At 50.6% G+C, this 69,976-nt stretch overlaps 2 protein-coding genes and 1 long non-coding RNA gene across 3 annotated transcripts in view; 2 read left to right on the forward strand and 1 right to left on the reverse strand.

Moving 5' to 3' along the window:
- Positions 1-19,101: 19,101 nt before the first annotated feature.
- Positions 19,102-21,801, reverse strand: LOC139704775 (uncharacterized). The gene is made up of 2 exons (XR_011706764.1): positions 21,173-21,801; positions 19,102-20,124 (listed from the first exon to the last, which is right to left on the reverse strand). It is a non-coding gene; the product is annotated as an uncharacterized lncRNA (long non-coding RNA).
- On the forward strand, positions 20,080-46,182 carry Bpi (bactericidal permeability increasing protein). Its single transcript, XM_027945379.3, has 15 exons — positions 20,080-20,272; positions 23,357-23,471; positions 24,969-25,097; positions 26,381-26,542; positions 27,700-27,763; positions 30,044-30,107; positions 31,573-31,664; positions 34,832-35,008; positions 35,909-35,968; positions 37,845-38,012; positions 39,048-39,115; positions 41,334-41,376; positions 43,674-43,737; positions 44,663-44,739; positions 45,873-46,182. The coding sequence occupies exons 1-15, from the start codon at positions 20,143-20,145 to the stop codon at positions 45,909-45,911; spliced, it is 1,452 nt and encodes a 483-aa protein (XP_027801180.2). The 5' UTR covers positions 20,080-20,142; the 3' UTR covers positions 45,912-46,182.
- A 7,628-nt stretch (positions 46,183-53,810) lies between these two features.
- Lbp (lipopolysaccharide binding protein) overlaps positions 53,811-69,976 on the forward strand; it is an 18,604-nt gene continuing 2,438 nt past the window's right edge. The window contains exons 1-14 of the mRNA XM_027945378.3: positions 53,811-53,977; positions 54,613-54,727; positions 55,720-55,848; positions 57,787-57,942; positions 58,530-58,593; positions 61,470-61,533; positions 63,324-63,415; positions 63,887-64,063; positions 65,004-65,063; positions 65,670-65,837; positions 67,038-67,105; positions 67,605-67,647; positions 68,832-68,895; positions 69,820-69,896. Coding sequence (XP_027801179.3) covers positions 53,854-53,977; positions 54,613-54,727; positions 55,720-55,848; positions 57,787-57,942; positions 58,530-58,593; positions 61,470-61,533; positions 63,324-63,415; positions 63,887-64,063; positions 65,004-65,063; positions 65,670-65,837; positions 67,038-67,105; positions 67,605-67,647; positions 68,832-68,895; positions 69,820-69,896 — 1,401 coding nt within the window. The 5' untranslated portion in view covers positions 53,811-53,853. The remainder of the gene's footprint in view (positions 53,978-54,612; positions 54,728-55,719; positions 55,849-57,786; positions 57,943-58,529; positions 58,594-61,469; positions 61,534-63,323; positions 63,416-63,886; positions 64,064-65,003; positions 65,064-65,669; positions 65,838-67,037; positions 67,106-67,604; positions 67,648-68,831; positions 68,896-69,819; positions 69,897-69,976) is intronic.

Genomic DNA, 69,976 nt, shown 5'->3' on the forward strand with positions numbered 1-69,976 from the left:
AGTTGTGTTAGGTACCTATTCCCAATGACTCCACAGCTCAGCAGCTTAAAGCAGCCATGAACTTTTATGGCGTCTCACGGTTTCTGTGGGTCAGGAATTCAGGAATGGCTTGGATGGGTGGTTCTGGCTCAGAGTCTCTCATGAGGTTGCAATTAAGACGTTGGCCGGGGCTACAGTCATCTGAACGTTTGATGGGCTAACAGATATGCTTCCAAAGTGGCTCACTGACATGGCTGATGAACTGGTGCTGGCTGTTGGCAGAAGCCCTCGGTTCCTCCTGGTCTAGACCTCTGTAAGGGGCTGCCTGAGTGTCCACACAGCATGGCCACTGGCTTCCCCCCAGAGCAGATGACCCCAGAGAGAGAGCAAGCGGTCCACCATAACGTCTTGTGGCCTGACCTTGAAAGTCACACGCTATTTCTTCAATATCCTACCAAGATCAGCCCTGTTCACTGTGGGAGGCAGAGATGGCAGGGGATCATCTTGCACACTAGTTTCCACAAAGAAAGTGTAAAAGAAGTCTGCTTGGCAAGGAATGATTTGTGGACATTTTAAAAGACCACCCATCCATGTAACATATGATAACCATTTGCTTGTATTTTCCTAGGACTGCCTTCAGAGTTGTATTAGTTGTGTCTGAAAGGTAATGCTTTTCACTGCTTACATTTTTTGTGTCTCTTATGGTTTGGGTATGAGGAGTCCCCCCAAAAAGCTCATGTGTTAATGAAGGAATGTTCAGAGGTGAAATGATTCGATTATGAGAGTTGTAACCTAACCAGTGGATTAATCCATTTGACGGGTGCGTCATTTGAATGGATTACTGGGAGGTGACTATGGTCAGGTAAGGCATGGCTGGAGGAAGTAGGTCACTGGGGGTGCGCCCTTAGGGATTGTATTTTGTTCCTGGGTCCTTCTACTTTCCCCTCACCCCCTTTTTTGCTTCCTGGCTGCCATGAACTGACACGTTTCCTCCACCACGCCCTTCCACATGATCTTCCTCACCTTAGGCCTTGGAGTTGGCCAACCATGAACGGAACCTGGGAAAATGTGAGCCAAAATAAACTTTTCCTCCTCTAAATCGTATTTTGGTCTCAGCAACAAAAAGCGGACTAACAGTGTCTTTTACATTTTCCCCCTGCTCTGATAAATATATTTTAAATAATGACCAGATGGCCAAAAGGAGTATCCGCCGGGTTGGGAAAGGCTTTCTTTCATTTATTCGAACAACAAATATTTATTGAGCTGCTGCTGTGTGCCAAGTATTGTTTTTGGCACGGGAAATGGTGACATGGACACAGCAAAGTTCAGCTTCCCTCCTCAGCGGGTTAGTCTGCAAAGGCTGCGAGAGGCAACGCCGCAGGTGTGTTATTTTCTCATAGTCCCGAAGTCCAGACTCCAGGGGCAGCAGGGTTGGTCCCTTCTGAAGGCCACAGGGAAGGAGCTGTTCCAGGTCTCCCTCCGTGGCTGGTGGGCAGCCATGTTCATGTCCCCGCGGCCTCTTTCCTGTACACAGGCAGGTCCAGATTTCCCGCTAATAAGGCCCAGTCCTGTTGGCTTAGGGCCCATCCTAATGACCTCTCAACTCAAATGCCTTCGTAAAGGCCATTTCTTCAAATAAGGCCACATTCTGTGTACCTGGTCTGTGTGTGTGTGTTGGGGGGGGGGGGGAACTTAAACATAAATTTGGGTTGAGCAGAGAAATAGAGAGTGACACTGAGGAGGAAATCAAGGGGAGACCTGGAATCAAGGGGCAGTCTGGTCTGACCTCACAATAGAACAACCTGTAAGCTGAGGAGAACCAAAGAAATACTAGAAAGGAAGGGCGAGTCCCCTGGGTGGCATGGCCCTCCTCCTGCACAGGGGCAGGGGACAGGGTTCGGGGTGCTGCATGTGCACGTAGTGGTGGGGAGCTGCTGAGAGCAGGTATCTTGAGGTGTTAGGAGGGAGAAGACCCAGGACTCAGTGGGGGACTCTGGAATCTGAGGGTGGGGCTCCCCGTCGTCTCTCAGCCCCTGGACTCCCTGTCTGGTCCTCCCCAGCCCTGATCTTCTGTCCTTCCTGCTCCTCCCCATCTCTCAGGCCTCTGGGACTCTCCCCCACCCCAGCTGTCCCATCCATCAACATTGCTGTGTTCTCTCTGGCTCCGCCCCTGTGTCCCTGCCTCCGTGACCTGGGACCTCAAGCCCGTGGTCAAGGCAATCTTCATCTGGTCAGGGAAGTTCTGGCTCGCACCTAGGATGATATTTGAAATTCCTTAGAAACTGTGCTGTATCTCATCACATTGTTGGATCCAGCCCTGCCTTGTGAAAATCCTCCCGAGATATCCCACAGGTCAGAGAATGGAATCTAGACACTTCAGAGAGGCCACCAGGCCCTGCATGGTCCAGCATCCAAATTACTAAAATAACAACAACAAAAAAAAAAAAAAAAAAAAAAAAAACAAAACTTTACCTTGAATTAATTTTAGATTTCTAAAAGAATGGCAAAGACAGTATGAAGAATTCCAGTAACTTTCCACCTGTTCCTCGACGTGTTAACATATTTATCAAAACTAAGAAATTAATAATGACACATGATATATTACTTCTAGAGTGAATAAAATGACTGTGGATCTTGTTTTCATTTTTACTGTAGAACATGCCACAGATACAAGACATTCATGTACCATTTGAAGAATGATGATTAATACCCTTGAACACAACAACGTATTTAAAAAACTGAACATTACTATCACCTGTAGGGAGCTGCCACATGGGAACCGAGCGCCCCTTAGCCTTGAGCAATGAGATCGGGGAGACGTGGCAAGCCAGCCCTGGGCTGTGTGTGTGTGAATTATGAGCATCGAGTGCACAGGGGACTGAACCCATGTTTGGGCCGGCGACATATGGTTTTTTTTTCCCTCCCTCTGCCTATGATCCCCACACAGCACATGAGATGGGTGTGGCCTTCCTAGGTGTCAGTCAACCTGCTGACAGAGACATCAGGAAGCTACATCAGAAAAACCTGACCCCTTGCCTCATCTGAATGGCTTCTTCCCAATAAAAGGGGTCAGCATGTGCTCCTCGCTCTCTTTCTTGCCTGTCTGGCCCCCCTTATGGGAGCTGCAGCTGGGGAGCGGTCACTGAACCCAAAGAAAAGGTACTTTCTGTGTCTGTGTCTTTATTTAGTCCCCAAATTCACCTGGAGTGACCCTGACCTGTGTCGTCATGTGATGTGACTGTCACCCTCAACGCTTCCAGAACTACTAGCTTGGAATCCTTTGGGAGGATCTGATCAGATCCTCCCATCCCAAGCATTGTATCTGGGAGTGTTTATGGAGGTAACTGGTAACAACCTGGAGAAGCTAATGCTACTGAAAGAAGCAATTATTACTTATGGTTCCCAGTAGAAGGGGACGGCATTGCCACATGGGGCCACGTGGAAAGGCATGAGGTCAGGCCAGGAAGCAGGAGCAGGAGCCAAGCCCAGAGGTTTGATTGGGGTTTCCGTGGGAAAGGCAAGACAGGGCAGAGCAATCCTCCTGGGAATGGCCACTTTAAGTAATTCCAGCAGGTTTGAGGCTGTAGGGGTGGCTCTCTAGTTACCTAGTGCCAGGCTCTGGCATGACACGGGGCAGAACTACTGGCTTGGAATATGAGAGGCAGGTAAAGGGGCTGGTATAGGCTTGGGACTGGTTGGTTGGAAAATGCAAGCCAGGGGCTGGGGGTGTAGCTCAGTGGTACAGCGCTCACCTCACATGTGGAAGGCACTGAGTTCAATCCTCAGCACCACATAAAAATAAAATAAAGGTATTGTATCCATCTACCTAAAAAAAAAAAAAAGAAAGAAAGAAAAGAAAAAGAAAATGGAAGCCAGGCCACTGATATAGGATAGGGAAAAAAAAAGATAGGAAACAAAAAGAACAGGAAATGTGACTTTAATCTGAAATTCTGCATGTTTTTTGCAGGCCCATCTATCCCCAAATAAATTTTTCTTCTAGGCTTGTCTCTCCTAAATTTCTGGGAAATCTATAAATCTTAGTGTTGCCATAAATGCATCCACTTATGAAAATTAGCTTGTATAGTATTAATTGGTCCATGTAATAAATAGATCAAGCAAAGAGAGATATGAATTTTAAGAAACCAATAATCTAGGGGACTTTCCAATGTTACCTATTGATCAAATAATGGAGACCATGTCAGCCTAAGGATCTTGGAAATGACCAGACACCACACACTGTCTTGTGATTACCAGATAATGTCACCCCTACATGCCTCCCTTGCCCACCCCTCACCAAATTCTCTTTGAAAGAGGAACATAAGAACCCCCAAAGCATCCCTCACTTCTAAGATGATCTTTATTCTCCCCTGAATGTGTCTCTGCTTTTCTAACTTTCCTAAATTCCCATGTCTCTAACTGATGCATCCTTAAATTTATTTCTCAGATGTTTGTCAAGAATCCCACTTGTAGGCAGGCATGCTGCTGCACGCCTGTAATCCCAGCAACTGGGGAGCCAAGGCTGAAGGATGGTAAGTTAGAGGCCAGCCTGTGGTCCCAGTGAGACTCTGTCTCAAAAATAAATAAAATAGAAAGGGCTGAGATGTGGCTCAGTGGGAAAGCACTTCTGGGTTCAATCCCCAATACCAAAGTCCCAGAACCTCACTTATTCTGAGTCAAGGTCCCCCTCTCTGGGAACTTCTCAGAACTTTTCTGGCGGCACTCCCAGACAAGCCCTTTGCTGTCTCTAAAAATTGGCTAACCCCTTCTCCCCAAGCCTCTGCCTCCCATGTCCTTACTGTTCTCTGCAATTTGTGTATTTGCATGTGTATGTGTGCGCGCGTGCGCGCTCACACACACACAAAAAAAAAAAAAGAAAGAAAGAAAGAAAAAATCCCCAAACAAAATATTCCATTGCTTTGTCTGTTTTCAAGCTCTATATAGATGGAATTTTCTGAATATACTCCTCTGTGATTTGCCTTTCCTCTCAACAGTCTGCTTTTGGGATGGGTCCACATTGACACAAGCTTACAGCTTCATTCATTTTCGCTGCTGTCTGGTTCATTGTCTGCGTGTTACAATGTATCTATTTTCTACAGCTCATGGATACTGAGTTCCTTCCCCATGAACAGAGCTTCCTGAGTGTTTCTGTGTGATGGCTAATATTCCGTTTCAGGAGCTTCTTTTGGGCCACCTGGGAGTGGAAGCAGGTATATATGTGCACCCTAACCACAATGTAGCATCCATAGCTTTATTGACAAAAAACACAAAATTGTTTTCCAGATTTAACATGCCCATCAGCTCCTCCCAGACTCTTATCTTGCTTCGGAGCTGTTTGGCTTTTAAATTTTTGCATACTCAATGGGTAGGGCTCAGAATGATATCTCATTGGTCTTCACCTGTTCTTCCTTGGCTGACGATGAAGATGAGTGCTTCTCTGCTTCCTCTGTTAGATGCTGCCCTTTGGTTAGTTATGTGTGGCAAATACCCAATTGCAGATTGCAACTTGTGTTTTCCTTCTCTTCCTGGGAGTCTTTTGATGAACAGACATGCTCAACTTGTTCATAGTCAATCTTACCAAATGTTTCTGTTTTAAACTTTTGCTTATCATTTAAGAAAAGCTTTATTATAAAAGACCATTCCATAAAGATGCTCTCCTATATTTTATTTTAAAACTATAAAGTTTTACCACTAACATTTAAATCTCTGATCCATCTGGAATGGAGTTTTAATGTGTGGTATGGCATCAGGAGTCATTTCTATTCTCTTCTATAAGAATAGTTAACTATTCTGGCATGGCTGATTGGAAAGATCATGCTTACCTCCTAAATTTGCAATGCAAATTGTGTGGTGGATGGACTTTGCAGGTAGGCAAGAAGAAAAAAATGTGAGAAAAAAGTCCAGTGAAATAAAGCGATATGCAACTAATTCCCCTGTCTAGAAATCTAATGTGAAAAAAGATCTTGCTCAAAGCTGTTGTTTATAAGAGCCCCAAACCAGACAGCAAACTAATTGTATATTCAATAGGAAGGAATGGTTTAAATAAATTTTTGTGCCTCCATGCATTGGAATGTTGTAATCTGTAATTATAATACAGAAATCTAAAAAAAAAAGGTGATAAGTTTTTATGTGGTAACATGGAAATAAATATAGAAAAAAGCAGAACATAGAGCCACACGCACGGTACAATCCCCTTGATGTTCACAGACACAGTACGAAGAAGGAAGGGTTTATATTAAACTGTTAGCAGTTTATCTCTGTTTTTGAATTTTCATAATGCTCTCAGACAACCATGACTAAAACACAATTTGCTTTTTCTGTGTTTAGAAAAAAATGATGTTGCATATGCTTATGATTGTACTGTTGGGTCCAACAGCCCATTCCTAAGTCTCTTCTCAAAAGAAATAAAAACTTATGTTCCCACAAAAGCCAGAATGTGAATGTTTATTACAGCTCTGCTCATAGCCAGCCAAAACTTGTGGATGGATAAACAATCTGTGGAGCTGGGTGCAATGGTGCATGCCAGTTATTCCAGTGCCTGGGGATGCTGAGAGAGGAGTATTGCAAGTTCGAGGCCAGCCTCAGCAATTTAGCAAGGCCCTGTCTCAAAATAAATAGAGGGTTGGGGATGTGGCTCAGTGATTAAGCGCACCTGAGTTCAATCCTCAGTACAAAAAAGAAAAAGAAAAAATCAGTGGTCCATCCATGCAATAAAATGCAGCAAGATTGATAAGATGCAACACCCTGGATAGACTTCCAAGCACTATGCTAAGTGAGAGAGGCCAGACCCCAAACTCAGGACACCCCATGATCCACTTATATCCATTTCGGAAAAGGCCAATTTGTAGGAAAATAAAAACACAAAGCAGGGACTGGGTTTGTGGGAGAGTTGACCTTAAAGAGGCTCAAAGGAACATTTTCCAGGTGAAGGGATTGTTCTACATCTTGATAATGGTGAGGATCAGATGACTACAATGTGAGTTTGTCAAAAGAGAATGAGTGAATTTTTTTGAATGCAAATTACACCTCAGTAAAGATGCAAATCTGAAAGGTTTTGCAAGTAATAATACCTCTGCAAGTTAATATAAATCAACATGTGAAAGCTCGGGAAACTAATGTAGAACATTTAATAATACGGAAAAACATTCAAGATATTGTCAAATGAATATCCATGTAGTATATCCATACAGCAGGCATACACACTCATGCGTGCACACGCTGGTGGAAAGGAGTCTTTCTGGGTGAAGGGATTACCACTGATCTTTGTTTTCTTTAGCTGCCTGTGTTTCCTAATTTTCCCATGATGACCACACTCCATCCTGGCTCTCTGGAGCTGTTGGAGTCCGGGGCTGGCTCAGGAAGGCTGGGAGGAGGTGGCCCCTCCACAGCTGGGAAAACATCAACCCCCAGATGAACCCTGGGCCCCATCCTGTCAACATTTTTTTCTCCCTGGGCAGATGAAGCGGAAGTCTGGAGGGATGGGCTCAGAGTCCCTTTCAGATGCCTAGGCAGCCTGGCCAGCTCCGAACCTGCGGCTCCCCTTGCTCAGCCCTCCAATGCCCAGCTCTTGTGAAGGAGTGTGAGGTCAAGAGGGTGCCCGCCAGATGGAATCCCAGGTAATCACATAACGGGGTGACCCTGGGCCAGTGGCCCAACCTCTCTGAGCCTCTGTAAGTTGAGGAAAAAGATGGGGCTACCTGTTCCAGGTGTTGTATGTGCATGAACACAGGAGCAAGGACCTGAGCGCAGTGCCTGTCCTTGTGTACCTGCTCAGCAATTGTTGGGGAGGACTGTAGTGAAGGCCAGCTGGTAGGTGAGGTCGTGGCTCAGTGGTAGAGCACTTGCCTAGCATGCATGAAGCCCTGGGTTTCATCCCCAGCATGAAATAAAAGAAAATCCAGCTGATAAATGTTTGGGGCTTCTGGTGCCATTTCAGTGCAGGTGGTGGTCGCAGGATCACAGTTCTGACACCCCCAAAATAATTTTTAAATGACTTAAGTGCTTTACGATTGTTTGCTTGTTTTCTGGCACTGAGAATTGAACCCAGGGGTGCTTCACCGCTGAGCCACATCCTCAGCCCTTTTTATTTTGACACAGAGCTTCACTAAGTTACTGAGGCTGGCTTTGAACTTGTGACCCTCCTGCCTCAGCCTTCCAAGTTGCTGGGATTGCAGGTCACACCACCGAGGCTGGCTTTACTTGTGCTTTTGCGTTCTCTGAAGGGAACAGGCACAGTCTCTGCAAATGCTTCCTTCTCACTGGCCACTTCTCTCAACTACTGCCACTCTGAGGGACTCCCTTCTCCACACTCCTTTCAGTCACTCAAGTGGTGCTTTGATGTTGTCATTGCTGCTGTGTGGTTTTTTAAAAAGATGGTTGCTATGTTATCCAGGCTGGCCTCAAACTTGCAATCTTCCTACCTCAGTGGTGGAGAAAACTATAGGTTTGTGGCACCGTGCCCAGCAAGTAGTGTTTATTGAGCATCTACTATGAGCCAGCATCTGGTTTAGGGTCCTAGAATAGATCGGGGGGAAAAACAAGTTGAGAACTTGACTCCATGGAAATTACAGAGCAACCCCCCTCAGAGCTGGCCCCAGGTCCTTGGCCTTTCTCTTCTCTCCCCTACTCTGCCTCCTTCTGTTTTCTTAGAACCCAAGGAAACTCTGCAGCTCCCTCCTCAGGGCGGCAGGGAGGAAGGAGCTGAGTGGCAAAGCCAGGCCCTCTCCATCGGGCAGGCTCAAGAGAGGCTGGGCTCAAGAGAAGGGTCCCACTCCCAGTGGAGGGCACCAGCCCAGCGGGAGCTCAGAGATCTGGTCTCACTTTGCAGGTCATGTTGGATTGACAGCATCTTCTGGACACAGAGCCCCACAGCAGTTCACAACTGGGGACGTGCGCAGCACAGGACAAGGTACACAACGGGCTCTTGGTGGACCACAAGAGCCTGTTGTGGGCTGATCCCTGATGAGGCCTGGATGATGTGGACACGGGGTGGGGGCTAGGGTGGCATTCACCAGCCCAACTAGGGTCTCCTCTTGAAAGTCACAGGGACCTCATGGGCACAGTGCTCTATCCCTTCTGATGTCCTCTCCTGCCTCTCTCCCACCCCATCAGGTACCTCTGAGTCCCATGAGATGGGCAGTGGGTGCAGCAGGAGAAGACCAGGGTTTTGGCTTGTCCTCAGCTCCATCCCTGAGTACCTACCAGGCCTCCATGACCACCCTGACCCTCAGTGTCTTCATCTGAAACATGCAAGTGTTGGCCTCTTCCTTGGTGGGGATATTCTGCTTGGAATCCTACTGTAAATACTCATACGCTCTTTTCCTTCAGGAAGGACACTTCCACCTTCAGACTATTAATTAGGCACCTGGAAACAGACCCTGGGACGCTGTTATTTGTGGTTCTCATTACTGTGGTCGCCTCAATTAATCAAGCCACATATGCCTGCTCTTGTACACCACACAAAAATGTACCGACATTGTAGCAACCAGGCTTCCTAACTGCAAGCAACCGAAAGCCACTGTGGCGGTTTTGAGCAGAAAGGAAATTTATCAAAAAGCTCTCATTTAATTTATGGAATCACAGGAAATTCTCCTCTCCCTAAAAGGCAGGGTGAACCTTATTAAAATTAGTTGAGAAGCACACTTAGCACGGTGCTTTGCAGTAAGTGCTCAATAAATGTTCTAATAATCATACAAGCACATCTTACCATGTGACACCTTTACCCGAAACCCTTTTATAGCTCCAGTTGTCCACCAGAGCAATCGTGGCCTCTGGGCTCTAAACTCCGTGGGTGGGGTGGGTAGAGGCTCTGAATCTGAACAGCATCCACGCGCCCACAGGGTTGGCTGCAGCCCAGCGCACTCCGCCCCTTTGGGCCCTAGGAACTTGAAACCGCTGCTCTGATTGGCTGGCTCCCAGGACCTTGGTTGGGTCCTGTTCTCTGGTAGGCAGGAGGTGAAAGGTGCCCTTCCTCCCTGTTCTTCTCTGTGTACCACCTACCCAGTCACCTGAGCCCAGCTTGCTCTCTCTTTCCCTCTCTCCCTCCACCCAGGTCCGCCCTTGCTGGGGTTTCTTGGGGGGGGAGGGGAGCAGAGGTGAAATGTTTGCTTTAAAATTAAAATCAACTTCCAGATAACTGCTTTTCTGTATCCTGCACTTCCTCAGGCTGAGAAGGGAAACTGCCCCGGGGCCAGGCCAAGGTCGCTGCAGCTGCCTTGCCTGTTGGCACAGCCTGTCATCCACACAGGTGCAGCTTCTTCTGTAGGAGCCACCAGTGGGAAGCCAAACCACCACTGCTCCCCCAAACCGCAGAAAACTCATTTCTCCTTTTGGTATCATCTTAGGCGGGCTGGCCCCCAGATCTGTCCAGGCAGGTTCCCTGGCCCCGGCCACGCCCCCGGCCCAGCTGCCAGCCACATCAGCCCTTGGTTTTCTGTGGGTTCAGTCCCCCAGGTAGAGTGGGGAGCAGCAGTAGGGAACTGGCGGGGCAGGTTTTGGACATTCTCCTCCTGGGTCCCTCTAGCCAAACTCTATCAAATGCCATAAGACATGTTCCTGGGCTCCTCGTTTCAAAAATCTAGAAGCTGGGTACTTAAAAAAAAAAAAAAGAAAAGAAAATCATAAAATTTACTGCGACTATTTTTCAATCAGTGCTTTGAAAATCTAAGTCTTCTCTGGGAAGAACTTCACACTTAAAAAACTCTGGGGCATTACTGACCTCCAGGACCAAGGCCAAAGCATGGCCCTGTGAACCAGTCCCCGCCTCCTCCTGGCTGGCAATCTCACTGCAGCCACCTGGGATGTCCAGCTGCGGTGTCTTCGCTTGAGAGTTCCCTCCACTGACCCTGCCCTTCTCCCGTGCATGTCCTAGGCCACCCTGGGGAGGCCCTAGCTCAGAGGCAGCTCCTGCTGGCCGCAGAGGTCCATGGCCTCTGGAAGTCTCCAGATCCTCAACCATCCATCTTGCACACAGCAGTCAAACAGAATTTTCCAGAACTTCACATCTGCTTACACTCTTCCTCCAGGCCCTGCCCAGCAGCCAGCTCAATGGGATTTTCCATCAAGCATCTGTTTGGCTTAGTCAGACCCTCCCCCAGGACTCTGGCCATTGGATGGTGACAGACCTTTGAGCCACAAGTTTCTGGGAATGAGGACCGGCAGTGTAGACAGGGGGAGCATTGCTGGGCCCCCCTTCCTTTCTCCTGGGTAGGAGGATCTTTCTGGGTGGTGGAGGGGTAGAGTTTGCCAACTTCCTGACCTGGAAGCTTCCCAACATGAACATAGCATTGTTCCTCAGGATCCTCCAGGGTGGATTGATTCCAGGACCCCCCACAGATGCCAAAATCTTCAGGTGCTCATTTCCCTCATATAAAATGTAACAGTGTTTGCTTATAATCTATGTGCATCCTCCTGCATACTTTAATCTCTAGATTACTTATAATACCAAATACAATGTAACTCTATGTAAATAGTTGTAAACAGTACTGTTTAGGAAACTGTGAAGAGAAAAAAATACTATGTTCAGTAGATAGGAAGCCATCGTTGCCTGCCTACCTAGACATGGGGGTGACAATATTTGGACAGTGAGGGTTGAAAGAGGCTGTGGGTGTGGGGGATATGCAAAATGGGAGAGGCTGCAGCAGGGCACCCCGATCCATCTTTGGGTGGGTTCAGCATGGTGCTCAATGTGGGGCAAATTCAAATTCTGCTTTTTGGAACTTTCTGAAATTTTGTTTCCAAATATTTTTGACCTGAAGTTGGTTGAATTCACAAATACAGAAGCTGAGACTGCGGAGCCCTGACCAAGGTCAGTCACCTGAGCCACCGAGGCAGGTTCCCACCCATCCCCATCCCCTGTATACACTGTGTGGGAAGAGCCAGAGTTCCTGGGCAGGAAGGGAGAAGAGAGCTGGGTCTCATCAGCATGTGTTCAGTGCCAACCTGGTCACACTGACCCCTCAGTGGACCCACTGAAGCTGGCACAATCATCCCAACCTCACAGATGGGGACACCAAGAGAGTGGCTCTTCCTAGTGACTTCACATTCAGAGGGACGGTGACAAGGCTCCTGAGCTCAAGGTTATTCCTCTAAATTGGTGCTTCTTGAGAGATGGCACCAACTGGGAGAACCCCAAGCCCTCTTCTCCACCTTCTCATCGGAAAACTGGGGTGTGGGGCTTAGATCTGAAAATGTGCATGGTGAAGGGGGACTGGTAATTGAACTCAGGGGCACTTGGCCACTGAGCCACATCCCAGCCCTATTTTGTATGTTATTTAGAGACAGGGTCTCTCTGAGTTGCTTAGTGCCTTGCTTTTGCTGAGGCTGGTTTTGAACTCCTGATTCTCCTGCCTCAGCCTCCCAAGTATCTGGGATGACAAGCTTGTGCCACCACACCTGGCTGAAAATGTGCATTTTGGTACACTCCTGTGTGACTCTACTTTGGTTGCAATAGGAGAGCAGATGGGTGGCCTATTCAGGAAGCACTTGTCCCTTGCCACAGTAAGGGGAGGAACGGTGCCGGGTGCTCATGTGGGGCTGCAGAGAGAAGTCCGAGGCAGATATCTGTGGCTAGACCATGCCAGCACTGGAGCAGCAGAGAGGCCAGGCTGGCTGATCCTCAAGTAATCCTGAAAAAAATGCTTGAATACCTACATCTATATACATATGGGTTCATACGCGTGTATGTGTGACCATGAGACAGTGTAATAAAATATCAGTAACTGAACCATCTGAGTGAAGTCTATGTAGACATTTTTTGTACTATTTTAGGACCCAGGACATCTACTTTCAGGGTGAGGATTTAAAGAGAATGTCAGGGCTGGGGCTGGGGTTCAGTGTGAGTACACTTGCCTGGCATGTGTGAGGCACTGGGTTCGATTCTCAGCACCACATATTAATAAATAAAATAAAGGTCTACCGACAACTAAAAAAATAATAAAATAAACAAAATAAAAGTATTAAAAAAGTAAATAAATAAAATAAAAAGAATGTCAGCCGAGGGCTGGGCTTGGTTCCTGGTATGGATTAAACCCTTCCAAGATGGTGGCTGCTTCTCATTTCTGGATGAGGACCTGGAGCCCCCAGAGAGGAGCCGAGAACGGGCCAAGTACAAACAGCCTCATGGAGGTGAGACCAGGGCTCAGCCCCAGGCTCTTCCCTGCCTGGGTCCCCAGCCTGGGCTCATACTGCACAGGGCAGAACCAGCAGGAGCTCACGGTGGGTCAAGTCCTGGGCTCTTGAGGCTCTGTGTGCACAGGCCTCTTTCCCAGTGTGGCTCGTGTGCTCACTCTGGTGTCAGAGGACAGGGACACTCGGCAACTACCCGCCTATGGCTTTCTCCCTTCTTCCTCCCTGTCTGGAGGAGGCCGGGCCTGCAGGGTGAGCCAGCACCCGACACAGGCAAGCTCCTGGGTGTCCAGAGAAGCAGCAGAAGACCCCTGCCTCCCCACCAACAAGGCACAGAGGCAGCCACTCGGGGGCCTTGCCTGGCCTCTCCCTGGAAGCCGTGAGCCTCCAACACCCGCGGTCTGGAATCTGCGCCCTGAGTTCTGACCCCTCTTTCCTCTGTCCTCTGTGGAATGTTCTTTTGAACCACTCAAGTACTGAAGCAATGACAACGATGATAATGCAAAGACAGTGACGAGGATCACCTGTTCCCACCTTCCCCTCTTAGAGGCTGGTGTCCTCCTGGACCAGGGGACCTAAGGGCCCTTTTGGGAGAGCAGAATCCGGGGAGGAGGCTCTTTGCATGACCAGGTAGGGGAGTCCCTTCTGAAGAGTTTATCTCCAGAGTACAATGTCTGGTGGTGTTTTAGGTACGTGCTGTGTGCCTCTTGGGGACTGAAGAAATAAGAAGCAGGTAGAAAGAGACCTAAGGGAAAGATGAGGAAATAAGACCTTTTCCCCCACATTTTTTTTACTGATGCCTTATAGTTGCACATACTAAGGGGGTTTGTTGCTACATGTTCGTACATGCACACAGCAGAACAACATAAACTGGCCAAAATCACTCCCCTACATCTTCTCCCTCCCTCCCTCCCCTCCTGCCTTCCCCTGGTCCCTATCCTCTGCTGATCTCCCTTTGATTTTTAGGAAATCCACCCCCACCTTTCTTTTCCTTTTTCCCCTCCAGCTTCCGCATATGAGAAAGAACATATGACCCTTGACCTCCTGAGTTTGACTTATTTCGCTTAACATAATGGTCTCTAGTTCCATCCATTTTCCTGCAAATACCATAATTTCATTTTTATTCATAACTGAAAAAAAAAACCACTGTATACACAGACCACATTGTCTTTATCCATTCATCCATTGATGGACACCTAGGCTAGTTCCATAGCTTGGCTACTGTGAATTGTGCTGCTATAAACATGGGCGTGCATGTGTCACTGTAGTAAGATGACTTCAATTCTTCAGGATAAATACAGAGAAGTGGTAGAGCTGAGTCGTAGGGTGGTTCCATGCCTAGTCTTTTGAGGAGCCTCCATACTGATTTCCATAATGGTTGTACTAATTTGCAGACCCACCAACAGTATAAAACGATTCCTTTTTCTCCACGTTCTCTCCAGCATTTATTATTTGTATTCTTGATGACTGCCATTCTGACTGGTATAAAATGAAATCTCAGTATATTTTGACTTGCATTTCCCTAATCGCTAATGGTGTGGAACATTTTTTCCACTTTTTTCTGTATTTGCTGGCCCTTTGTATTTCTTCTTTTGAGAAGAGTCTTTAATTTGTTTGCCCACTTAATAATTGGGTTATTTGATTTTGTGGTGTTTTTTTTTTTTTTTGAGTTCTTTATTTATTCCAGATACTAATCCTCTGTCAATAGGGCAACTAGAAAGATTTTCTCCCATTCTGTGGGTTCTCTCTTCACATTTCTAATTGTTTCCTTTGCTGTGCAGAAGGGTTTAACTGGATACCATCCCATTTATTAACTCTTGGCATTTTTTCCTGAGCTTTGGGCATCTCATTGAAGAAGTCGCTGCCTGTGTCTACATGCTGGAGGGTTGACCCTATGCTTTCTTCTAGGAGTTGCCTGGCTTCTGGTCTAATTCCTAGGTCTTTGATCCATTTTGAGTTGGATTTTGTGCAGGGTGAGATAAGGGTCTAGGAAATACCATTTTAATGGAGAAGTTCTACATACATTTCCAGCCCTGTCACTCCCTAAGCCTGGCTCCCTTTCCAGGTCTGGGAAATCTGTACATCTACCTATGTGCTGTTAATTAACATCCCCCATAAATAGATTAAGTAAAGAGAGATACAACATGTTGAGAAGCTCATAACAAGGGGACTTTCCAGAACCATCTACTAATCAGATAATGGAGACCACTTCAGCCTGAGGATCCTGAGATTGGCCAGACCCCACAACGTGTCTTGAGACCACCAGACTGATGTCATTCCTACATCCATCCTATACCCACCCCTCACCGGGTTTCCTTTAAAAGAAGAGTCAGAAACCCCAAGAAGCATCTCCTACTCTCCAATGGCCATGTCCCCCCTTGAAAGTGTAACTGCTTTCCTAAGGAAACCCCTCTCTGTGGCTCTGCCCGGAGCACGCTAGAATTCTCTTTGTCACATACGTTGGGAACCCTGCAGCTCCTGAGCCAAGCTCTCTCTTCTCCCCGGGAACTCCTCAGACACTTCTCTGGAGACACCTCTTCACCCATGATGAGTCCAGATCCCTGTGAGGCCTGTTCCTCTCCCTACTTCACCCCAAGGATCCACCCCGTCCCTCCTGCCCCTGCCTCCTCAACCCTGGGTCACAGAAGTGCCCAAGACATGCCCACAACAAGGCAGGTTTCAGAGGACTGGGTCCCGGGAGGTTGGTGGAGGGAAAGGCTGGAGAATCAAGGGGCCCAGACAGAGGGAGAGGCCTGAGGCCTCCACAGGCCACAGGGATGGCCTCACAGAAAAGCTGAGCATGCAGGTCTGTGGAAGCAGACCTCATCTAAGCATGGAGCATGGGGACAAGGGAGAAAACGGAAGTTCAGCAAGGGTCAGCCACAAGCTCAAAGGCACCCAGCAAGCAGGAGGCAGAAGTGAGGCTTGAGCCCAGGATGGTAAGTCCCACCACCACATCCTTAGCTGCTCTGCTACGCTGCCAGGGTCCGCTGAAGACAGGAGATGGCTGCTTCTCCTCCATCACCAAGTGGAGGGTTCACCGGGCAACACAAGCCATGGATTCCCTCTATCTCTGCACTGATTAGCCCAACCCCAGAGGCCTGAGGACCGGAGCTCACTGCAGTGCCTTGGAGTGCTTCCTGGAGGCCTGGGCCTCGCTCCCCACCCAGCTCCTGACCAAGGTTGAACCCTGATGACCAACTGCGCACCTGTCAGTGCAAATTGGTTCACACCTGTTATCTCACTTTACTGTAGGAACAACCCCATCCATGGGCAGTTTCCCCATCTTGAAATGGGCACTGGACCAGAAGGGGCAAGGAACTGGAGCAGTCTCATCCAGGGAGCAGAAAACATGACTGGGGCCAAGAACCCAGGTCTACCCGACTCTCACCCCAATTTTAGCAAAAGTCAACAGAATAAGGACAGAGAGCAGGGGAGTGGACAGAAACAGCCCTGGACCAGTCAGCTGTTGACCACCCCATCCATGAGTTCCTGCGGAGACAACCAACTCTTAGTTGAGCTGGGATGGCTGGAGAGAGTTTGAGGGGATGGTGGAACTATTTTATATCCTGATTGTGGTCCCGGTTACATATATCTATACAGGTGTTAAAATCTATAGGACTAAAATGTGGAATGAATTTGACAAAATCATGCTAAGTGCATAAATAAATATGCCACAGTGAATTCTACCTTTATGTATATCTATAAATCACCAATCAAAAATAAATAGAGAGGCTGGACAGTGGCACACCACTGTAATCCCAGGGACTTGGGAGGCTGAGGCAGGAGGATTGCAAGTTCAAGGCTAAGGCTCAGCAACTGAGCTAGGCCTTAAGCAACTTAGTGAGACCCTGTCTCAAATCAGTCAGTAAGTAAGAGCTAGGGGTGAAACTCAGTGGAGAAGTCCTCTGGGTTCAATCCCCAGTGCAAAAACTAATAAAAAATTAAATTAGTTAGTTAAATAAGTGAAAAGAAGACCAGTAGAGAAGAGGAAGGAGAATAGGGGGAAGGAGGAGGGAAGGGAAAGGAGGGGGATGGAGGACTGAAATGGAGAAAATGAAATTCCATACACATATGATTTTGTCAAAATGAACCCAGCTATTATATATAACTATAATACACTAATAAACTTAAAGGATCAAAAAAGAATGAAGCAAATATGGCATAATGTTAAGATTTTACAAATGTAGATATTTTATTCTTATCTAGATGTTTTACTTTTTTTTTTTTAGAGAGAGAGAGAGAGAGAGAGAGAGAGAGAGAGAGAGAGAGAATCTTTTAATTTTTTTTTTTTTTTTAGTTTTCGGCGGACACAACATCTTTGTTTGTATGTGGTGCTGAGGATCGAACCCGGGCCGCATGCATGCCAGGCGAGCGCGCTACCGCTTGAGCCACATCCCCAGCCCCTTATCTAGATGTTTTAAATAGTTTATAGTAAGTTTCAAAAAGAACCAAAAAGGAAGAGGAGAAGGAGACTTAGGAAGAAGCGGTTTAGGTATGATAGTACCTCTGCAGCCATCTTGTAACCAAGAAAGAAGCCAATGAGAGGGCCAATCTGAGCCCCTGGGAAGGCAGAGCAGAGATGGAGAGATGAACTGGTGGAGTCAGTTAGGTGCTGTGTCAAGAGAGTCTCAAACCTCCCCTCCCTCGAGACAGACTTCTCTGAGATAATAAATGTGCTCATTATAGAAGCTGATGTGAGCTGGATTCTGTTGCCTGGGTTGAAGACTGAGACAGGATAGAGGGTCAGATCTGGAGCAGTGAGGCGTCTCCTTGGCCAGGGCAACACTGAGAAAGGGGACTGGAAAGGAGGGTCACTGAGGGACTTGATAGGTTTCATGGGCATGGGCAATGGGGAAGCCAGTGGAGGTGGCTTGTTCAGAATCGGTTTAAGACCCTAATGTTATAGCCACGAAAGTCATCATCCTGGGATTTCATCTTAATGCTCTTTTCCTGACTGACACCTTCACCGATTCGATATCTGCTGGGCCCTGGGGATGGGGGGTGGCACTCAGGGACTTTGGACAGTTAAGAACTGGAGAGGTTCAAAAGTGAGAGATTATGTTTCAAAAACCTATTTTATGACAAGTCACGATCTTTCTGCTCTGGTTGCTACTTGGAACGATTGTCCTTGTACAAATGCAGGCCCAGGTTGTTTGCAGGAAGGTAGAACTGGGATGGGACCCAGGGTGACAAGTGCCCCTGGCGATGGCCCCAAGGTAGGGGGGTAGGAGTTTTGGCTCCCTGAAAATCAGAGTGACCATGACAGCGACTTAATCACTCCGTGCCTTAGTTTCCTCCTCTCTGAAAGGAGGAACTGTCCCCCTATCCCTCAGTTGCTGTAAGCCCTGGAGACAGTGCAGGCCACACCTGGCGCACAAGCCCCGGGCCTCCAGGTGGACGGAGCTGGGAGGGAAACCCAGGTAGAACCACGGGAAGAAGAAAAAGAAAAGCACCCCTCCCGAGGTCTCTCGTCCTGGGCTCAGAAGGGTTCATTAGACTTTCATAAAATCAGAGTCGGAGAGACGGGGCGCGGGGGGCTGCTGGGGACCCAGAGGGACAGACACCGGAGACCGCGCGCTGCCCTGGGGGATCCCGTCCACCCAGCCCGGAGCTGCAGCCCTGCGAGGGCGGGGAGCTGGGGCGGGGCGCGGAGTGTCTGCCGGGATCCCTTGACCCCCTCGACCCTCACGGGCTGCGCGACTCAGGCTGGTGCCCGGTGCCACCGGGTTTGGCTCCCAACCCTGCCGAGCCGCGTGTCCACGGGAAGAACGCCTCCCCCTGCGAAGCCCGGGTTCTGCAGCTGTCCGCGGGGTGAAGGATGGAAAGGAGGGGTGAGGAAGCAACCGAATGCTGAAAGCCCGGGAGAAGCCACCTGTTTGTTGATCAAAAGAAACTTTCCGAAAGTGACCGGCGCGATCCTATGTTTGATTGTTAGAAAGACAAACAAACACAACCATCTGTGTATGCTTTCCAAAAAGAAAAGGGAGGGCGAGAGAACACGATTCTGCTTGCTTCTTTATTGGGGGGAGCGGAAATACTGGGGATTGAGCTGAGGGGCGCTCCACCACTGAGCCACATTCCCAGCCCTATTTTGTATTTTTTTTTGTTTGTTTGTTTGTTTGTTTTTTAAGACTCACTGAATTGCTCAGCGCCTGGCTTTTGCTGAGGCTTTGAACTCGCGATCCTCCTGCCTCAGCCTCTGAGCCACTGGGATTACCACCACGCCCAGCTGCTGCTTGCTTCTTGAAGATGGGATTCCATGTAATTTTTATTCTCTTGATCGTTCTTAAATTTTGGCCAAAGAACATGGATGACTTGAAGTCAGAGTAACATTAATAGCTGGCATTTGGCTGTTTATGATAATACCATGCTGAATGTATTATCCTGGTTTAAAGCTCATTCATTCTGTCTTCCTAGTGATCTAGAGTGGGAAGGCACTACTATGCCCCTCAGAAGAGGAAACTGAGGTTCAGAGTGGGCTAATGGGCTTGCCTATAGTCAGATTGCCAGGGAGTGGCAGAGTTCTGATTTAAAACCACAGTCAAGAAACTAATCCAAAAAAAAAAGTGAGCATTTAATCATTACCATTACAGCTTCTGAGGACACCAAGCACCAAAGAATCTGTTTTCTTCAATGTTTTAGTATGAAAAATACCCAAGAAATTGAAAGTAGAAAGAAGAATATTATGAACTCTAACGTACCCACTACCCGGCTTCGAGGAAGTCCTTGAATGTGGGAATTTGGTTGGGGGCTCAGAGCAGGGGATGGCGGGGGTCAGGGAGGAGAACCACCCAGATCTCCCAGACCCCCTTTCACACACACACAAGCACACACGCACCCGTGCACCCGCACCGCAGGCTCTCAGATTCCACTTGCGGCAGACTCAGTGGGGCACCGCGGCTGCCCTCCCTCTCTCCACCTCCAACCAGCTCCTTCCTCCTTGCTACCGACTTGCATTTTTCCGGCCGCCTCCTCTGTAGGTCTCTGGTTCTCCTCCAAAGCCTTGACATTTTGCCAGCCCTGGAGGACAAAGGAGGAATGGCCAGGGGCCCTGACAGTATGCCACAGTGGGCAATCCTGGTAGTGCTGACCACCATGGGCACAGCTGTGACAGCGGCCACCAACCCTGGCCTCCTGACCAGGATCTCCCAGAAGGGCCTGGACTACGGTAATTGGATGCCCTCCTTTCCTCCTCTCCCACCCCTGAGGAGTCCTTCCTGAGCACTTCCTGGTCCTCACCATTCTGCAGGGTAGGCCTCTCACCCTTGTTTAACCTGCAAAGAAACCGTGGCAAAGAGTTGCCGGAGACCCCAGGCCTGGGAAGGGGCAGGGCTGGGACTGAAACACTGGTCTAGAAGGTTCCAAGTCTAGTGCCCAAGCCCCTGAGTGTGCACAATCCCCTCCCTGACCCCACCCCAACTCAGGTTTCTAGGACCTTCCTCCTTTCCAAAGTCCATTTGCCTCTATTTGCTGAGAAGACTGGAGAGGTGTGCGGACAGGGTCCCTCCTTAGTGGTCTCCACAGTGCAGGGGCTGGCAGCCATATTGGGCCCAACATGTCTGGGTGACCCTGAGAGGATTCCTGCAGGCCGTTCATCCAGGGCCAGAGGAGGAGAGAATAGAGTGAATGCCCTGCTCTGACGTGGGCTGGGAGCTTTGTCCATGCAGTCTCATTTATCCTCACTTCCACCGTGGGTGGGACTTGCTGTTATTTATCAATGTTTACAGGCCAGCAAACCTGAGAATCAGAGCCACGAGAGAAGCAGGCAACCTGGTTTTGTCTAATGCCCCAGCCTGGGGCTGCTCCATGCTGCCTCCCATTGGCAAAGAGATGAACTGCAGGTGTGAGGGGGATCCCCAGTACCAGAGAAATCAGAGCAAGGGGAACACAGGTCCTCACCAGTTGGTGTACCACTGGGGAATGACAGGACAGGACCTCAGCCCAGGCAAGCCATCTCCAAGTCCCAGGGTGCCAACGGAGGCCCCACGTGAGCTAGGAGGAAGGAGGGTGGCCCTGTGCATCCCAGAGCTGGGGCGCTCCTGAAGGTTTCCGGGGAGCAGAGGCTCACCTGAGGGTATCAAAACCAGAAGTCCTTGTGCTCGGTCAGTTTCCCCTTCTACTCATGCTCCATGTGAGTTTTCTGAAATACAGCAAATCTGATCATGTAGAGTCCTGCTCCCCCTTTCAGTGGCTCCCTAGGGTCTTCAGAAGCCACCCTGACCCTCTGGCCTGCATCTGAGAGCCTTCAAGGCCTTGGCTCCTGTGAACTTACAGACTTTGGCCACCCCATATTTTCTTTCCCTTCTGGGCTGTGACCACATATGCATTGCTTAATTCGGAGCCCCAAGAAGGCTTACCCCAGGGCTCTGTGACTAGAAGGGCTGAGTTCAAGTCCTGTCTTCTCTACTTGTCAGGCGTGTGGTCTTGAACAGAGCTCATACCTTCCTGAGCCTCCGCTACCTCATCTATGAAATGGGAGCAGGGACAGGACTTCTTCTCCTGGGATTGTTTCAGATGCAATAGCTCAATACGTGTGCACAGCCCAGAGTGCCTGGTACAGAGAAGAGCTTGAATGCTGCGCGTTGTTGTTGTTATGGCCAAACTGGCTCTTGAGAAACAAAGGCCTGGGTAGCAAGCCTCCCTCGCCCCATCCCCTCAGGCAGCGTGTTTGTGTTAATCAGTTCTTCTACGCTTTTAGCCACATAACAACAGATGGCAGAACCCCTACCTTGGGGCATTTATTTATCCAACAAATATTAAGTGCCAGGCCCTGTGGTAAATGTAGGAGATGCGTTAATAAATAAAATTGACATTTCCGCTAAGCTGGGTGGGTGGGGCTTACATCTAGCACGGGAACAAGACATGAATCAGAGTCACATGAATAAATGTGTGATTACAAATGGTAATGGGGTCTCTGAAGGAGTATCATGGCATTGTGACTATGATAATGGGGAGGGGGTGTTTCTCTCTTCCACTGGGTCATAGAAGGTTCTGGAAGGAAGCAATGATTGAGCTGACTAGAAGTTGGCCAGGTGAATATGGGAGAAAAAGTGTCCACGACAGCAGGAAAGGCATGTGCAAAGAGCCTGTGGAGAGAATCAGAAAGCCAGAGTCCCGGGGTCCCTGAGAGCAGAGTGCAGACCAAGGCATGGAGCGGCTGTGTACTGAATGCTGATGGCCCCCACCAGTTGCCTGGGGTGACATTGAGACCAGAGGCCAGCAAACTATAGCCTATGGGACAAATGTAGCCTGTTACAGATTTCCGTCTGTCCTATGATCCAAAAATGGTTTTTATGTTTTTAAACAGTTGAAAAAGTCAAATAAGATATCACCTTAGGGGCCGGGTTGTGGCTCAGTGGCAGAGCACTTGCCTAACAGGTGTGAGGCACGGGGTTTGATCCCCAGCACCACATAAAAATAAATGAAATAAAAGTATTAAAGGTATTGTGTGAATCTACAACTAAAAAAAAGAGAGAGAATAATATCTCACATTTTGTGTGCTCTGGTTTGGATATGAGGTGTCCCCCAAAAGCTCATGTGTGAGACAATGCAGGGACATTCAGATTGCAAAGGTTGTAACCTAATCAGTGGCTTAATCCTCAAGTATGGATTAACTGGGTGGTCACTGAAGGAGGTAGGGTGTGGCTGGAGGAGGTGGGTCACGGGGGCCTGCCCTTGAGGTTTGTATTTTGTCCCTGGTGAGCACCACTCTCTCTGCTTCCTAGTGGCCATGTCCTGAGCGGCTTTCCTCCACCACACCCTGCCCTCCTGAGGTCCTGCCTTACCTCTGGCTGAGGGCAATGCAGTCGGCTGTCTGTGAACTGAGACGTCTAAAATCGTGAGCCCCAAATACACTTTTCCTCCTCTAAATTTGTTCTCACCAGGTCTTTTGGTCACATTGGCAAACAAGCCCACTCTAGCGATGTGAAAATTGTATGAGATGCAAATTCCAGTGTCCATAAGTAAAATCTGGGAGCAGAATCACATTTATTCATTTAGATACTGTCTGTGGCTGCGTCTGCTCAGTGACATTAGAGTGGCATAACTGTGCCAGAGACAGTATGAACCACAAAGCTGAAACTATCAACTAACTGGCCCTTTGTAGAAAACCATCATGGACGCCTGCTCTAGACCCTTCCAGTCCTGCTGTCCTTGCTATGGACAGGGACCAAGGGTCCAGAGCCACCCTGATCTACCACTCCGGTTCCCAAGCTGTGCCCCTGACTGTGCCCACCCTGTTCTCTCCCCTCAGCCTGCCAGAAGGGAGTAGCCATGCTACAGAAGGAGCTGGAAAAGATCAAGATTCCTGACTTCTCTGGAAACTTTAAGATCCAACACTTGGGGAAAGGGTATTACAGCTTCTACAGGTGAGGCTTGTCCACGCCTAGCCCTCACTAGGCAGGACTCTCCTGGGGCCACCACAGCCACAAGCTCCTCAACTCCTGGAGTCTGGGATCCCAAAGCCAGTGTTGACACCATTCCCAACAGGATGCCATCCCCCCTCCCCAAGCCAATTCTAGAGGAAGCTGCAAAAGCTGCCTTTCTGGAACTCTCTGCAACTCCCAGGGAATATGTAGTAAACCCTAAAACTCTCTGTCAGGTCCATGTATCAGAATTTGGGGGAGTTTCAAAGACAAAAAGTCTAATCTTGCCAGGTGTGGTGGCGCACACCTGTAAGAGGTTTGGGAGGCTGAGGCAGGAAGATCAAGAGTTGAAAGCCAGCCTCAGCAACTTAGCAAGGCCCTAAGCAAGTCAGCAAGACCCTGTCTCTAAATAAAATATTTTTTAAAAAGGGCTGGGGCTGAGGCTCAGTGGTTGAGTGCCTGAGTTCAATCCCTGGTACAAAAAAAAAAAAAAAACTGATCTCAAATGACCCAAACCAGAAGTTAGGAACTCATATGATTGCAAAGTCTCTGGTCTTATCTGACACTTCAGGTTCGGCTTGAGCCAGGCTCAAATGTCACAGGACCCTGTTTCTCTTGCCATCTCAGCGTAGCATCATGTTCTCGGAGAGGACTAATTCTGGGGCACAGTGCCCTCTCCAGAGACAAGGTAGCCCCCAGTAACTCTCACTTGACCACCTCAGCACTCTCAGTCCCTGAAGAACAGGGCCTTCTCTGAGAACTCAAGCAAAACCCCAAGGCTCGTTCTGATTGGCCTGTCTTAGGTCATGTACTTGCCCCTGAACCAATCGCTGTGGCCAGGGGAACAGACTCCACTCATTGGCTAAGCTTAAGTTACAAGCTCCACCTCCTGAATGTGGACATCAACTCTCTTCCGAGAGGCAGGGAACAGCTATGGGAGGAGGTCCCCCAAAGCAGAATGAGGCAGTTCTGTTATCACCAGAGGTTGGGGATAGTGACAGAAGACGTTGTCTACAGTGTTACACACCCCATTCATTCAACGAATAGTTTGAGCACCTACTGTGTGTCTCACACATGTCACCTGGCCAACCTCAAATCAAGAGCAGGCTCTGGGGCTATAGTGGAGACCACACATTCTACCCTTTACAGAGACACATAGTCAGTAGCTTAACATTTGGTGTCTTCATTGATAGACACACACACACACACACACACACACACACCGCACAACAGAGGTGGCTGTGCCATTTTACAAATGAGGACACTAACTAAGGCTCAGGGTAACTACATGATAGACCCAGGTTCACACAACAGGACATTATAGACTGAGAGTCACATGCAGGTGTGTCTTGCCTCTGAAGCCCAAGCCACTCCTGTGCCCAGGTATCCCCAAGACTGTTCTCAGAGCTCATGGCTCCTTCTGGAACGGGTGGGGTGAAGGGCTTTGCTGCGTCCCCAGACAGGCACCCAGGAAGCTGACTGAACTTTTTTCCTTTGCAGCATGACCATCCTCGGATTCCAGCTTCCCAGTCCCCAGATAAGACTGGAGCCCCAGGTGGGCCTCAGACTCTCCATCAGCAAAGCCAATGTGAAGATCAGTGGGAAGTGGAAGGGAAAAAAGAATTTCTTGTGCGTCTTACACCTGGGGTTTGTTGGGTGCATTCTGAGTGATTTGGGAAGGGATGAGATCCAGGGGGCAGGCAATGCCGTACTTTTGCCCAAATTACTATTTGTAGCCACAGAGTTCCTCCGCGGGAAGTTCTCACCTAAGATGATTTAACATAACGCTCCGTGGAAAGCTGAGCATTTGTCTATCTCAACGTGGAACACAGCGAGGCCCCTGGTCCTATGGCTCAGAGTGGGAAGCCAAACGGGGCTTTTCATTCATCAGCTAGCTAATGCCCAGTAACAAAACATTCCAAGGCCAGTGGCTTAAAAAAATCATGCATCTGTGCACTAACTGGCGCTTGGCTGATCCAGGCAGGCCCTCTGAAGGCCTAGGCTGTGAAATGGCCCACAGTCACTTCTATTCATATCTCATTGGCCAAAGCATGTCACCTGGCCAACCTCAAATCAAGAGCAAGAAAACATACTGATCCCCACCACCTGACACACAGGAGCCTGCCCGATAGTCATTATGGCCCAGGCCAAACGATCACTTTGAGGACATGTCCCTTCTGGGGAACCTGAGGAGGAAATGCAAGAGAAGCCACACCAGGTGAAGGGAGGACTGGTGGGTCTGCCACTCCCCTCCAGAACAGTCACCCAGTTCTTGGCCCCCTGGCTCTTTTGCATCTCTCATTTCACACATTGATTAAAAATAATAATAATAATGCATCACACAAGCATTGACAGATAAGTGCACTCTTATCTAAAATCCATTCCATCCCTGAGGGAGGAGTTATTGGCCTCATTCATTCATTAATGGGGGCAGTAATTGCCTGAAGTCGGTGGCTGCAAACACTCAGAATTTTAATGACAAAACTGAGACACATACTCTAGTGTTCGACTGCTAGAACACACCTCCAGGGTCCTCCCCACTCCAGGCCTGGTCCAGAGGCCTGCGAGGGTGAGTCACTCGGAAGGTGAAGCAGACACTGTTCCTGCCTCAAGGTCCAGGGTCTGGATGAGAAAATAGAAGCTCAGAGAAGTTAAGAGACCTGCCCAAAGTCACACAGCAAGGGCAGTGGCTGAGGGATCTGCCAGGTAGACATGGGGTCCAGAAGTCAGGTTAGAATCCTGACTCTACTGCTCAGAGCTATGTGACCTTGGGCAAGGTGCCTCCTCTCTGTGCCCTGTCCCCTCTGCCTTGGAGTGTGGATACCAGGGAAGCCCACCTCCAGCCCTGGTGTGCGTGTAAGTATGGAGGGGGAAAAACACCCTCTTCAAGCTGCTTCTCTGTTTCCCTTCAGTTCAGCCAGTGGCAAGTTTGACCTGAGCATAGAAGGCGTCTCCATTTCGGCTTTTCTGAACCTGGGCAGTGACCCCACCTCCGGCCACATCACGGTGGCCTGCTCCAGCTGCGGCAGCCACATCAGCAACACCCGCCTGCGCATCTGGGGCAGCACCGTGGGGTAGGGCTTCCTGGGGCTCGGCTGGGAGGAGGGACGGGAGGAGAGCCGTCCCCTCCTCCCCGAGTCTAGGAAACACACCTCCAGGGCCCTCCCCACTCCAGGTTGGTCCAGAGGCCTGGGAGGGTGGGTCACGGGGAAGGTGAAGCAGACACTGTCCCTGCCTCAAGGCTACAGGCCCTTCCCATACCCCGGGCCTGTGCCAAGCCCCTTCTGTCTGTGCTGAAGGACCTGGCCCCAAGTGTGTGGGCACTGTGCATCGTCCATTCCACAGATATCTACTGAGAATCAGGGGTGCACCAGACCCTGACGGCACACAAGGAAACAGGGGTGCCTCATCAAAACTTGGTAACACGGAGCATCCAGTGGAGGCTTCCTGTGAGCCAGGCACTGTTGTGGCACCTACTGTATTCAGTCAGTGCACACAGTGACTTGATGATGTGGGTCGATTATTACCCCATTTTCGGGGGGGGCGGGGAACCAAGGCACAGAAAGAATGGGAAGTGGCCTACTTCTGCAGCTTGTCAGTGTTCAATTCAGGACTCTCTGTCCCAGACTCGGCCACACAGCCCTGATCTCTTAATGTTCCCAGCTCAATGGAGGAGACAAACATTAATTACACCATTGCATTTATGAATGGCTCACCTGTAATTACAAAAGGAGATAAAAACTAAGAAGAAGAGTACAACACGCAGTGAACACAGAACAGGAAGAACAGACTCAGAACTGGGCTGGCTGGTTCTTCTGGATGAATTGAGATAAAAAGGATTAAGTAGGAGTTAATTAGGCAGATGTTAGGGATGGAGGGGGGGTGTTTTAAGCAGTGGTGAGAACAGCATGTGCAAAGGTACTGGGGTGGGAGGAAGTATAGGTCACAGAGGATAGGGCAGACCAATGTGCAGAGTAGTGGGGCAGTGGTGAGGAAGGGGACTGAGATGGGGGCAGGGGCCTGGCTGTGCAGCTACCAAGGAACTAACCCCATAGCAGATTACTACAAACAGGGGGAGACATGTCCAATGGGGGGTGCTCAATAGGTGCCTGGGCTGAGGGTGCCAAGGCCTGTTTGGAGGAGGGGGAAGACTTCCCAGGTGAGGCACCTCCTGAGTCCAGCTCAGGGACACCTGGAAGCCACACATATGTCCCTACGTGTCAACCCCTAGGTGGCTGATTCAACTCTTCCATAAGAAAATCGAGTCGTCTCTTCGAAACACCTTGAACAGCAAGGTAGGAGGGGCCGGAGAGGGAGGCCACACACCTCTCGTCACTAGAGTCTGAGGCAGGAGACAGGACTCCAGGGTCCCGCAGAGCAGGTCTGGCCTCTGACTCCCCAGAGCAGACAGAGAGGTGATGGAGAGAAGCTGATTAAGGAGCGTGAGAGCCCGTGTCACATCAGGGTCCTGGGGGCGCTGACGGGAGCTGGGGGTTTAACTAGTGGGTTTAACCAGAGGGCTGCAGGAGGACGCAGGCCTGGTCACAGTGTGTTCTGGTGGGTCATGGTCACTTCTAGTGCTGTGAGGTGGCTCCAGGGAAGCCTTTTGTCACTTGAGGGGACAGTTTACACTTGCTGCTCAGGATGCATCTGTCAGACCTGCAATATTGGAAGGGGACCATTCATTTCCCTTTGTTTTTTTTTTTTTTTTTATTATTTTTCATTTGTTGTTTTTAGCTACCCATGACAGGAGCGTGCATTTTGACATGGTACACAAGCGCAGAGCCAAACTCCCATGCCTGTGGTTGTCGCCGGTGTGGGGTTGCTGGGGTCGTGCGTTCCCACATGAACATGGGAGAGTTCCGTCCCAGTGGCTCCACTGCCTTTCCTACCCGCTTCCCTTCATTCCCTTTTGTCTGATCCAATGAACTTCTGTTCTCCCCCTCAGCCCCGCCCCCTTGTTGTGTGTGAGCCTCCGTGTGTCACAGAGGACATTCGGCCTTTGGATTTGGGGGACTGGCTTATTCCACTTGGCACTGCAGTCTCCAGTCCCACCCGTGGACAATTCCTTTCCCGCGGGACAGTTGCTCCTGCCTGGCCTGGGGCAGGGGGTGGGGGGACAGTCCATCCTAGGAATGAGCCCCCTGGCTCCGCCGGGGTGGGCAGCTGCTGGAGACTTTGACACAGGCGGCTGCAAATCCTGCCTCAGTCTCAAGCGGGCTGAGCCCGGCCAGGTGCATGTAGGGCGGGCAGTCACTGTGGTCCCAGTTTAAGTTACGGACGTGGCTGCAGGCAGAGATGAGGAGCAGGCACCTGGCCTGAAGTTTGGAGGCTCCATTCTAGGGTCTGGAGGGGAGGCAGGACACCATGGCAGAAGAGGGTGGCCGAAGGAAGAGCTCTCGTGGTGGTGAGGAGCAGAGAGACTCCACTGGCCAGATGCAAATATATACCCCAAGCCACGCCCCCAGCTCCCACCCCCTCGGCCACACCTTCCACTCCAGCTACCAATCAGCTGATCCCAGTCAGGGGATTGAGTCACTGATTGGCTAAGACTCCACCCCAATCGTTTCTCCTCCAAACCTTCTTGCATTCTCTCACAGGTGAGCTTCTGGGGGACACTTCACAGCTAAACCCTAACAGTCCTCAAGAGCATGTCCCCGCGACTAGTTCCTCTAGCCACGCCCCGCTTGCCTACCTTTACCACGCAGCAGTCCCTTCAAATTATTAGTCTAGCCAATGGATTAATCCACGGATGGGGTTACAGTTCTCATCATTGCCTAAAAGCTTCACCTTTAAACCTTCCTGAATTTGGGGACCATGCTTTCAACACGTGAGCTTTTCAGGGCATATTCCAGATACAAATCATAACGCTACCTCGTGTTTTTGTGTCTTCACCACCTCATTCCATGAAGAATCTGAGACCATAAAAACAGACGCAAGAAAAACAAGACAGCCATCAACAAAGAACCCCACCTTACAACACAGAAAACCTAAAATTCATCAGGGAAGGGCCACACCAGGGAAACCGAATGCAGGTCACACGACTGTATACAGTTGTTATTTCTAAGCTGCCTGCTGAACTCTGAGCTTCCTGGTGCACAGAAAGGAGAAAGGGAAACTTGATTAGCAACATGATTTTCAGGAGGACATTCATGTGGTGTCTAGAAGCGCGGCCTTTGAGAAGGAATTAGGATTAAATGAGGACTTGAGAGCGGGGCCCTCATGATGAAACAGTGGCTTTATAAGAAGAGGTGGAGGGACCTCAGCTGGAATGCTGGCTCTATCTGGGAATGTGAAGCCCCCCACCATGTTAGGATGCAGCAAGAAGGTCCTCCCTGGTGGCCTCCCCAGGCAGGGCCCAGTGCGACACCCTTGGTCTTCACAGCCTCCAGAACTGGGATTTAAATAACCTTCTATCTATCTATCTATCTATCTATCTATCTATCTATCTATCTAAATTACCTGGTCTCAGGTGTTTTGCTACAGAACAGAAAATGAACCAAGACAGCATGTCTCTGCACCACTGTGTCCAAAGAGCATTTCCCACTACAGGTTCCTTCCTTGGTTCTCCCTAGATCTGCAAGTTTGTGGCCAATTCTGTGTCCACCAAGCTGCAAGCTTATGTCAAGAATTTTCCAGGTGAGAACTGGGTGGAGACTGAGGATAGAAAGGAATATAAAGGGGAGGGGGAGGGAGGCAGAGTGGGTGTGACAGGCCTGGTCCTGAATGGGAAGGGACAGAGCTAATTTCAATCTGCAGTGGCACTGAGCCAGGTCCTTGATGTGAGATGGAACAGCCCATTCTCCCAGCCCAGCAGGGGCCAAAAGGCCAGATACCCCAGTTTGCCTCCCCACCCCAGTACTGAGGATTGAACCCAGGGGTGCTCTACCACTGAGCCACATCCCTTGACCCTTTCTATTTTTTTACTTTGAGACAGGGTCTTGCTAAGTTACTGAGGCTGGCCTCAAAGTTCTGAGCCTCCTGCCTCACCCTCCCGAGTCACTGGGATCACAGGTGTGCACCACTGCTCCCAGGTAGATACCCCAGCTTTCTGAGGCCACAGTTAAGTAACTGGCCTGAAATCTGACACTGGTCACTTTTTCTGGACCTCGGTTTCTACAGCTTAAAATGGGGACAGACCTGGGCAAGCTGCCGAGAGCAGCGGCAGGCAGGGGACCTCCTCTGGTGAGTGTTCACCACATTACAGACACTCAGCCTCCCCACCCCCACCCCCAGCCGGGCACTACTCTCTCCACTTCCCATGAGGAAACAGGAAACGGAGGTTCAGACAGGAACACAGACTTGTTCAAGGTCACAAAGCCTTTACGGTTGCAGAATCCCTGTCTGGAGCTCGTCCTCTGTGCTCCAGCGGCCACCAGGGCTGCCTCCCCGCGGAGCCTGCAGGTGATCAGTCAAGATGCTTTTCCTTCTGCCAAGGCCCACATTGGCATGCTCAGAGCAGGAGCAGATCGAGATCTGGCCTGACGCAGGATCAGGTTCAGGTTGGAGCCCAGCTCCTTCAGTCTCCCACAGAGTCCCCCAGGACACCCCGGATCTCTAAGCCTCAGTGTCTCCCCTGGTTGGGCAGGAAGGGCAAAAGGAGGGGCTGGTGTTTATTTAAGTTCTCATTGATGTCACCTGGGAAACAGAGAGACCCTGCAGACCCAAGCCTTGCTGATACACATCCCTCCTGGAGTCTGCACCTGTGATGGACAGGGCCAGGGGCAGGCACCTGCTCACCTGTTCCTCCAGCACCTGAAGGGACGGGTACCACCCCCATGTTACAAATGACCCAAAGTGGCTCAGAGAAGCTCAAGGACTTGTTCAAGGTCACGCAGAGTCCATTCACAACTATGTCTCTCCCCTCACCCTGTAGGGCATCTTTTGTTAGTTTGTTGAGTCACTCATCCTGGGGCTGTTGGAAGAAGGGCATGGGACGGTTCTGTGAATGTGGGGTGAGGGTTCACTTCCTTTAAGGGGAGTCAGGGAGGCCTCTCTGGAGGAGGGGAGTGGAGGTGGCACCTCAGTCTTGATCCAGGCTTAGGGGACACTGCCCTTGCTTCCCAGCTGGGAGCCAGCTCATGGTCCATCCTCTCTCCTCTAGTGACCACCCAAATAGATGCTGTGGCTGGGATTGACTACCGTCTGGTGGCACCTCCGATAACCACAGCTGAGAACCTGGACGGGCAACTGAAGGTGAGGCTGACCCCAAGAGTCACATCCAGTCACACTCAACCTCGGTCCCCACCCTGGAGCCCCCGTAATCCTTGGATAGCAATCTCCCACAGACTCACCCCGCTTCCTGTCCTCCTCCCTCTCTCTCCATGCTCCCCTGCCACCCGCCTCTGGCAGGCAGGTCTCCTGCTCTTTCAGACACACTCTGCCTACCCCCAGGGCCTTTGCACTTGAGGGTCCCTCTGCTGGGGGTGCTCCCCCACCTCAGGAATCCACACAAGTCTCCCCTGCTTCCTTTCTGTCTTTGTTCAAATAGCCGCCCCCCTCTGCTTCTCCCACACAGTGCTTTCTCTCAGCAGAGCTGATTACTAGCGTGTACACACACATGCACATGCGCACACACGCGCACACTACGACCAGAGACAAGGGGCTGAGACTACTTTGTTCATTACTGTATGTGCAGCACCTAGAACCTGCTTGGCACTAGTAGGAGCTCAGTCATATCTGTTGGGTGGACGGATGAATGGAGTCCCATTTTGGGTACTTCCCTTGGTGCGCCACCCACAATCAGACACACTCAGCTCTCGCTCCCACCCCAGGGTCTCTGTCCTAGCTTTCCCTCTGCCTGAGCCCCTGCTCCTCACAATGCCATCTACCCGCCCTGGCTGCTGCCTCCACTCCAGCAGGTCTCTGCTTAGCTGTGGCTCCCAGAGCAGCTGTCCCCACCACCCAGCTGGCTGGGTCTCACCCTCTGAAACTCACTCTGGACGGCTTGAGCTCCATCAGTCCTTCCGTGACTGGTGATTTGCTCCCTTGTTTACATTTGGCGAAAACATATTTGATGTAAAAAAAAAAAAAAATTGAGGAACTGTAGAGAGATGGAGAAACGGAGCTAAATAAACAGGAAGGGAGGAAGGAAGGGAAGGAGGGGAAGGGAATGGATGGAGAGGTGAAGAGAAAGGGGGTGGAGATCACCCAAACCCTGCAACCCAGAGCCAGCACTATCAATGCACAAGTGCAGATGCCCCACTGCAAGTGTAAACCAAGGCATGGGAAAATGCATGCACACGCCCAGGCGCAGAAACACGAAGTCACACATACAGAAACAGAAATGCACACACATACGTGTTTGCACAAGTCATGGTACACACACTGCTTTCCAGAGCATCAGAACAGAAATGTACAAAGGGGACAGCTTCCCACACCATCTTTTTTTTTTTTTTTTTGGTCCTGGGGATTGAACCCAGGGGTGCTTTACCACTGAGCCATATCTCCAGCCCTTTTTATTTTTTTATTTTGAGACAGGGTCTCACTAAATTGCTGAGACTGGCTTTGAACTTGCAAACCTCCTGCCTCAGCCTCCTGAGCCGCTGGGATGACAGGCGTGCACCATGCCCAGCTCCATGAAATGTCCTTTTATAGGCTGTTCCGTCTTCCAGTGGACAGCATGGGATAAGGTGTGTGGACAGTGGCCCCCACCTGTGACATCTGGACTCTTTGCATTTTTTCCCCACAAACCTAACCAGTTCTTACCCACACTGGCCTTTTTGCCTGTTGCTCAGTATGCCACCACCGGAAGGATGAGTTTTGCAAGAGAATCATGCATGAGGTGGCTGAGTGTGGGGGATACGGAAGACCCAAGCCCAAGTCTCAAATCTGCCTCCCTGAGGACCGGGGGGTGGGCATATTTATGGGCTGGGTGCAGGGGAAGACCACCAGAGGTTAACTAAGGGCAGGTCCTGCAGGTGACCTCTAGGAAAGCAGGGAAGGGCAGGTGAAGCCCAGCCAGGGGCTGGGGAGGGAGGTGAGCGGGAGTTGTTCAGGTTTTGCCTGGACTTTCAGTCCTCCGCTGTGTCTCTGCCCATTCTCAAATGCTTCCTAGCGGTGGAGCTGCTGGCGCAGGCTGCATGCTTAAAACACACACGGGTAAGCGATGAGATGGAGGTAAAAGGCCAAAACGACTTGTAATGACCCCAGTGAATGGGAAAGGCTGTTTACTTCCTGGGCTCCTGTGGAGGTGTCAGCCGCCTCGGTCCTGGGTTCTAGGTTCTAGGCACCCACACTCAGGTCTTGCTGAGGACCACCTTGCTTGCGTTTCTCACCTAACAGTAACTGTGGGAGATAGCTCCTGGCAGAACACAGGTCTCTCTTCTTCTTCTTCTTTTTTTATTAGCTTTATTTTCTTCATTTTTCTTTACGTGGTGCTGAGGATTGAACCCAGGGCTGCACAGGTGCTAGGCAAGCGCTCTGCCACTGAGCTACAACGCAGCCCGTTCTTATTATTTTTAAGAGTCCTGTGGTATCCCATAGTAGGGGCACTGTGGCCACTCATTTTCAACGATGGCACTTTTAAAGGCACAGAGAATGGTACAGTCCCAGGTATGCACCACCCAGATTGGAAAAAATGTGACATTTTGTCCTATTTGATTTTTTTTCTTTTAATTGTGGAAATAACTTCCCAGGCCCCTGTGGCCACCCCCTGCCAACCCCCCCCCCACCTGCCTCTGCACCCCTCACCCGGGGACCCGTGCTGACAGTGGCACGTCTATTTCTGGCCAGTGTTTCTATACTTTCATCAACCTTTACATTTTACATAGCTAGTCTCCTACCCTATGGATCCTTCTATAATTTGCTTTTCAAAGCTCAACATTATTTCTCGAGCTAAATAAACAATCTACTTTTGTAACCTGTGATCAAATGGCTCTGTAGAAATAAACACGGGTCCCCAGCCACATAGGAGCCCTCTCACAAAAATGGAGCAGGGTCAGCTTAAAATGCACACAGCACTCCAACTGGTGTAGCTCTTTTCAAATTCCCTAACAGGAAACAAGCAGAGCCTCTCTGTTCTCCTGATGGGCTCTGCGGGGCTCCGTGGGGTGGATCCAAGAGTGTGTGCACTGGACCCTGAGAGCCTGGGTTCAATTCCTGAGCTCTGGGAACCTGGGCCAGTAACTTCACCTCCCTGTGCCTCCATGTCCCCTCCCATACGATGAGCAGAACTGCACCCTCCACAATTGACATGCTCCTGGAAATCAGCCCCACGAGGAGTCTGCTGCTGTGGTTAGTTTTCTGGTCATTGCTTTTCCTCAGTCTGGGCGGGGTCCTCAGCCCATCTTCCCATAGGCTGGAGATGCTGACTTAGACCTTCTGCAAGATTCCTGAGGCTTACCCTGTCCCTCCACCTCCAGGGGGAGTTTTTCAGCCAGGCACACCGCAGCCCACCTCCCTTCACCCCGCCGGCAATGGCATTCCCCGAAGACCACGACCGCATGGTGTACCTGGGCATCTCCGACTACTTCTTCAATACGGCCGGGCTCGTGTACCAAGAGGCTGGAGCCCTGAAGCTCACCCTCCAGGACCACATGGTAAGACTGAGCGGAGCGCACGCAGGAGCCACACCTTCTGGACTTGAAGCTTTGCTCACCCGACCTGAGTTAGATTGCTGGTTCTAGTCCTCTACAGCTGGGTGACTCTAGGGGGGTCACTCAACCTTTCTGAAGCTAAGTTTTGTCATCAATAATAGCACCCTCCTCCCTAGAGCGTCATGAGAGTTAAATGAGATATGATGCCTCAGAGGCACCCGCCCAGGGCAGGTGATGAGAAAGGAATCCTGAGCACCTGGAGGGTCAGAGGCTAACCCAGTCTCAGCCTCACTTCTGCACAACCCTCCTCCTCTTCATTGTCTCTGTCACAATGGCTGAGTCTAACTCACGGCTCAGGTCACCTCTCTATATGTGAGGAAATGACCCTCCTTTCCAGGGTCTAGGGACAGCCTGACCCCAACCTGGCCACCCCCCAGTGGGGCTCCTCGGGCTGCTCCTGCCCCAGACATCAGATTCCAGGTGCCAGAGGCACGTGAGCTCCCACGTGCTCACTGTGGACACTAATGGAGACCACCCACGTGGGGACCCCAAAGGCTGAATGTTCATAGCAGAGAGTCCACCCCAACACTTGTTCAAAGGTGGGTGGGGAGGGGATCTTGGGGAGGACAGGGAAGCCCTGCGCTGTGGTTGGCATGGGGCAGCTGACTCAAGGGGGTGCCCCACGTCCTCGGTTGGGCCAAAGATTGAGGCTTCTCAGGGGCAAGAAGTGAGGGACCTAGCAGTCACTGGCCACCTCTATCAACCTGGCCGATGGCTGCTGAGGCTGTAGGTCACGGTGCTATTATCACCTATGGTCTGGGCTTTGTGCTTTGGCATAGCCACCCTCCCCCCACCCCACCTGTAACAGAATCCCCAAGGACCGTTTCTCCTCTCTCCCTATAGATGCCCAATGGATCCAAATTCCTACTGACAACCAAGTCCCTTGGAAACGTCCTTCCTCAGGTATGAAGGGCTCGCTCTCCTGCCCTCCGCTCCCGAGGTAGCCTGGGCTCCTGGAGAGGCTGAGGCCCCTCCAGACCCAGAGGCAACCCCACTGAGGGCAGAGGCAGCTTCGTGCAGCCCCTCTGGGTCAGAGACAGGCACCCAGCTCCCCATGGCTGAGGCTGGGTGGGGGGACAGGGGACTCAGCCACTGGACAGATGCTCACTGCGTGCCCAGCTGTGCCCAGCAAATCAGACCACGTGCTTGCCCACGGCAGCTCCCCACCCTGTGGGGAGAGAGAAATATCTAAGTTCACAAGATGATGAGAAACGAGACAGGCTGTGACAAGTGACACCCAGGGGGCTGAGGTGGCTTGGGTGAAGGTGGCCACGGCAGAACTCTGAACGAGCCCACTCAGGCTGCTAGGACAAAACACCCGCCACCGGGTGGCTTCTAGAGCAGAGCTCTGCTTCACTGCGGCGGAGACAGAAAGTGGAGATTTTATGCCTGGCGATGTGGCTGCTGTACTTGGGTGGCCTTTCTTCAGGGCGCGCGTAGGGGTGGATGGAGAGCTCTGGGGTCTCTTCTGATAAGGGCACTAATTCCGTGAGCCCGGGGCCACGCACGTGCCTTCATTTAGCAAAACTCCCTTCCTTACAGGCCGTGTCTCCAAATACAGCCACACCCGGGGTCAGCGCTCTAACACTTGAGTTTAGGGAAAGGGGACACAAACTTTCCACTGCAACAATCTCTCTACTACTAGTCAGCTTTTTGTCACTGTCACTGAAATACCTGAAAGACAACTTGGAGGAGGCTGATATTTGTATTGGCTCATGGTTTTGGGTTTCAGTCCACGGTCAGCTGGCCCCAAGGCAGAACATCATGGCGGAAAGGTGAGAGAGGGAGGGAGAGGAGGAAGGGGCTGGGGCTAAGACAAGGGCAACCTCCATGACCTACTTCCTCCAACTAGGTCTCACCCCCCAGCAGTCCATCCAGTTATCTGTGGATTGATCCACCAAATGGATTAATCCACTGATGAGGTCTGAGCCCTCACTAATCAATGCCTGAACTGAACCTGGCTGCCTTTGGGAATCACACTTTCAACACAAGAGCTTTGGGGGGACATTCAAGATCCAAACCCTAACATGGCAGCATCTCAAGAAATTTATATAGAGGAAAGTACTGGTGTTGGGGGGGGGACGTTTGGCTGGTAGAGGTCCTGGGAGAATTGTCTTGATGTGGTCTTTGCATTATAGTTGTATTAGTAGTAGTAGTACTGGGGATTGAACCCAGGGGTGCTTTACTACTGAGCAACATCCTCAGCCTTTTTTTTTTTTTTTTGAGACAGTTGCTGAGGCTGGCCTTGAACTTGAGATTCTCCTGCCTCAGCCTCCCAAGTTGCTGAGATTTCAGGCATGTGCCACTGAGCCCAGCAACAGTTACATTAGTTTTACTCAGTCTGGGCTCACCTGGGGAAGAACAGGAAGCTAGCGGAGAGCAGGGAGGGTCTCCAAGACCCTCTTTATTTCTTCTGGAAGCCGCTAATGCTCTCTGAGGAGGTGACATTTGAACTGAGACCTGAAGGAAGAGAAAGAGCCAGAATAGGGAAGAATGATGGACAAGCATCCAGTGAGAGGGAACAGAGAATGCAAGAGTGCTTGTTGCATTGGAGGAGTGGACAGAGTTCCATGTGCCCAGCAATGGAGGACAGGAACAGAGGGGTGTGGAGGGAGGTCAGCCAGGTGCCAGTGCCAGACCACATGGTTATTTGAATTTATTCTAAGAGACATGGGAAGACACTGGAGGTGCTTATGCCATGGAAGGGCAAGATAGAATTTAGGAACATGTGTGTGAAATGTAAACCTTTTTTGTTGATTGTTCCTACTGGGCGCTGCAGATGGCCAAGATGTTCCCCAATATGAAGGTGCAGCTCCAGGTCTCCGTCTCAACCCCACCACAGCTGAACACGCAGCCCACAGGCCTTACCCTCACCCCGAAGCTGGAGGTCCAGGCCTTTGTGATCCTCCCCAACTCCTCCCTGGTCCCCCTCTTCCTGCTCAGCATGGTAAGCTGCTCCAGGTGAGGGCAGAGGGCAGCTCTGTTCTTGGAGTCAGGGGACCGAGTATGAATCCCACCTGGATTCCAGCCTGGGTAGTGTGACTCCAGAGCCTCAGACCAGAGCCACTGTCCCCGTCCACTCCTGGCTCCCACCTGCGTCCGTTCACCCGGCACCCACTGAGTCTTTGCTTTTGCAACCACCCAAGCTGTCATTCAAATATGTCTGCTGACTCCGATTCATTCACTCACGTCTGTGGCCATTTAATTAGGCATCTGTGCATTGTTTTCACCCATTCATTCATTTATTTACTCAGTTATTCATTCATTCAATTATTCATTACATTGCTGGTCAATTGTTTGTTGGCGGTGCCACCTTCACCGACCACACCTTTGTAGCACCTGTGATCTGTCCGTGTGCTCGCCCATCTTCCGTTCATTCCTGTCTCCGCACCGTGCGTTCCTTGCTTTCCCCTCCATTTGCGGATTTGCTTGGTCCTCCATGTTCAGGATCTCATTCCCTCGCTGGTTTGCACTTTTATTCACTTGCTACCTTCTTGCTCCACCGACACTTGGGAGGATGGGTTCCTACAATGCCCAAGGGCTGCTTTATAGCTGGTGTGGCCTCCGGGATGGGTCCAGATTCTCTCCCCATCCGTGGGGGCTGGGCACTTAGAGGCACTTTGCAGATAAAATGGGTTCTCAGGGGGTCGTCAAGCTCAGAGTCTGTGAATCCGTGAATGAGCGCTGTGAGACCCAGAGCTGGCCTGGACTCCAGCCCCCAGGTCTGTCTCACACGGTCCCTCCCAGAGTGGCTGGGAAGTTCTAAACTGCTTCCAGAGCTGGGGAGAGGATGGATGCTGGCTGATGGTCCCGGAGTAATCCACACCACGGAGCACAAGCAGACCTCCCTGCTCCTTGGGGACCAACCACGCAGGCTGCTCTGCAGAGCCTTCGAGGAGCTGAGCCCTCTCCCCCATCCTGGGGGCTTGCAGAGCCCCAGGCCCCGGGCTCAGGCTTATCATCCTGGGTTGTTGCTTTGCAGACGGCGAGTGCTGCCTTGGAGGTCGGTGCCAGGTCCAACAGGCTTGTTGGAGAGCTGCAGGTGGACAGGTGAGTGGGGACAGGAGGGCCAGGCTGCCAATCCCTTCCTGGGGCCAATGGAGAGCAGTGACCTTACCAGGTACCAAGCACATGTCCTTGCCTCTGTTCCTCCCTCATGTGGGCCATGGGCACAATCTGCCCGTTTGCAGACAGTGACATACTCAGAGATGTCACATGTCGTAGGATGACCAACCGCTTGAGTTTGCCAAGGAAATATCCCAGCTCTAGCACTGAAGTCTTACATCCTAGGACACCTGTCCATCCCAGGCTGGCACATGGAGGGGCGGGCGGTGCCCTCTGAGGCCCATGCCACAGTGAACCACAACAGTGCCCAGCGCCCCCTGACCCTGGCCTTTCTTGGCACTGGGAAATCCCACTTCAGCTTGTTGCCCCGTCCCTGGGATTTCAACACCCAGCCCCTGCTGGCTGGGTGACAGTCCAGACCCACATGGGAGCCATGTGACAGTCACATGACTGGGTGTGAATCCCAGCACTGGAGGTTGTGGGCAGAGCTCTGACGGGAGGCTGCTGGCATTTGTAGGGCAAGCTCCAAACTCTCCCCACTTCCTCTTCCTGGCTGTACCATGGGCCTGCTAAGTATTCCTGGCCAACACTATCACCGTGAGGTGAAGTGCCTGGAGCACTTCATAGGATATAATAGGTGCTCAATTAACAGAAGGGTCTGAGAAAGAGACACATAAAAAGATATGGAGAAAGCAAACCAGAGAAAGAGGGAGAAATTCAGAGAGAGGGACAGAGAGACACGAAGGAAGGAAGGAAGGAAGGAAGGAAGGAAGAAAGGAAGGAAGGAAGGAAGGAAAGGCCTGGAGAGAAAGAGGGACAGATGGAAAAGCACGTTAAGGGGAGCCACAGACAGACATGGAGGGAGGGAGGTGGGAGAGATGGGGCCATGTGCCCACCTGACGGTGGGTCCCTGGCGCAGCGTCTGCCTCCTCACCCTTCTGTTGGGAATGAGCCTTGACCCACATTCCCGCCTGTCTGTCTCCGCCTCCTCTCCAGCGCAGAGCTGTCCTTCTTAACCTTGCGCTCAGCCCCTGAGGTCTACATGCTGTTCATTTCTCCTGGTATCATTTTGACAAGTGTTACTGCTTTGGAAACATGTGGATTTAATTTGCCTCGAAACACCCACAGGCCTCTCTAGCTGAGCAGACAGAGAGGCCACAGCTGGGTGGAGCGGAGACTCTGGGAAATGGGCGGGGCTGGGGTCTGTGGGAGAATCCCTGGAGTGTGGATCCCTGCTGCCCAGCCACAGGGAACACAAGCAAAATCTTCGACCCTTTTTTGTTTCCCTGGGGTTTGAACCCGGGGCCTCTAGACCGTGAGCTACATCCCCAGCCCTTTCTATTTTTATTTTGAGACGGGATCTTGCTAAGTTGCTAAGTCTGGCCTCAAACTTTTAATCTTCCTGCTTCAGCCTCCCAAGTCACTGGGATCATGGGAGTGTGTCACTGAGGCCAGCAAGTTTTTAAAATTTGAAGGGTGTTAGACACAACAGGGATTTGGCCCCCAAGAGACTTTTTGGAAATCCTGCTTTGCTAATTGTTAGCTGTGTGGCCTTGGGCAGGTTGCTTGGCCTCTCTGAGTGCCAGTTTTCTGATCTGTAAGATGGCAGCATGGCCTTTGCCTTTTGGAATGGGACAGGAATTCAGTGGGGAACAGCATTCAACATAGTAGGTTCCGTAAGGAGTCCTGGATCTCCCTTTTTCTCTGTGATCACAGTAAAAAATGCTGTGCAGGCTGTCAAGGGCAGGGGACCAGAAAGTCCTAGACTTTCAGGCCAGAGGGGACGCAGGTGTTCAAATGCTGTGCTTGGCTATGCTGTCCCCTGTGCTGGCTTCACGTCCTACAGGCTGTCACCAAGTGCAGCTTCCTGTCTGGCTGTAGAAAAGAGCAGCTGACGCCCAGTATTTCTAGCGGTCTTGAGACCAAGCCTTGCTGGGCCACCAGGGGTCCCAGGCCCATCCTTGAAGCTGTGACTGCAGCAGGGGACCACGCCCTGTGGCCAGCGTACCCAGGGGCCAGGTGGGGTCAACAGCCCCCGCTCTGCAGGGAACGTGCGCCTCTCCCAAAGGAGGGCACAGCGGCTGTGCAGGAAGGTGGGGGGGACACTAGGTGGGAAGCCAGGTGGCCTCAGCCCGCGGCCCTCCCCCACCTGGGCGCCCACTACTGGCTACTGGTGGCCTCACTGTCCCCTCTCTCCTCACAGGCTGATCCTGAAACTGAAGCGCTCCAACATCGGCCCCTTCCAGGTGAGTCTGAGGCCTGGGCCACTCCCCTGCCCTGACCTGGTGGGGGGGGGCTCACAGGCTCCTTCCTGGCCTCACTGAGGGGCCACTGGTTCATTTGCATAGAATGCAGAGGAATTAATGGTGTGGAAACTTGGCGGAGGGTGGTTGAAATAGAGTCCTTGCTCCAGCTTCCAAACCCGAGGCCGTGGGCAAGTCCCAGGCCTTTCCTCAGCCCCAGACTTTCCTGGCCTGAGTGAGTGTGTTGAGGCTTAAATGGGGCTAAATACACACAGTCGGTACCCACCCCCCCAAAAAAAAAACTGCTCCACAAATATTTGTTGGACAGATTAATTACTTTATTGGGCACCTACTACGTGCCCAATAAAGTAATTATGGCGATGTGCTGAGCCTTATGCAGCAGTGAGGAGACAGGGCAGCAGGGAACGAAGATTCCATCACCATCAAAGCCATGAAAACCAGAATGGGGGGGAGGACAGTGAGGAGGAGAGCAAGTGTGAGAGGTGTGATCAGGACGCGTAGGTGTATCTAGACTCCTGGCTGAGCAGCGGTGGGTAGCAGAGTCACATGCCGAGGCGAGAAGGGGCAGGTAGAGGGGACAGTATCTCCTCAGCCCAACTGGATGGTTACTTCCTGGGAAACACTGGTCACCAACAAGTAGAGCCGCCCAGAGGCCCTCACTGGGGCACTGGGAACCAGCTACCCATATTAAGAAGGCACTCAAATGCCACCTGTGTCACATGTGAAGCCCTGGGGTGGATTTTGTCCAGGGTCTTGCCACGAGGCCTGGATTCCCTGCAGGGCTCTGGTTGAACCCTTCATTGCTTTGGTGAGCATCTCGTTAGGTCCCTGAGATGCCCCCCTGAGGTCCCCATCACAAAGCCTTGGAATCCACCTAGCCCAGGAGTCAGACCTTGGCAATCCCCTCTCCAAATCTGATCAAAATCCAGCCGGCCATTTCCATCCTGAGAGGTCACATCCAGCCTGAGAGCAACCCCAGAGTGCTTCCATGGAGTGCTGGGCCCCCGCTCCTGGGGAGCGCGACTAAGTCAGGAATCGGCTTCTGCTTCTGCAGAAAATCAAAATGTGAATTTCCCAGAACTCAGATGAAGGAGGACACCACATTTGTGAGCCCAGGGAATTACAGCCCGGGAAAGGAAACTCAATTGTTGCAAAAACAAAAACATACACATTTACAAGTTGTAAATGTCACCTCTGTGGTCAGTCATCTTGATGGCTTCATATTGGTTTTGAATTTTTTTTATTACTGCCAAAGCAAAAAAAAAATATATCCACTATAGAGCATTCAGAACCTGCAAGTTTACCAAACATGGAAAATAAAAGTCATTCATATTTCCCCCACTTAATTCATAATTTGGAATATATCCTCCCTGACCTGTTGCTCTGCCTATTTAATTAAAAAAAATAACATGATATGACAGGGCCTAGTGACGCATGCCTGTAATCCCAGCTACTCAGGAGGCTGAGGCAGGAGGATCACAAGTTCAAGACTAGCCTCACCAACTTAGTAAGACCCTGAATCAAAAATTAAAAAGGCCTGGAGATGTGGTTAAGCACCCCTGGGTTCAATCCCCAGTACCCCAAAGAGAAAATATGGCATTATGTGGGCTGAGTATATAGCTCAGTAGTGACAGAGCACTTGCCTAACGTGTGAGGCCCTGGATTCAATCCCCAGGTCCAAAAAGAAAAAAGTTTTTAAAGGTATCCTGTGATTTCTGTAACAGCCTTTCCCCCACTTAAACATAGAGTGAGCATATCTCTGTGCTGATTATCATGTTTCTTTAACGATTTCTTGCATCAATGTACCATTCATTTCTCTCAAGTGACTCCCCTATTGTTGGACATGTAGATTGCTCTCAATTTATGGTTGGAGTTACTTTTTTCACTTTGGTTAGCATCTTTGCTAGATCATGCGCCTGGGATGAACACCTTGGAGGCACCTTTGCTGGCTGCAAAGGCCCACAGGTTTTTAAGGCTTTTGATGAACTGGACCAAATAGCCCTTAAAAAGGGTGATTCCATTTGTCCTCTAGCCTGCAGTGACTCTTTTTAAAGCAAAGGTTTGCTGGTGTCCTTTGTCATCATCTCTGTGGGGTTGAAGATGATGCACCTTACAATTTAGAATAGGTTCTTGCACCCGGAAGCTCAGAACAGAAGAGATCATGTGGCTTCTGTCAGGCTGCTGCTTTCCTTGCTGGGAGCTGCTGAGGCTCCTGGGTGGGGTGCAGGGTGCTGGGGGGCTGCTGCCCTGACCCCGTGGGCCTTTCTCCTGGTGTCCAGGTGGAGTTGCTGCAGACTGTCATGGACTATGTAGTACACACTGTGCTGCTGCCCAGGGTCAACGGTAAGAAGCTTTGGAGAAATGATCGGCTTTTAGTCCTAGGGAAAGAGGGTGGAGTTGATGGTCTAGGGGACACCTCCTGCCTGGCCCAGCTGTGAGGCCACATGAACTTCAAATGGCATCTGACCTAGAAAGGGGTGGAACCCCAAAGTTCCTGTATGTCGGCTGGTACTTCAGTCGGTCCTTCCAACATCCTAGTGAGATGGGGATCGTGAGTATCTCTAGGTTTCACAGGAGGAAGTGAAAGAGCAGAATGGTTGAGTGGCCTAGGTCAGGTCACAGAGCAGGTGAGAGAAGGAACTTGGGTCTGATCCCAGCTCAGAAGCCAGAGGCTGCCATCTTTCTCCAACTCTGGGAGAAAGGCTGGAGTCTCCTGCTAACCTCTTGAAAGGTCACACTCACCAAGCTGTAAGAACTCCAGGAGACCTGCCCCTCGCCTTTGAGAGCCAGGGGCAACGGGACCAGTGGAGGGCCACTCACATGTGACCTGGGTATCTGGAAACTATAAACAAGGCCGACCAAATATCACATGGAGTAAGATCTGGCCTCCTACCCTGACACACGTAGCTGCATAGTGACCTGGGGACGGACTGGGATTTAGAATTCTCCTGGAGGTACAGGGAGAGCCTTCCCCGCCACCGCCCATCTCCAGCTCCCAGTTTAGCAGTGAGGGCCGCGCGCACATGCGCACAGACACCCCTAATCCCAGGTCCCCGCCCTGCCCACACCACTGTGAGCTACTGCCCCCTGGCGCACACCAGTGGCCCTGCACTCCCGGGAGGACGGAGGTGGACACCCACATGGGTCCTAGGAGGTGCCTTGAGGCCAATGGAGGACAAGATGGTGGGGACACGCCCATGCCAGCCCCTCCCTCGAGCCGGCACCCCGGCCTCCTCTTTCCTCCCCTGGCCCTTACCATCTGTCACAGAGAAGCTGAAGACAGCCTTCCCCCTCCCCATGCCTGCCCGGGTCCAGCTCTACAACCTGCTGCTTCAGTCCCACCAGGTAAGTCCCCCAAGTGTCCCGAGGTCACCTGTCCCGTAGCAACAGCTTATCGTTGGCGCGAAGCATCCTTGGTGCCGTGCCAAGCCCTCACAACCCTGGCATGGGGGTAGGCGTGGTGGGATGGGAAGTGCGGTCAGCGCCTGGCAGATTGAGGGGCAGCCGAGGAGGCCCCTGCTGGCTCCTGCCCAGCCTGCCCTCCACCCGTCCCGGGTGCCTGGCCTCTGGACCCCTCTGCTCCTGGCTCCCCAGCTCTCCGAGTCTCCTGTGTGTTCCCAGCCCCCTCCCCTGCGTGCTGGAGATCTCCCCACCGTTGGCTTTCCCTGGTCACTCAGAGTTCCTCACCTCACCTGCCACCTCTGGACCACCCAGCACCCGGCCACTCCCCAGCCTCCTTAGTTTTCCCCAACTCCTGCCTCTGGCACTTGCCATCTGCCCCACCCTCCACCCTCAGGCCCCTTCCACAACACACCCCAACAGAGCTGTTATCTCCAAACAAAGCTGTCACCCAGTGTCATGTTCCTGACAACATGTGGCCCTCCTGGGAAGCCCCCACATCACCCAGCTCCTCAATCCTCATAACCCACCCCCCCACCCTCCGTGTCCAGTCAACCCCCAATTCTTTAGAGCAAGGAGCTGCTGGGCCTGAGGGACTGGGGGAGACTAACCCAGAGAGTGGAGGAGGGGTTCCTCCCCATCCCCATGTTTTACCAAGTTCATCGTTTTTTTTAAAAAGACCCCTTGGTGCAATTTAATTTCTTCACTTCTGAAAGTTCTGAGTGAAGGGCATGAAGGAGCAGAGAGAAGTGGTTTTGCAGCCTTGATTGGAACAGGGACTCCCTGGAGCTGCCATGAGGCAGGGATGACAAATGAAGGCTCCCAAACAGCCTGGGGGTCTCCGCCAGAGAAGGAAACAGCTGCCAGGGAGGCGGCCGCACATCCCCAGGCTGCCAGCTGCTGATGCGAGACCCAGCACCAGACCCCAGTGCCCCCGCTGGCTTCCGTGGTTCTGGCAGCAGACAGGCCCCGCGTGGCTCTCCCCAGCCCGACAGGCAGGCTTCCAAAGCCTCCCTCTTACAAACGCAGCCACCCCCAAACTCACTTCCAGCTGCTGACAACACTCCGTCTCTCCCCAGAATTTCCTGCAGTTCGGAGCCGACGTTAACCTTGTGTGAGGTCATCGGGGGTACAGCGGGGTAGGGGCCATGGCCCGGGCCACCTTGCTCCAGGGAATCCTAGCTAGATCTTGATTGAGAGCCCCTTGCAAATTTCTCCGAACTCAGATCCAGAAATGATTTAAACATGGGGAGCCTGATCATTGGAAAAGAGTGTGGTGCGTATTTCAAGGTTTCTGGGCACCTGTCAACGTCGTCTTCACAATGTATCCTCCAGGAATCGCGTTTTGATTGTAACTGTAATATTTCTCTTTGGGTTTCCCCCTCCCAAAAAAAAAAAAAAAAAAAAAAAAAGGCAAAACAAACATCTGTTTTTTCTGTGATTTTGTGTGTTGGTACTATGTTTTTTGTTTTTTGGTTTTTGGTTTTTTTTAATGTTCATTCATTCATTCACTGTCTATAACCAGCATGGCCTGTAACGCCAATGTACAGCTCAGATACAATTGCCTCTTCATTTCCACGACTAATATCTTGAGTCCCCCGCCATGTTTACATGAGCAGAAAGTCGCCTGCACCCCAAGTGTTCTTGGGGTTCTTAGTCCAAAGGGAGGGCGCTTCCCCAGGCCAGCCCATTGGGCTGTTGTTCCTGCTATTGCCATAAGGTGTCGCTGTTTAATGATGATCTTGCACAGCTTATTCCTGTGTAGCCAACGCTGGGATGCTGGTTCCTGTCATCACCACACGGTGTCGCTGTTGAACAGCTGTCCTGCACAGCCCGGCTTCCCGTAGTGCCTTTGGGCTCCAGCCCAAAGTGATGGCTCCCTTGGTCCAAGCCCTTCTGCCCTGTCATGGTGCCCACTATGGAACACTGGGCCTGGGAAGACAGGCCATCCTTGGGTGCATTTCCCCACAACTCTCCCGACCTGACATGGAAGCCAGATCACCAGCCCAGACTGCTTTGGGCCTGTGGTGGATGTCCTGGTATGTGGGGGGGTGGCATTTCCTGCCATGGGACACCAGTGGGATCATCCCAGCCATTAGATGGACTTCCTGCCAGTCCAGCAGTCCTGGGAGGCCTCTCGGAGCTGGGGATGTTTGATCTGAAACTAGAACCTGCAAGAATACCCCTAATGGGTTGAAGCAGGTGGGGGGCGTGGAGGAAGACACCACCAAATTGAGTTAACAAAATGGTACTTTTGTGCCATCTGGAAGCTTTGGAAGGATACAAATGGAAAGGAGCTGGTGCTAATTAGGAACCTGATCTGTTATTCGGACTTCAGCCGGGCTGGCGGTGGGGAGGATGGAGAGGTGCCTTTGTACCAAAGAAAAGCAGATGAAAGGTATGTTAACACACATAGGTCAGTTATCATCCGTTTTTGCTGAATGGAGTTGAGGCTCTAGGGCCACGCGGGAAGGAGGACTATTGACCAAACACTCATGGGAGCCAGCACTTCTTCCCAGGGGGGACTTGCTCGGTCCTCTTAAATTGAATCATTCTCCCCACATCAACAACTGGCAAGTGGCAAGGCTGGGATTCTTATCCCTTTGCCATCAGAGCCCATGCTCTCTTCACTCCTCATGGATGTCAAAATCCTGTCTCTTCAGGGGTTTGGTGTGTTTAAGGCAGGACTTCTGTGTTCAGTTGCATAGGTTGTACACTATAAAAAGGCACCAGTCTCGGGAAGCAAAATTCCCTCTCCTTTGTCCGCCAAGAGGGTCCCCCTGTTTCTATTTGCCAAAGGCTGGTGTAGGCCCTGCACAGGACCAGGAGAGCAGCCAGCGAAGCCAGAAGAGAGCAAAGGGAAGCAGACTTGGGATGAGTCTGGGAGGCCATGATGAGTCTGGGAGGCCATGATGACTCTGAGTTTTGTCCCCAAAGATAGGGGAAGGCATCAGATCTTTGAGCACAAGAATGACACAATCCGATTCCCATTTTTGAAAGCCCCCTCTGGCTGCTGTGGAAAGAATAGCTGCAAGGTACAGAGACACGACTCAGCTGCCTCCCCCATCCCAACTCCCTCCTGTGAATCTCTTGGAGGTAGTTGGAGCTCTCCTGCACCTCCCCTCTGCTTTCTGGAGCACGTGGGCAGCTCTTGCCCCACTCTTTATACAACAAATGCAATTAGATCTTGGATCCGATGACTGGGGAGTGGAACATGCTCTCCCGCGGGAACCTCTCTCCCGTGGCAGGTTTGGATTGTGGCACTTACCCCCATGTGCCCCAGGGGATCTTCCAAGCGGCCCCCAATCCCACGATTAGAGGAGCTTCTCCTTCAGGCCCATCACTGCCTGCTCCACGTGCCTGCTAATGGGCACCAGGTTTCTTTGGGGGTGTTGACGGGGTTCTAAAGTTAGATGGTAGGGTTGGTTTTGCAACTCTGTGAACACACAAAAAGCCCCTGGACACTTTAAATGAGAGAATGTTATGGCATCTAAAATGTATGTCAATAAAGTTGCAAAAAATAAAATAAAATAAAATGCTTCTAAAAGTGTCCACCCGGGATTGCCTGGAAGCTCATGGTCACAGCAGCTTCCTGATGAGCAAGCATCGCCCTCTTGCGGTTCCTTTTGGAAGTGCTGACTTATCAAATGTGAGGGGAGGTGCCCTCTAGTGGGAGGGAAGGGGAGAGCTCACCAGGACACTGACCCCAGGTTTGCCATGTTGCTGGACTCCATTAGTGGAGGTGATCAGCCCTGTCCTGCTTCCATCTCTTCGGGTTAATTATCCCATTTAATCCTCATGACAACCTCCAAGGGTAGACAGGGTGGCTGTCTTTCTCCAGAAGAGTCCATAGAGAGGTCACATGGCCTGCCCAGTGGCTCAGTTCAGTGTTCCAAATTCCAGTGATGGAGTCACTTGGACCTGGCTTCAAACATCAGCCCCCACAGGCTGCATGACCTACGTGAGCTCCTTTCCTCCTCTGCAAAGGAAAGAGAAAATCTCAGCCTCAGATTTTGGAGTGGGGGGCGATGTTGGTACACGCTATCGTCCCAGTTAACATATACCAACATGCTAAGGCTGAGGAAGGATCATGAGCCCAGGAGTTCAAGAAATATAGCAAGACCCCACCTCAAAATAAAAATAAAATAAACTCTTGCCCTCCTCTTTGGCAAGAGGTCACAGGAAGAATCACTGGTTCAGATGACAAGCTCGCAACTCAGTCATGAAGAGTGTGAGCCGTGTTCCCAGAATCCTCACTTGCAAACCCCAGCTCTGCCGTTTCGTGCTGTGTGACCTTGGGCAGTTCATTTGATTCTCTGGTCTTCGATTTTCTCAACTGTAGAGCAAGCAGGAGAATAGTGCCTACTGTTATGAGAAATCAAATGCATGGGAAATCTGTGGGACAGGAGTTGACAGGGATGATCTGAGTTAGCTCTAAATATTCATAAGCCCCATTCTTCTCACCATACTCTACGGATGATATCTGGCTTGTCACAACTGTATTCCCAAAGCCTGCCACATAAATATGAATTTTTAAAGTGACCTAGGAGTTAGCCAGGCACAGTGACACTCGCCTGTAATCCCAGCGGCTCAGGAAGCTGAGGCAGGAGGATTGAAAGATCCAGGCCAGTCTGGACAACGTAGGGAGAGCCTGTTATTTATTTATAAAAAATAAAAAGGGCAGGGGATGCAGCTCAGTGGGAAAGCACCCCCGGGTTCAATGCCCAGTGCTGTAAATACAAACAAAACAGTGACCTAGGAGTTGATTCCACATGGGTGTGACCCAAAGCCTCTGTCAGGGACCCAGATATGCCCAGCGCTATCTGCCTGGACCAGCCTGGGTCGGGAATCAGGGCCCCACTGGTTATAGGACTGCTCTTCCTCACAGTTCAGTAACAATTTCTTCTTGCTGAGAAATTTCCATTTTAACAGAAGCTCCTTCGGGACCCCAAAGCCATCAGAATTCAGTAAAATGAACCTAGTGCTGTGATTTCAGATGCTGCCAATTTCAGGGACAAAGAGCGGAAGGAGGAGGGAAGGAGGAGGGAAGGAGCCTCGGGTTCTTTAACTTCTTTCTGGCGTGAGGGGCTGTGGATCTGGGGGGCCAGCCCTGCTCATGGGGTCTCCTAGCATCTCAGGTAGATGTCCACAACTTGCAAACCTTGCTGGATTACCACTGGTGTTACTATTTATACTTTGCAAATCTACATGCCTCAAGGTCCCGAGCAGGTGCCTGCATGTGAGCTTGTGTGCGAGTGTAGATCTGCAGAGTCAAACCCCTAACCCCGAAGCACCATGCAGCGATCCATGCCGCGGGTCTTCCTAGGATTATCATCTTCCAGCAAGAGCCCGTGTTCTCAGGAGTGTGGGCCCCATCTTAGAAAAGTGCATTGAACTTGAAGCAGGGTTACAGAATCGCCGGGCTAGGAGGGAACCTGCTGCCCTGTCGTCCCCAGTTCTAGAAGCAGCATCAGGCACACTAGAAATGCAGGCACCCTGGGAGTCAGAATTTGCATTTAAATAAGATCTCTGGGGGATTTGCTGGCACATCATAGTTCCCCAGTCATAGTTCTAGTCCCCGGCCCTTATTTGCACTGGGGGGACCAGGAGGAGCGGAGTTGTCCCCAGGTCCCATGGCCTGGCAGGAGCAGAGCCCTGAGAGGGACCCAGGCCTGCTTGTTCCCAGGCCTTGACATTGACTCACCCTCCCTGACCTGCCCTTCCCTCCTGCCTCAGCAAAACCTCCATGTGACCTTCCAGCTCCAGCCAGCCCCACCCTCTCCATGAAGCTGCCTCAGTGGCCCCAGGACCCTGGCAGGACACAGAGAGCTGTGTGTTCTGATCCTGTCTTCAGCAGTCTACTGTCCCCGTGGGACTTTGGAAAGGAATTCCAAGCTGTCCCCGAGCGGAAGACACCTGCTGCCAAAGATCCCTAAGCCTGTCAATCAGAGTCCAGGCAGGAAACCCAAACCCAGCTCCAAGACTGGCTGGGGTTTGAAAGAAGCAAAAGAGTGCTCTTCCTGCTGGCCACAGGAGGTGTATTTTATTGATGCCACCTGCCATTCTTATTTATTTTCATTATTATTATTATTATTATTATGGTATTTCACTTTTCTTTTTTCCTTTTTATTGGCATGTAATCATTTTTAACATATTTTTTTAGTTGTAGACGGACACAGCATCTTTATTTTATTTATTTATTTTTTGTATGTAGTGCCAAGGATCAAACCCAGCGCCTCACACATGCGAGGCAAGTGCTCAACCACTGAGCCACAGCCCCGGCCTGGCATGTAACCATCTATGACAGTGAGATTTGATGTTCCATGTTTGTGCATCCACACAATGTAACTATAATCCGGTCAGTTTCATCCTGTTGATTTATTTATTTCATTTATTTGGTGCTGGGGATTGAACTTTACCACTGGGGTACGTCCCCAGCCCTTTTTGTCGTTCAGTTTTGAGATGGGGTCTCATTAAGTGGCTGAGACTGGCCTTGAGCGTGAGATCTTCCTGCCTCAGCCTCCTGAGTCCCTGGGATGACGGGCGCATGCCACAGTGCCTGGCATGACAGCTGTCCCTTTTGCAGACATGGATGAACAGCCTGGTAAAGGAAAGGACCCAGGCTTTGACCAGCACTGGGGTCATGCTGCTCCCCGGGGCTTCTGCTGGGTCCTGGGTCACCAGCCATGGTCAGGCCCTGCGGGGGTGGAGGCCTGGCCTCGGCCTCAGGGGACATGGCGGGCAGAACTAAGGTCCGAAGGTCACAGCTGTGGGAAAGTCCCAGCTCTGTAAGTGGCCTTCATCTAGGGACATCCTCAAACTGCCAGGAAGGACAGTGACATTCCCACAAAGTCCCTACCCTCCAGGGGTCCTCTCTCGTACTCTCGAGGCTAGAAGGGCCCACGGAGCCACCTGCTCTGTCCGGACATTTGACATGGGAGAGCTGAGCCCCAAGGAGGAAGCCCTCTGCAGCCACACAGGGTCGTGGGACAGGGCTGGGCAGGGTGGCTTTCCCCCGTAGGCTGAGGTCCAGGGAGCAGGGCCCCGAGGCACACTGGGGCACACCTGAGCCCTTTCCTGCTCCCAGGCCTCTGTCCTTGTGGGTCGGGAACAGCTCCTCCAAGGCCAGCTCCTCCTCATCCTCAGGGACTCACTCTGCATGGGCCCCACCCAGAGAGGCCCTCCCTAACCACCATCTTGGAGTGGCATCCTGCAGCCCTGGGCTCAAGTCCCTGCTGATGACTGTAGCCTGCAGGACTTCACCCTCAGAGCCTCCCTTTCTTCATCTGAAAATGAGACTAGAATCCCCACTTAGCAGGCTGCAGGAGAGATGAGAGGTGTGTGAGGCTTAACCTGCACACAGTAGGTGCTCAATGAGCATCCACGTCCTTCTGGCTCCTGCTGACGGGGTGCAGAAGGCTCAGTCTAGGAGCAACCAGGCTGGTGGGATGGGGGTCAGGGAACAAAGGCCTCCACAAACCTCAGCCCCAGAGACAGAGGAGCAAGAGGCCCAGGTAGTTCCTTGTGCAGAACACGGAAAGTTCTGATCCTGACCCCACGGCCTTCTGTGAGCCACTGGGAAGCCACTCTGTGACTCCACCACATTCAATCTCAGACAGACACAAAGGCCTCCCAATCACAGGAAGAGGACAGACACCTCCCCTTTGGATGAAAGGAGTGTCAGAGAATTTGTGTGTGTGTGTGTGTGTGTGTGTGTGTGTGTGTGTGTGTATATATATATATATATATATATATATATATATATATATATATATATATATTAGTTGTAATGGACACAATATCTTTATTTATTCATTGTTATGTGGTACTGAGATTCAAACCCAGTGCCTCATGCATGCAAGGCAAGTGATTTACCACTGAGCTACAACCCCAGCCCCTGTGAGCATACTTCTAAGTGACCTCAATTACTAAAAGGCAGAAAGGGGTTAACACTCTGCTGGAAAAAGTGTAAAGGATTCTGGGACCTTTCTCTAACCCAAGGACACATGGGGGTAGTCACAGAAGACTTCCTGGTGGCAGAGGCAGAACAAAACTCACAAATATAGAGAATGCTAGGGCAAAACTCCAAAAATCAAATATAATCCCCAGGATACATTTTGTTTCCCAAAATAAAATCTCATTATCTTTACTTATTGCAAATGCAATATATGCTCAGCAAAAAGAGTTTTTAAATATCCATGATCTTACCCACCCAACCTCTCCTAGCTCCTCCCAGACTGATTTTGATCAAAGACACAGACCCTTACTATCTGGTGCCATTGGAAACTGTTGGCTCAGGAACTTCTTTCCTTATCAAGACATGCATTTATTTCTGCAGCCCCACTTTAAATGGCTGGCTCATAATTCACATAACCCAAGTCCCTTTCCTGGACACCTCAGGTTGTGTCTCACTCCCCCTGCCTATTGTCCCAACACTAGGCACCTAGTGCAGTGACCTGTTAGCACCTGACTTCATTATGTACCGAGGGACGAGTTCAAAGGCGGGATCACTGGGTCAGAGGGCACACGGCTGTTTAAAGAGGTTTTTTGTTGGTGGTGATTTTTGTGGGCTGGGGATTCATGTTTAAAGATTTGCCAAGTTGCGTTCCGGCACGTAGCACACCGTGAGCTCCAAAAGCCTGTGCCCAGACAGGAAGCTCCCAGCGATTTTGAGTGAGCAGAGAGGCCCTCTGAGCCTTGGTCTCCGGACCGGTACCTCCCAGCTTTCCCAGCGGACCTCTTAGGAGAGGGGCTGGGGACAGACAGGACCTCTGATGACGTGGAGTCCTGTGGGGGGGGGGGGGCGAGGCAGGGTCACCACTTGGGACCAGCCCATGCCTGCTTCGAAGCCCGAGCAGCAATAGCAGGCGTCTAAGTGTGACCGTGACCACAACGCTCCCACGGTGTCGCAACAGGTTCCAGTCCCTGTGCCTCCCTTTCCCGCTTGCACAAGCCCGCCCTCCCTCCGGAACCGCCCCTGGCCCTCTGGCCTTGGCTACTTAAGAGAGCCAGGCCCAGCCCACCTGTGACAGTCCCAGCTGACTCTGCTGAGAATCCAGGATGGGGGCCTTGGCCAGGGCCCTGCTGGCCGCACTGCTGGGGATCCTGCTCACACCTGCCCCAGGGGCTCTGGGCACCAACCCGGGCCTGGTGGCCAGGATCACTGACAAAGGCCTGGAGTATGGTAAGAAGCTGCCTGGTGGCCGGAGCCAGTGCACCCAACACCAGCCTGCCCAGGGCCCAGACTGCTCTGCCCCTCAGGTCGGGGGTCGGGGGAGGCCCTTCCCTGAGGTCAGGCAGCTCTGGCTGGGATTCTGGCCTGGCCACCTGCCAGCTCTGTGACTTGGGCATATTACTTATATTAGCTGGGTTCCCCACCAGCAGTTGGGAACAAGATTTGTCAGATGGCAGTTACCTGTCGAGACTGGGGGCAGGGCTCCATGCAGTACTGGGTGGTGGTTGCTGGGCCTGTTTTATACTTAGCGATACCTTAAAGATGGGGCTTATTCAGGTATTTTACGAATATTATTTCCTGATTTTAAAGAACAGGTAAAAGTAAGATTATTGTTTTAAAAGATGCTAAACAAAGCCTTGGAGTTACCCTGTATTTATACACCCCAACATATGGAATGTAGGGACGCCCCGAGGGTTTCTTTGTTACTTGGCACAGAGGAACTCCATAACCCAGAACTGTGACTAGTACTAAGAAGTTCATGTTTCTCCCCGGGGCAAGTGGGAGCCACTGAAGAGTTTAGAGCAGGGGAGGGAAGCAGGCAGACCAAGCCACTTGTTTTTTTTTTTTTTTTTCCCTGTCCGCAGCGGCCAGAGAGGGGCTGGTGACCTTGCAGAAGAAGCTACGTGAGACCAAACTGCCTGACTTCTTCGGGGACTTCAGGATCAAGCATGTGGGCCGTGGGCACTATGAGTTTCACAGGTGATGCTCTTCCTTCTCTGGAGCTCCTGGGTGGCTCAGGAGGTCTCTGGAGAGGGAGGGAGACAGAACCCCAGGCTTGGACTCGGGGGGGACCTCTTTGGGGCACACAATGGATAATTCTTCAGGGAGTTCCGAAGGAGAGGACTTAACACGCCAAATATTAAAGAAAACCTACTGGCTGTGTGACCTCAGCCTCACTTTCCTTATCTGCAAAATGGGTCGATGCGGCTTCCCCCCTTAGAGTGATAATCCAGGATCCAATAGCCCAGAAGGGAAACTAGACAAACGTTAAAAACAGTAGCCCAATTCCTACTGCTGCGTTTCCTAGATGGGGGCTGGTGTCGGGGTGGAGCCTTCCCAGGGTCAGCAGGCAGGAGCCACTTGTGCTTGAGAAGAGGCGCGAAGGGCTTTTTGAAAGATGCTCCGTGGAGGGAGGGTGGTCGGACTGACTGCTTCATTCCTTTCTTCGTTCTTAAGTTTGTCAGCAAACATTTATTGAGCTCCTATTATGTGCCAGGCAAGGAAGATGCATTTGACCATTCTTCCCCAAGGATGGCCTCTTTACAATCCTCAGTTGGGTCTCACCTCAGTTTGATTCCCCCGCCTGGGTGGGTTGAGGGAGGGGGTGTTGGGGAAGGAGCTGCAAGCCCAGGGGTATGTCTATGGGCCCCACCCCAGACAGTACCCTGGACCCTGAGATCCGTGAGGTCTAATCCTGACTGTGAGTCATGGCGTCTCTCCCTCTGGGTTCTAGTTCGTCCTCTGTGGGGGAGAATAAAATCTGTGTCTGCCCCTGAATGACAGAGGAGGGTGCTTGGCATGGTCGCACACTCCGTGCCTGGCACAGGCAGGTGCTCAGGAGATGGGAACCAGGTGTTTGCTGAAAGCAGGTCCCACTGGTGGGAGTCCCCTGGGGCAGGGAGGGAGCAAGTCCCTAGTGGGGCGGGGTCCAGGCCCAGCACTGACACCGCCCTCTGTGTCTCTCCCTGCAGCCTGGACATCCCCAGCTGTGAGCTGAGCGGCTCTGCTCTGAAGCCCCTGGCTGGCAGGGGCCTGAGTCTAACCATCTCCGACTCCTCCGTCCAGGTCCAGGGCAGGTGGAAGGTGCGCATGTCCTTCCTGTAAGTTGGCTCTGCGCCCAGGTCCTCGGGCACTTCCCTGGCCCTTCATCCATTCTCGAATCCAAAATGTTCCTGGTTCATCAAAGGCCACATAATGGACAGAGGGAGCCCACGCCCCAGAGTAGACAGGGGTTCAAACCCTGGCACTTGGAGGCTTGGACTCTGTCTCCTAAAGGGGCCAGGCCTGCCCCCTGGGGCCACGTGAACTTCCCACCGAAGACCCCCAGACCCCCGAGGCAAGACCTCTAGGTGCAGCTTTATCTGGGGGTGTGTTCTAAGCCAACGTCCACAGCGGGGAGGAGGGAAGCCTGGCGGGGAAGGAAGTGGGCCTGGCCAGGGGGTGTGTGATCGGGAAGGCAGCGGGTGGGGAGCCGCAGACACGCCCCCAGTTACCCCAGCTCAGCCGCTTTACCCCATCTTCCTGTGCCGTTAGGCAAGGCCATCTTCAGGGCCACCAACCCTTCCGCACTTTGAACAGTTCTCTGACCTCAAAGAAGCTTGGACAGAAGGTATATTGGCCACCAAGGGTCCAGGAGAGCAGCCAGCGGGGCCTGCATAGAACCTTCTCAGTCCAGGAGCCTGGAAGTCCTAGATGAAGGAGTAGGCAGGCCTGTTCCTGAGGCCTCCCTCCTGGGCTTGCAGATGGCACCTGCTGTCAGTGTCCTCATGGTCTTCCCTCTGACCTCGAAGCCTGGGTCTTGATCTCCTCTTATGAGGACCCCAGTCAGACCGGAGTAGAGCCCGGCCGGGGGCCTCTTAGCACAAACATCTCTCTCACCAAATACACTCACATTCCTGGGGACTGGGGTTCAGGACCTCCACGTGTGAATTTGGGAAGGACACAATTCGGGCCATAGCAGAAGAGCTGGCCATTCTCAGCCAGGTGACCTCGAGGAAAAACCTCCCTGCCTTTCAACAGTTACTCTACGTTCCCCTGCCTCCAGCCCCAGGGAACCCCCACGCTGCATGCTGTCTCCGGGAGTCTCCCTATTCCTTCAGCATATTTTTGAGGCTCACCCACAGCATAGCTTGTACTAGGCTTTGTTTTTTGTTTTTTTTTTTTTGGGGGGGGTTATGATGAATGTGGTTCCATTACAGGATTAGCCCCAGGTTGCTAAAGGCGGCAGAGCGTGGATGCCCACAACTTACTCAACCCGTTGCTACTCATGGACTCTTGGGTTGTCCCTTCATTTCTTGTCATTACCCATGATGCTTTGAAAGTGAGCTGCCCCTCTCATCCATCTGGGCAGGAAGAGCCACAAGATCAGGCTTAGAAGGGAAATTGCCAAAGAATAGGTGTGTCCGAATTAGGATCCATCCTGCTGGGTGTCTCGGAAAAGTGGTGCCCAGGTGCCCTCCCAACCCCAGAGGGAGACATCAGACAGACATCTGCAGGGTCTGTCTCCCATGTCTTCACGGCACTAGGTAGTAAGACTTCATTTTTGGTCTCATAGGTGAACCCTGGCCTCGTTGTTATGTTCATTTGCTTATTTGACATTGAACTTGCTATTCGTCTCTTTGATTATTTACAATTTCTTTTCAGTTGTCTCATCCTTTCCTTATTAACTTGTTCTTTGTCTATTAAGGAAATCAGCTCTTGACTGTCCCATGATACGATTTTTTTTACTTTGTATACTGCATTTTTTATTCACTGAAGTTCTAATTTTCCATGCCTGTGAGTTTGTTGGTCATTTCCTCTATGGTTCAGTAGAACTGGATCACGATAGAAATCTCTGTGTCCGTCCCTGACTATAAATACTGGCCCCGGGCTTTCTTCCAGATCTTCTACTTGTTAAATCTTTTTTGTTTATTATTCAATCTTAAATCTGTGCTCAGCTCCACTGATTTGGAGGGAAAAAATCGAGCTTTCTCTTTCCTCTCCAAATGGTGGCAGATCTTGGCCTGCAAAACAGCCGTGGCTCCTCTCGTCTCTTCCAGGAAGATGGACGGCCACTTCAATGTGCATGTCAAGGGCATCACCATCTCCGTCACACTGCTCTTGGGCAGCGAGGACTCGGGAAGGCCCACAGTCACCACCTCCAGCTGCAACAGTCACATCCGTGATCTGGATGTGGACATCTCAGGAGATCTGAGGTAAGTCACCATCGGGACGCTGCCAGCTGGACCCCTGGTTACGGCTCACGCCCCATCCAGCCCCCAGCCCAGCCCTGAGAATGGAGAACCTCCAGGTGGGAGGCTCACCCAGCACGGGGAATAATGCAGGGGCTTCCTGTTGCAAAGAACCGATGCAGATTCGAGCCAGGAGTGCTCTTGTGTGGTTTCCACGAACAACAACAACAACATAATTTAGGGAACTGTCAAGCAAATGAAATCTGGCTCTTGGTGGATACTGAGGCCCTTGGCTAAAGAGGAGCATAAAAAATACCCAAGTCCACGGTCCAGGCATTTCCTCTCTCAGAGTCTCAGTTCACTTGCTCAGAATATTGTGGATTCTTGAGACCACCCCCTGCCCACCCACAATGCCACCACCCCCTGCCCACCCACACTGCCACCAGCCACTGAGCTTGATCATGGCACAGCTTGTAGCTAGAAAGCCAGATGCAGGAAGCCAGGAGGGGTGTGCCAGGACTCTGGGGCTCAGCAGGGCACAAGATGGGCAGGGCCTGGCTCCCTTGCCCCTGCTGCCCACTGACCAGTTGTGCACTGTGCTCTCCTGCCAGGTGGCTGCTGAAACTCTTCCATGACCAGATCGAGTCCAAGTTCCGAAAAATGTTGGAGACCAAGGTAAGCAGGTCAAGGCCACCAGATGCCTGCGGAGCCAGGCGAGGGCCATGGGTGTCCTCACAGGGCTCTGGCCCCAGTTGGGGCCACGGGGCCTTGTTTGGACATGCATGGGCCCATGGCCTGAGGGAGAACAAATGACTCATCCTAGTCCCAGGGCTGATATGTGGTAGAGCTGGGACGACACGCAGGTCTCTGAATTCCAAGTCCATTTGGTTAGGCCGAAAATGGTGACATGCTTGGCCAAGGGAGAATCGGAGAGGTAGGGAGCAAGCAGACCCCAGCCGCTCCCCCTGCTTGGCCTTGCTCACTGCCCCACACTGTCCTGCAGTCCCCAAAGTCAAGAAGGAAGTCAACACAGTGCCTGAGGAGACCAGGCAGGTCTCTTCAGAGAGCACTTAAACCAGGAAGAAAACGGACCAGCCCTTGAGCACTTGTCCTGGATGGGGAGGCAGAGACACCAGGTCAGATTTTTTTTGTTAAAAAAAATTATGTGAGTGGGGCTCAGTGGCACACACCTGTGATCCCAGCTGCTCTGCAGGCTGAGGCAGGAGGATCATGAGTTCAAGGCCAGCCTGGGCCACTTAGCAAGACCCTGTCTCAAAATAAAATTTAAAAAGGGCTGGGGATATAATTCAGTGGTAAAGCACCCCCGGGTTCAATGGGCTCAATCTCTAATACTAAAGAAAAAAAAAAAAGAGTTCACTTCGGATTTCATTAATTTTCAGTACCTCCAAACACTTTCACCTTAAAATCCCATTTCTGAGGTACTGCACACCAGAGCTATGCCTAAAACACAGCTTAGAGAAGGAGAAAAAGGAGAAAAGATGAAGGAGGAAAGGGGAACACACACACACACACACACACACACACACACACACACTCTGCGGCAGGTCTAACCTCTGGTTTGGCTTTGAGCAGCCCCTAGTGGTTGAATCAGAAATGGCAGGCAGACCCCACACTGTGATATTTCTTTTCTAGTTCTGGGCTTGTGGGGTCTTAGTGCCAGCCTCCTACTTAGGCCCCTGTTGCCATATTACTAACTTACACCCCCCAGTTGATGATGGTTATAATAATTAGAAATAATATTATACAACAATAGTAATATGTTATGATTAATTATAATAGTTATCACAATAATAAGTAATATAATATTTTTTTGTAAATGAAAACAAGGAATGTGAAATATGTTATTGCATAAATATTTACATTTATAAAATAATGGCTGCTGTTTCTTGAGCCTGTGTTTTAGCCATGAACTAAACACTTGGGACATGCAGCCTCCTGGATCTTGACCTTAAATTTTTTTTTTTTCGTGCAGTACTGGGGAGTGAACCCAGGGGCACTTTACCACTGAGTTATACTACTAGTCCCTTTTTTATTTTTCATTTTGAGACCAGATCTTGCTAAATCACTGAGGCTGGCCTTGAACTTGCGACCCTCCTGCCTCAGCCTCCTGAGTCACTGGGAATAGAGGCAGGCACCACAACACCCAACTTTGACCTCCCCTTCTGAAGTCATGACACTTTACACATTTGACAGAGGAGGCTCTGAGAGGTGGAGTAACTTGCCAGGTGATATCTGGCTCCCGGGAGGCTAGGCTAGGATCTCCCTGGGATGTGGAACCTGCTTTGCCAAAGGCTTTATAGGGGCTTGGGGGTGGGAAAGCTGGGGATCTCCCTGAGGGTCCTTAGAAACCTCCTCCCAGGAGCCTGGTTCAGGACCGTGCTGATTCCTCCCTCGGGATGGGGCCTGGTTTCTGAACCAGCAGAGGCAAGAAGCATAGGAACTCTGTGTGATGCACACTCACGGCCACCTTCTCTCACCCCATCCCTGGGAAGCACTTGTGCTCATCGGATCCTGTGGGTGAGGACCCCAAAGCAAAGGGATTGAAGTAGAATTTGAACCCGAGCTTGTTCAACGCTGCTCCCTCAACCACCCGCACCCTGCCTCCCCAGGAACCCCTCCTGTGCACATGGGACAGAGGCCCCCCATGCCTCTCCTCTTCAATCCTTCAGGTTCCTGAAGGAGGGGGACACCCCGACCCAGGGTTTGGGGGACAGTCTGATGGAAGGCTGTCCAAGGTGAACAAGGAAAGACCCATCCCAGGTGAGGCCTGGTTCCCAGCAGTCCTGCAGGAACCCGTCCCACCACCCCTTTCTCTGCTTTCTGGCAGCTCCTCCCTGGGTAACCTCCTTCTCCAGAAACAGGGGCAGTTGCAAAGGGAAGTTAGGATTTACCCTCACACCTGGCTTAGTGACACACACCTATAATCCCAGCAACTAGGAAGGCTGAGGCAGGAGGATCACAAGTTCGAAGCCAGCCTCAGCAACTTCAATGAGATCCTTCCTCAAAATAAAAAATAAAAAGGTCTAGAGATGTCACTCAGTGGTAAAGTGCCCCTGGGTTCAATCCCTAGTACAAAAAAAAAAAACAAAAAAAACCCACAACCCTACATTACCTCATTATCTATACATTTATGTGCAGGGCCATTTTAGCTGCTCTCTAGATCTGCTACTAAATTCTGATTTCTCAGAGGCCAGAGCCTCCCAAGGGGGGAAAAAAAATCCTCAATAAGGGAGTTTCCGGCAGCATCTCCAGCCCGTGCCCTCCCATCACTCAGATGTCTTTCATTGGGCACAGGCCTTAAAAAGTCCAGCTGGGCCCTCTGGAGTCCCCAAGGACCTGCATTATTTTTTTATCATTCATCTTTCCTCAGTGCCTGGCGCATGATTAGCACTTTTTTAATATTTGCAGAGTGAATGATCGCTGTGCAAACTCTTGAAACAATGTTTCCAAAGCCATGAGAACAGGGGACCACAGCTGGAAACACTCAGGCTGCTTCTACCCAATTTATTTATTTATTTTTTATTTTTCAGATTTGCAGTATGATTGATAAATCAGTGACCTCCGACCTACAGCCTTATCTCCAAACTCTGCCAGGTAGGGCACCTCACCCGCCCCTGGGACTCTATTCCTGCTCATTTTTATAAAAGCACATGGGTACATCATAAAACCTTAAATAGGACAGAAGTATAAAAAGTAACAAAAATCTCTTTTTCTCCCCAACTTACCTTCCAAGAGATTATGTATCTATCTATCTATCTATCTATATATATATTTGCATGTACAAATATAAATATACATAAGCATATGAACGTGCATTTATATGTTTCCTTTTTGTTCATGAAAATGTGTAAGTGCATCCTTATGAATCTGTATCTTCTACTGTATACTGAATACACTTTGTTCTCTACCCTAGTTCTTTTTAAATTTATGTATTTTGGAGAGCCTTCTCTATCAGTATACATAAATTGAAATTGCTTTTTAAAACTTTTTTTGTTATTAGGGAAGGATACCAGGGATGGAACCCAGGGGCACTTAACGACTAAGCTACATCCTTAGACCTTTTTAAAAAATTTTTATTAATAAAAATGAGCAGGGCCTCACTGAGTTGCTAAGTTGCTGAGGCTGGCTTTGAACTCACGATCCTCCCATCTCAGCCTCCCAAGCCACTGGGATTACAGGTGTGCACCATTGCACCTGGCTCTTTTGAAAACTTTAATGGTAGTATATGCATAGAAAAGGGTGTTCTATTCTGTAAGTGTGCAGCTTACAAAATTTGCACATGCTGAGCACTCAGGCATCCAGTTCCCAGACAGAACACAGCTGGTCTTCCAGAGCCCCTCCACGTCCCCTTCATTTACTACCCAGCCCACAAGGGTAAGCACTATCCCACCTTCTACCTGCAAAGAATAGTTTTGCACTCAGGGCAGGAATGGAATCATACCATGTTTTGAGTCTTTTTCCAAATCTTTCTTTGCTCATCTTTCAGTCTGAGGTCAGGCCACCAGGAGGCCATCCCTTCATTCATTCATCCACTCTGATGTGATGCCATGGGGAACCGCTGTTTTAGACATTGTTAGTTGTATTGCTACAAACGGTCTAGTACATTTGTGTGTCTTTGGGTACATGCCTCGGAGTGAAATTGCAGGCCACTGTGGTGTGTGTAGGTTCAGCATTATAAGATCCTGCTAAAGAATTTTCTGGACTTTTCCATTTTTTATTGTTTTTAATAGCTGTGTAGTACTCCATCCTGTGGCTGTGCCCTGATTTAAAGATCCCAGAAAATGGACATTTGGGGTTCTTCCATCCATTACCAGTACCAGCAGGGCTGCAGGGGCACCCAGGATATGCCTCTCTGCCCACATGGAGGTGTATCTGCAGAATAATTGGCTCCATGAAGAGACCCCAAATCCCAGGTGCAATGTGAATTTTGGAGGGTCGGCCAGCCAAGCGTCTGAGATGTTCTCTGGTGCTGTGGCCCCAGGTCCTCATGCAGTACTTGTTGACACCCTCTTCCCTGAGGCCCAGGATGCACAGTGACCTGAGAAGGGAACATTCATTCCCCCAGGGCTTTGGAGGGGAGCGTCTGGGCCTCTGGACCTGCTCAGCCTTCCTGGTTGTGTAGCTCAGCATGAAGCTCCAGGGCCGGGCTGGGCTCCTCCTGGGACACTGTGTCGGCCCTGGGCTGAGCCTCACACCCTCACCATGGCTGAGCCACCAGACAGACAAGACCCACTTGTCGTCTTTAGGAAGAGGTTGTGTGCCCCAAGCTGGGTGGAAGGGCAGGGACCCTGGAGAAAGTCACAGAGCAGGCCGGAGCCCTCGCCCTTTCCCCATCAGTCAAAGGCCACGGCTGGCCCCTAATGCTGCCCCTCTCGGGTTCACAGTCATCGCAGAGATTGACAGCTTCGCAGGGGTCGACTACAGTTTAACGGAGGCCCCTCGGGCAACCGCCAACATGCTGGATATCATGTTTAAGGTGAGGCCCTTGGAGCAGGGCCCTGGGTGAGTCCAACCCCAGTGAAGTTTGCCTGGGGATCGGCCCGGCCCTGGGCCACCTTCCTCCTACCTTCAGATCTGTCTCCTCTCCCCACTGCGGGGAGGCAGGGCAATATGGAGCGGTGGCGAGTGTTCCCAGGGCTAGGAGACTCCCAGGTGCCTCACCATCCTTAGGTCCTAATGAGTCCTCTCCTCCTTCTTCCCCTCCTTTCCCTTCCTGCCCTGCAGAAGGGGTGGCTCAGAGCTGGCCCCAGGAGGGCCGGGCACTACGTCCTGTGGGGTCATAAACCAAAGCTCCTGGGGGACCCCACATTGGCCCCGAGGAACGCGTCTCAGTGGGGCAGTGTCAGCACCGTCTCGTGCTGGTGGTTCTCTGGCCCCCACGTCCAGTGCTCCCACGTCCCTGGGTTTGGGAAGTCCAGTTGGAACCTCTTTCTCTCTCTCTCCCCAGGGCGAAATTTTCCATCTTGATCAGCGCTCTGCAGTTCCCTTCCTTGCCCCGGCCATCGACGTTCCTGAGGACCACGACCGAATGCTCTACTTTGCCGTCTCTGATTATGTCTTCAACACCGCCAGCCGGGTGTACTACCAAGCAGGGTACCTGAACTTCTCCATCACAGATGACATGGTGAGGACGGTGACAGAAACACGTTCTCCGGTGACAATGTAACTTATTCTTCCTTTCTTTTTTCCTTTCTGCCCCTATTTACATCAGTAAAGCAGTAAGTTATATAACTAAAAGATCGAAGCCAGGGAAAAAAAAAAAAGTAAGTTAGCACAAGTTCCCTGTATTACTTTGGCTGCCAAGAAGCTCTAATCCAAAGTTCTTTCTCCCTTATAACAACTAGAGAAGACTTTGCAGTCTATCTACTACTTTTCTCTTAGTCTAGACCTGTTCTAGTTTATATTTTTTCTCATCTTGATGATGCATGGAGGTTTATTAAAAACATGTTTGTGAATGAAGCAGAACAATAGATACCCTGATAAAGACATAAGGTTACACAGAAAATGAAATAAAGACCAAGTGAAACATAAAGCACAATTAGGAAGATACTGTGCCCATTCATTGATTTTTTTTAATCACAAATCTACGAGCTTCCTTGTAGCCAAAGTGAAAAGGGTACATGATTTAGTGATCTAAGTCTTCCTGATACCTCTAAAACAACTGTCTCCAATGGGGCTTTGTATAAGGGAGACTCGGTTTTATAGTGAATCATATCTTTTTTTCTGGGACTCAGAAGGCTGTTCCTTGCAGCAGTTTATAAAAGTTAGAGATCTCATGAATGTCAGATGGGAAAAAGCACAGTGTGCTACAACTTGGATGATTCAGTTTACCCTGTTGTACAGGGGGACTGTCTGCTGAATGGATAGAGCGATTTAGTCCTCGGGGTGATTCCTCATAGCTTTGACCCTCTGTGGTCACGTCTCATTCGCCCTCCCCACCATTTCCTAGAGCACTTACTATGTGCTCTGCCCTCCCAGGGGCCCAAAGGCCGGGGTGACTATAATGCCTATTTTTCAGAAGAAGACATCAAAGCTCCCCAAACTTCTCTGTCTCTTTGCTGCAGATCCCACCTGACTCCATCATCCGACTGACCACCAAGTCCTTCCGCGCCTTCCTCCCCCTGGTAAGGGTCCCTTGGCCCTCTGTGGGTACGTGCTAAACTTCCAAGGTTTCTCTTCAAAACCTGCACCTCCCTCTCAGCTTAGCCGAGATTCAGAAGGTTGGGGAGCTGCAGGCTTCAGGGCTCTTGCCAGAGCCCAATGTCTCCTGGGGCCATGCACATTGTCCAGTCTGATTTTGGTTCTACCTAAGAACCCAAGGAGTGCTGGTGTGTTCTATAAAGGGTACCCTAATTAGCAACGCCTAACAACTCTAGAGGGCTTACTTGGGGTTAGGGATGTTTGCGGCACTTTAAAAATTATTTTTTGAACCAGAAATGAATTCTCATGATTCAACATTCAAGAGATACTATAGAGTGAAAAAGTCTCCCAACCACCTCTGTCCCTTGGCACCCAGGTCTCATCTTGAGTTTACTAAGAGGGTCAGATGTGTATCTCCTTCTTCAATATCCTATGTATACAACATTAAATGTGTGCTTCTTTTTCTCCATTATTTTTACACAGATGGGGGCCTACAGAGCCTGCCATTCTGTACCAACCTCAGCCCTATGTGACTGTACTCTGCACCCCTATTTTCTTCTCTTGACATAATTTTCTAATTCTGCCCCCAGATAGGCAAGCTGTACCCCAACATGAACTTGGAGCTCCAGGGAGCCCTGCTCCAGGCCCCCCTCCTGACCTTCAGCCCTGGGAATCTCTCCTTGGCCCCCCAGCTGGGAATCGATGCCTTTGTGCTCCTGCCTAACTCTCTCAAGCAGTTTGTCTTCCGGCTCGGTGTGGTAAGGTTCTGAGTCTTTGCAAATGCTGTTCCTGTTTCCTGAATGCTTGTCCCCCATTCACCATCTGGCTAATTCCTCCAGGTCTCAGTGTACTTCCCCAGAGAGGTCTATCTTGTCGGTGCTAACCCCACTCTATCTTACCTTTTGCCATTTTTTTCTTGTAGCACCCCATTATTTTTCTTCACAATGTTTATTATCAAGGTATTTATATATTTCTCTGCATATATATTTGTTTCACATACGTGTAGGAAGGTTTGGGGGCCTTCCTCCTATTTGCTTTGCTCTGTAGCTGTAGCTGACACCTAAAGACTACATTTCCCAGGGGCCCTTGCACTTTGACGTCTAGTTATATCAGCCAATGGGAGACAGGATCAGGAGAACGGAGGGCGGGAGGAAGAATCAAGCCAGAGTTTATTTTCCCCCTCTCTTTGCCTTGGGCGGAACCTGCAGGGACTATCCTCAGGGGGGTGGCTCTACTAATGCCAGCTCCACACTCTCTCCCTCTAGTCTGGGGTGGAGGTAGCCTGCTGGCTTGCTTATCTCTGAGCAGCCTCACCAACACATTTCAGCCTTTTGCCATTCCACACTTGTATAGCCACTGCTTTGCATTAAATTCTCTCTACATGAAACATTGAGAGTTTTTTTCTTTTGTGATGGACCCCGTCTAATAGAGAAGGGGTTCTGAGTTCTTTGAGGACCCTGCTCACCAGACAGAGAACTTGGCTCTCTTGTTTCAGGTTTGAAACTCAACAAGTCAGATCTCTGCAAGGGGGTAATTCCTCTCAGGGGGTCTGTCTGCAAACTGAGGGTGTTGTCATTGCTGTGAAAATTGTTCTTGTTGTTCATATATCTTAAGATCAAATGTAATTTATTATTATTGTGACCACAGCTGACTCATAGCAGGGAGGTAGCTGGTAATAATCCTTTTTAGAGCTCTCCAGGGATACACATGCTAAGCCTTCTTGGTAGTCTACTCAAGGTTTAACGGCTGCCATGGTCAGCAATTTTAAGTAAAAATATTCAAGTCCAAGTCCAAACATTTATTGAGCACCTACCATGTGCCCCTGGGGTCTACGGTCAGTCTATGGGCAGGTTTCCTGCTTGGACTCCCTGAGCTGTTGGTTGAAGGTAATACTGGCTCTGGTCACTGTTCTGACAACTGCCATCATTTAGAACTGGTTTCTTCCCTGGCTTTTCTAGACCACTAATATATCCGCCACGTTGGCCTTCAATACCAGCAAGATCACTGGGCTCCTGACCCCAGGAAGGTAAATCAGCCTCCTCCTGCCCACAGGGATGCTCAACCGGGCTCCCTCTGACACCTTAGCTGCTCCTCTGTGGCTGGGAGTAGGGGGTGTGGGGGGTGATTCTCTCCTGTCAATGTTGGGGAACCATTTGGGAAGGAAATTTAAATTTTATTCCAATTGGTCTAATTCCTTTGTTGTGCTGAGCCTGCCCCCCCACCACCCATACATTTCAAATTTCTAAATGATTTACTTTAGGAATTTAGAAATCTAAATGATTTTTTTTCTTAATGAATAGACGTCAGTTGTATTAATTTCCTGAGCTGATAAAGATCGAGCTCTTTCCCTCCACCCCACCTCCCTCTGTCTTCCCGGTACTGTTGTGTCATTGTTTTTTAGATACTTAATTACCTTTTCACCCCCCATCCTCAGCCAGTGCCTCCCCCTCTTTGGGACCCCCGTATTGCCTAGGTTCCCATGGGCACGACGCCTATATCTATGAATCTTTTCTGATTTGTTACAGGGTACAAGTGGAACTGAAAGAATCCAAACTTGGATTCTTCAATGTAAGTTATTAATGTTTTTTATTTAATGACATGGTTAGGATACTAAGCAATTGCTGTGGCACCTTTCATTGGAAATAGAAAAAGAGAAGAGCAGATCTCTGCCCTAGGGAAGCATTGAACTTCTCAAGAAGACAAGACATAGCAACAAGAATGGGTTACATCCCAATATAAGATAATAAATAATTAAGTTATCTGTTGGACATAATTACTTTCATTGCAAGGGAAAGAAAGCCACCTGTATTAAGCACAGAAGAATAACCCATAGGGTCATGTTACTAAAAAACAAATCACAACAATAACAATGAAAACCCAAGGCAGGAGGTTTCAGGCATAGATGGATCCAGGTGCTCAAATTAGTGACCACTTCATCCCTGCTGTCCTTCCCCCACTTTCCCTAAGCACTTACAAAGTGGAAGCAAACACAGACTGGGGAGGGATGTTGCTCCTGGGGTCCCAAGAATGACTCCTTTCAGAGAATTAAGGGTGAGGTAATGATACCCTGGCTGTGTATATACACACACCATGTTAAAATGTCCTATGAAGTGAAGCATTCACATGTAAAGACACAGAGTCATCCTAATGTGTTCAGAAAAATAAGTATAAAGAGCAACAACCGTCACCCCAGATCAATTTAGATTCAAATCCAGACCCTGCTGTCCAGTTTCTAAGTCACTTTCATTCTGTGGGCCTCAATTTCCTTATCTGTGAAATGGGGAGGTTAATAGGAACTTCCTGGGGGTTCTTGTGAAGACTGAATCAGATACTTATAAAGCTCTGAGCCCTGTTCCTGGCGTATAGTGTGCCAAAGTGGTGTGTCCTAATTTTTGTAGAGAAGCCCAGTTTGGGTTTACTTAATTTTTAAAAATTACACAAGTAATTCAGGAAGATATTCTTGCTTTAAAAAAAAAAGTTAAATACTAAAGATAATGCTTGGTGCTCTTCCTATGCACAGTGACGCACAGCCTCTCAAATTTTTTCTATTTGATTGCTTACCTATAAATGTGCGTCTCAAAATGGTTATAACTTGCAAAATAGCAGCAAGATGTAGGCATTCATCTGCAAACTGCGTTTTTCAAACCTTTCGCCCTGTGGGCAACCACAGCCACCCCTGGGTGGCTGTGAGACTGTGTACTGGGGGCCCGTGGCCCGCGGGGTCACGGTGTACCTCTCCTGTTCTCCACCAGGTGGAGATGATGGAGGCGCTGCTCAACTACTACATCCGGGAGACTCTCTACCCCAAGGTCAATGGTAAGAATCCAGACCCATTTTTCCCAAGTGGATAGTGGACAGTGCTTGGAGCGGAAAGAGAGTTGGACTTGGAGTTGGGAACCAGGGCTCCCCCTGGGGGCTGCGTGACCTTGGAAAGTCTCTCGTCTGGGCTTCAGTGGGATGTTGATGCTGGCGACAGCCCCTCCAGGCTCTGTTGGGGCTGGAGCTGCGACATCTCCTTGGTGCTCCTCCTGAGGGAGCAGGAAGTGCCCCTCCCCTCCTGCGGTGAAGATTGAGGACCAACTTGGTCCTCAAGTTCATAGACGAGGGCACCAGGTAGGGCACCAGGCAGGCACATTTCCCAGTCAGTCACCCACGTCCATAGTAAAAATAAATAAAGCACAAAGTCCCAAACCCTGATTCCCTGAGATATCACTCTATTTGGCTGCAAAATAAAGCAGGATGGGTGGAGGGCAGAGAGTAGTTACCACTTGCTCTACCTGCTACCCCAAACCTGCTACTTCTTCCAGAGGGCTCCATGACTATCGGCTTAGGTTCCCCTGCCAGCCTTCTGAAGTTCAAATCCCAGTTCTGCTACTTCCTAGCTGTGTGACCTAGAACAAGTTACTGGATCACTCTGTGCCACGGTTTCCTTATGTGTGAAATGGAAATAATAATCATATCTACCTCATAGTCCTAAGTGGGAATACTTAGTATTGTGTATAGAATTTGCAGAGAGTGGCCTGGGGTTGTGGCTCAGAGGTAGAGTGCTCGCCTAGCATGCATGAGGCACAGGGTTCTATCCTCAGCACCACATAAAAATAAAATAAATGTATTGTCTTCATCTACAACTAAAAATATATATTAAAAAAAAGAATTGCAGAGAGCAAAATTCTTCCATTAAAAAAATGTCTATCACTGTTATCTATTAACTCATTCTTTTGATATTGTCCTTGCCTGCAGATAAGCTGGCTGAAGGCTTCCCCCTCCCTCTGCCAAGGCATATTCAGCTCCATGACCTCCTTCTCCAGATTCACAAGGTCAGTGGGTTCAAGGGGGCTCTGAGGACTTGGGGGTGGAAGTTGGTTAGCCCGCCAAATTTGGAGACCATAACTCAGTG

Source organism: Marmota flaviventris, chromosome 2 (genome assembly GCF_047511675.1).
Source record: "Marmota flaviventris isolate mMarFla1 chromosome 2, mMarFla1.hap1, whole genome shotgun sequence".
Classification (NCBI taxonomy): domain Eukaryota; kingdom Metazoa; phylum Chordata; class Mammalia; order Rodentia; family Sciuridae; genus Marmota; species Marmota flaviventris.

What these genes read in the sequence shown, in the direction of transcription:
- Bpi (XM_027945379.3), top strand. Translation starts at nt 20,143, where the DNA reads ATGGCCAGGGGCCCTGACAGTATGCCACAGTGGGCAATCCTGGTAGTG. An exon ending in CCCTCTTCCTGCTCAGCATG is followed by an intron (nt 38,013 to 39,047) that starts GTAAGCTGCTCC and finishes GTTGCTTTGCAG; the next exon opens with ACGGCGAGTGCTGCCTTGGA. An exon ending in GGAGAGCTGCAGGTGGACAG is followed by an intron (nt 39,116 to 41,333) that starts GTGAGTGGGGAC and finishes CTCTCCTCACAG; the next exon opens with GCTGATCCTGAAACTGAAGC.